Source organism: Bidens hawaiensis, unplaced genomic scaffold (assembly GCF_021521415.1).
Source record: "Bidens hawaiensis isolate Kalapana, Puna unplaced genomic scaffold, B.hawaiensis_p1.1 tig00037598_1, whole genome shotgun sequence".
In the NCBI taxonomy this organism is placed as follows: domain Eukaryota; kingdom Viridiplantae; phylum Streptophyta; class Magnoliopsida; order Asterales; family Asteraceae; genus Bidens; species Bidens hawaiensis.
In genome coordinates, this window is record NW_027496562.1 from 90,115 (window position 1) to 160,953 (window position 70,839).

At 37.8% G+C, this 70,839-nt stretch overlaps 8 protein-coding genes and 1 pseudogene across 9 annotated transcripts; 5 read left to right on the plus strand and 4 right to left on the minus strand.

Annotated features, from left to right (window-relative positions):
• Window positions 1-8,058: 8,058 nt before the first annotated feature.
• Window positions 8,059-9,329, minus strand: LOC143589508 (large ribosomal subunit protein uL4c-like; annotated as a pseudogene). Its single transcript, XR_013145298.1, has 2 exons — window positions 8,416-9,329; window positions 8,059-8,312 (listed from the first exon to the last, which is right to left on the minus strand). The product of XR_013145298.1 is annotated as a large ribosomal subunit protein uL4c-like (transcript).
• A 1,346-nt stretch (window positions 9,330-10,675) lies between these two features.
• On the plus strand, window positions 10,676-12,533 carry LOC143589515 (josephin-like protein). The gene is made up of 2 exons (XM_077070254.1): window positions 10,676-10,810; window positions 11,733-12,533. The coding sequence occupies exons 1-2, from the start codon at window positions 10,724-10,726 to the stop codon at window positions 12,192-12,194; spliced, it is 549 nt and encodes a 182-aa protein (XP_076926369.1). The 5' UTR covers window positions 10,676-10,723; the 3' UTR covers window positions 12,195-12,533.
• Window positions 12,534-14,663: 2,130 nt separating this feature from the next.
• On the plus strand, window positions 14,664-16,654 carry LOC143589519 (uncharacterized). The gene is made up of 2 exons (XM_077070258.1): window positions 14,664-15,136; window positions 15,971-16,654. The coding sequence occupies exons 1-2, from the start codon at window positions 14,664-14,666 to the stop codon at window positions 16,419-16,421; spliced, it is 924 nt and encodes a 307-aa protein (XP_076926373.1). The 3' UTR covers window positions 16,422-16,654.
• Window positions 16,655-18,417: 1,763 nt separating this feature from the next.
• LOC143589520 (transcription factor MYB119-like) lies at window positions 18,418-20,327 on the minus strand. Its single transcript, XM_077070259.1, has 3 exons — window positions 19,902-20,327; window positions 19,620-19,742; window positions 18,418-19,137 (listed from the first exon to the last, which is right to left on the minus strand). Exons 1-3 carry the CDS (start codon window positions 20,325-20,327, stop codon window positions 18,523-18,525), a joined length of 1,164 nt encoding a protein of 387 aa, XP_076926374.1. The 3' UTR covers window positions 18,418-18,522.
• Window positions 20,328-22,542: 2,215 nt separating this feature from the next.
• On the minus strand, window positions 22,543-25,976 carry LOC143589516 (uncharacterized). Its single transcript, XM_077070255.1, has 2 exons — window positions 24,609-25,976; window positions 22,543-22,938 (listed from the first exon to the last, which is right to left on the minus strand). Exons 1-2 carry the CDS (start codon window positions 25,958-25,960, stop codon window positions 22,683-22,685), a joined length of 1,608 nt encoding a protein of 535 aa, XP_076926370.1. The 5' UTR covers window positions 25,961-25,976; the 3' UTR covers window positions 22,543-22,682.
• A 2,107-nt stretch (window positions 25,977-28,083) lies between these two features.
• LOC143589509 (pentatricopeptide repeat-containing protein At2g29760, chloroplastic-like) lies at window positions 28,084-30,382 on the plus strand. Its single transcript, XM_077070250.1, has one exon. It carries the CDS (start codon window positions 28,085-28,087, stop codon window positions 30,329-30,331), a length of 2,247 nt encoding a protein of 748 aa, XP_076926365.1. The 5' UTR covers window position 28,084; the 3' UTR covers window positions 30,332-30,382.
• An 8-nt stretch (window positions 30,383-30,390) lies between these two features.
• On the minus strand, window positions 30,391-32,781 carry LOC143589512 (E3 ubiquitin-protein ligase AIRP2-like). The gene is made up of 5 exons (XM_077070252.1): window positions 32,660-32,781; window positions 32,387-32,537; window positions 31,982-32,048; window positions 31,663-31,897; window positions 30,391-30,583 (listed from the first exon to the last, which is right to left on the minus strand). Exons 1-5 carry the CDS (start codon window positions 32,731-32,733, stop codon window positions 30,391-30,393), a joined length of 720 nt encoding a protein of 239 aa, XP_076926367.1. The 5' UTR covers window positions 32,734-32,781.
• A 4,075-nt stretch (window positions 32,782-36,856) lies between these two features.
• Window positions 36,857-41,570, plus strand: LOC143589511 (protein DAMAGED DNA-BINDING 2-like). The gene is made up of 11 exons (XM_077070251.1): window positions 36,857-37,435; window positions 37,927-38,017; window positions 38,677-38,804; window positions 38,893-39,015; window positions 39,092-39,180; window positions 39,254-39,374; window positions 39,451-39,542; window positions 39,619-39,748; window positions 39,824-40,072; window positions 40,163-40,359; window positions 41,056-41,570. Exons 1-11 carry the CDS (start codon window positions 37,199-37,201, stop codon window positions 41,279-41,281), a joined length of 1,683 nt encoding a protein of 560 aa, XP_076926366.1. The 5' UTR covers window positions 36,857-37,198; the 3' UTR covers window positions 41,282-41,570.
• A 2,794-nt stretch (window positions 41,571-44,364) lies between these two features.
• LOC143589517 (uncharacterized) lies at window positions 44,365-52,088 on the plus strand. Its single transcript, XM_077070256.1, has 7 exons — window positions 44,365-44,667; window positions 50,478-50,547; window positions 50,670-50,725; window positions 50,834-50,909; window positions 51,002-51,038; window positions 51,147-51,261; window positions 51,732-52,088. The coding sequence occupies exons 1-7, from the start codon at window positions 44,366-44,368 to the stop codon at window positions 51,952-51,954; spliced, it is 879 nt and encodes a 292-aa protein (XP_076926371.1). The 5' UTR covers window position 44,365; the 3' UTR covers window positions 51,955-52,088.
• The last annotated feature ends 18,751 nt before the right edge of the window (window positions 52,089-70,839 follow it).

Below are 70,839 nucleotides of genomic sequence, written 5' to 3' on the forward strand. Positions count from 1 at the left end.
ATATAAAGGATCGACGATCCTCGGTATTGTTTGTTTACTAATGATTGCGTTTAGTGTGGTGATGTGTTAGACAGGTATATCAACTGTAAGACGAACTTGCATCAATTATCCTCACAAAACAACCTTTAGCTGGAGCATGGATCCAGGATCCTACTTCAATGTAGCTGATTATGGATGAACTAATGTGAAGATGAACGCGTTAATATCAATAACGGCTATAAGACTCGTTCTCCCGCTTATATCGCTACTGGTTGGCTATTGGCACGTGGTCAAAGGTCGTGGAGCGGCTAAGTGGAAGACTTCCGAATAGATAGGGAATATAGTTATTGTTATTATCTTATTTATACGAGATATGATCGAGCTAGAAACACACATGTATCTACACACACACTAGAGCAAAACTGAACACTCTCTCTATTCACTAGCTTTCATTGTAATCTCGATCATAATCTCCTCAAACACTTGTAATACCTTTTTTGTTAATCAATAAACACGACGGTGATAGTTTTCACCGTCCGGGGGTTTTTTGTGCCGGAGACCACGGTAATCATATACTCACCGACCAAAGGTTACCTTGTTGATCATTGACTAAAGTAATCCGACCAAAGATTATCTTGTTAATCCTTGACCGGAATTATTTTACCAACGATTGCCTCGATAAGTTTTGACCGAAGTAAGACTATCGTGATTAAGGGCTTTTTCCCTCATGACCAAATCATTGTGTCCACCTATATTACAATCATACACTTGCTTTTACCGAGTTAGCACCTTACCTCACTTAACAGATTTGGATATGTGATCCTTGACATATTTTTGTCCAAAACAATTTGGCGCCACCGTGGGGCAATTGGTGCTATAATCCATATTATTATTATTATTATTATCATTCTCAACTTTTTCATACCCATATCACCATCAATGTATCCAAATCAAAGAAAGCTGAGGATCACCTTAGAGACCTCGAGGAAGCATTCAACATCCTCGACCAATATAACATGAAATAAACCCGTCAAAATGCCATTTTGGTGTTAAGGTTGGGAAATTTCTGGGATATATGGTGATTAAGAGAGGAATTGAAGCAAGCCCCGAGCAGATTGAAGCCATCCTTAATTTGAAATCTTCTGCAAACACAAAGGATGTACAAAGGCTCACAGGAAGAATAGCTGCCCTCAATAGGTTCATCTCAAGATCCTCCGAGAAGTGCAAGGACTTCTACGACATCCTTAGGAAAAATAAAAAGTTTGAATGGACGGAAAAACATGAGGCTGCGCTTACAGCCTTGAAGAATTACTTATCCTCAGCTCCAGCTCTAATGAAGCCTGTGGATGGAGAATCCTTATTCCTGTATTTAGCTGTTTCAGGAAACGGAGTAAGCGCCGTCTTGGTAAAGGATCATGAAGGTGAACAGCATCCCGTTTACTATGTAAGTAAAAGTTTTCTAGATGCGGAAGCCAGGTATTCTCATTTAGAAAAATTAATCCTTGCACTTATTATGGCTTCTACTAAATTGAGACATTATTTTGAAACTCATCCTATTATTTTGAGAACTAATTATCCTGTGAAGAATGTTCTTAGAAAACCAGAGTTATCAGGTAGAATGGCCAAGTGGGCTGTAAAATTAAGTGCATCTGATATCCAATATGAGCCAAGAACAACAATCAAGTCTCAAGCACTGGCGGACTTTGTGGCTGATTTCACTAGTGATCTACAAAAAGAAGCTGACTTGGAGGTCCAACAACTGGAAAAGACCAAGGATCCTTGGATACTCTTCACCGATGATGCTTCCAATGTAAGAGGAACAGGATTGGGGATCCTACTGAAATCGCCACAGGGGGACATATTACCCCAGTCCATAGTTTGTGAATTCCAAGCAACAAACAATGAAGCAGAGTACAAGGCTCTAATCGCAGGTTTGCAATTAGCCAAAAGCATGAGGATCAGGTATCTTCAGGTTTATGTAGATTCTTTATTGATAACTAACCACTTTAATGGCTCGTATGCTGTTAAAGGCGAGAAACTAATGAAATATTTAGACGTTGTGAAGGAGTTATCGAAATCCTTCGAAATATTTAGTATTACACAGGTACCGAGGGAAGAAAACGCTGGGGCAGATGCCTTGGCAAACTTAGCCTCATCTCTGAAGATTCCTGAAGATTTGAAGATCCCAATAATCCACATTCTCTCGTCAGCGATAGGAGAACAGGAAGTTGGAGAGATAACAAATGATAAAGAAATCGTGCTCTGGGACCCTTCATCCTCAAATAACAAAGGATCATGGATCCATCCTATCAAGAACTACATTCAGACTGGAGAGATTCCTACCACAGAAAATCCCAAGTCCTTCAAACTCAAGGTATCCCAATATATTTTGTTAAATGATATGGAATATAGGAAATCTCTTGCAGGTCCATATCTCAGATGCATCGAGGATCCTGAAATCCAAGAGGTACTCAGAGATTTTCATGAATGAGATTGCGGCAATCACACGGGTGGAAGAACATTATTTTCTAGGATAATTAGAACCGGATACTTCTGGCCAACGATGAAGAAAGATGCAGTGGAGTATTCAAGGAAATGTGATGCTTGTCAAAGACACGCGAACATCCTTCATCAGCCTGCGGAGCCTCTATATCCTATATCCTCCTCATGGCCTTTTATGAAATGGGGTATGGATATTGTAGGCAAGCTACCAAGAGCACCAGGTGGAAAAGTCTTTATGCTTGCTATGACTGATTACTTTTCCAAATGGATTGAGGCAAAAGCATTTGTACAAGTCCGAGAAAGGGAAGTAATATCTTTTATTAAACGAAATATTATAACTAGATTTGGTATTCCTGCTGAAATTGTTTGTGACAATGTTCCCAGTTTATCGGGAATAGAACCACTAACTTTTGTGACAGTTGGGGCATCAAAATGATTACTTCCACTCCGGTTCATCCTCAAGCCAATGGTCAAGCAGAGTCTAGCAACAAGATCATCATCATCAACAATCTAAAGAAGAAGCTAGGATCCAAGAAGGGAAAATGGGCTGAAGAACTTCCTTATGTTCTTTGGGCAGACAGGACAACTCCAAAGAATGCAACCGGTCAAACACCCTTTTCATTGGTGTTTGGATCCGAAGCAGTAATTCCCACAGAAATGGTGGTTCATACTGTGAGAACGAACATCCGTGATCCTCAAGCCAATGAGGAAATCCTTCTTGAAGACTTGGATACTATAGAAGAACTCAGAGACCTAGAAAAAATCAGAATGGCGGCTTATCAACAAAGGGTAGCTGGGGCATACAACAAAAATATCAGAATCAGAAGATTTCAAGAATGTGTTAAGGAAAGCCTTCCAAAATATAACAAATCCGGCTGATGGGAAACTAGTGCCCAAATGGGAAGGACCTTATTAGATTGAGTCGGAAGCAGGAAAGGGGGCATATCATTTGCTCACAATGGAATGTAATAGACTACCAAGAGCATGGAATGCTATCCACCTAAAGAAGTATTTTTTCTAATCAGGATCCAGTATCCTGAGAGGATATATTATCCTCAAAGGATCAAGTATCCTAAAATCGGTAATATCTATCTGATTACTTATCTACTTTTTATTCTTGTTATTCTAAGGATAATATATTCTTAACATTTATTTTTTCCAAGTTTTTAAGTAACAATGCAGATTTCGATAAGAGGTTCAAAGTCTAAGAGGTTGGCCACCTCTCCTTTACATATAAGGTACTTACTATTTCCCTTGGCCTTGCCCACGATTGGATAAGACCCCCGATAGTCATATCCCCTACGGTTTAAAGGTTTTCACCTTTCTCACGATCGCCAGTTGCGCACGCTATCCGATGTATAGTCCGGGGCAGCGGGACCAGTACACATTTAGTGGTTGACAATTTCGTTGTTTTCGGCTATATGGAGGATCCTACGAATTATGGTAGACGTACCATTTCCTAAGGTTTAAGGGGTTTTCACCTCTTCTCAAGGGCCTTGTCGCCAGTTTAATCCTAAGGTTTAAGGGGTTTTCACCTCTTCTCAAGGGCCATGTCGCCAGTATAACATCCGTATTTGGGCTTGTCCCAGTTGCACGGGCTTGTCCCTAGATTACACGGGCTTGTCCCCAGATTACACGGGCTTGTCCCCAGTTTATTTTATGGGCTTGTCCCCAGCTTGTTGGGTTTAATCCCAGTTAACATTATAAGTTGTTTGCAACAGAGTTTCTAAGTTCATTATGAAGATCAAGACTTATGGATTCAAAATCCTTAAATTGCTTCTACCAGGATCACAGAAGGATCATTACTTATGGTAACCTAGGTCTAATCAGACCTATTGGTATGGTTTCTATTTTTCTTTTTTTACATTTATTCGTCTAGGATCCTTATAAATTTTCTTTTTGTTTAAGGATTTGAAATCTTCAAATTACTTTTACAAGGATATTCTATCTTAAAATTTTTATTTAAGATTATTTCTTAAAACTTTCAATAAAGCTATAGCTATATCAAACAAACTTTTACAATAACAAGTAACAAGCAAATAGTCAAAAGATATTTTTTAAACTTACTAACAATTACCAAAATTCTTAACCCGGATTTCACCATTCGAAAGATGAACCATCCATCCGGGTTAAACATGTATTACTAGCTGTTCATGATTTGCAGGGAGAATAAGAGGTTTTGGATATCTAACTTGAAGGAAAGTTCTCAAGGAAACTCTATAGATATATGATAATTATATCTAGCTTGTCAAATCTCATATGTTTTTGCAGGAAGTCTGAATTTAAAGGCAAAATGACAGCTGCGATATTATCACAACCGCCATTTTGGGGGCAATTGTTAGGGCACGGAAATTTGACACTGTGGATACGTTATCCTGACATATGTTCTTGGATCAGTTATCCTTAGACAGATCCTGTCAGGATCAGTGGTCCTCAGTACTTGGTATTATTAACAATTGTTTCTTGTGTGTAGGTTGTTATTTAATAAGTATAACGGCTCCAATACTTATTCCACCGGATATCTCGCTATTAGACTTGTCAAACACGTGGTCAAATGGCTGTAACACGTTTAGTGGGAGAAGTGGCGGATTTATAGGACTTCTTGTTGTGTCATAAATAACTGAGTACTGAGGATATGTTATTCTTGAAGACATGTCTGGATCAATTATCCTTCTGAAGAGTTCTAGAGCTATGTCAGGATCATGGATCCTCGGTATTTGGTGTTGTTAACGGTTGTTTCTTATATGAAGGCTGATATTTATCAAGTGTAACGGCTCAAGGACGTGGTCTACCTAATATTATGCTACAAGGCACCTCCAGCACGTGGTCAATAGTGAAGACTAAGCTAGTGGGAGCAGTGCCATAAAATAGGAGTTAGTTAGCCTTTATTTTTATATATATTGAGATTATGATCAAAATTAGGACTACACACCCATTAGCTACAGATATTTCACAATACTCTGTCAATAACTCTCTCTAGCAGTTCATACACATACACACTTAGATATTCTTTGTAATCTTTGATCATATCTCCACCTTTGTAACCCGATTTTTACCATTAATATACTTGACGGTGATAGTTTTCACCGTCCGGGGGTTTTTTGTGCCGGAAATTACTATAATCATGTACTATCCGACCAAAGGTTACCTCGTTGATCTTTGACCGAAGTGATTCGACCAAAAATTATCTTGTTAATCCTTGACCGAAGTCATTTTATCAAAGATTGCCTTGTTAAGTTTTGACTGAAGTAAGATTATCGTAATTAAGGGTTTTTCCCTCGTGATCAAATCATTGTGTTCACCAAGATTACGATTACACACTAATCATTGTCGTGTTAGCACTAAACCTCACATAACAGATTTGGATACATTATCCTTAGCAGATTTTTGTCCAAAACATATATATATATATATATATATATATATATAGGGTAAGGATCCTAAGAGGACCCTTTGCAAATTGAGAACTTTGAGAACCATTTTGGATCACTAAAAACACATTTAAAAAAATCATAAAACCAAAAATAACAAAAATTTTAAAAAGGTAAAAAAACCAAAATTCTTATATTTCATTCCGGTTTCATTAAAAAATACAAAAAAATAAAAAAAACGTCGTATTATACACATATGTATAATTTTATATATTTTTTAGTTACGTAATATACACATAGTACAGTATCATTTATCTTAAATTATACACACGTGTACAAAAAAACATGTAAATATACATATATGTATATATTATACAAATGTGTATATAATTTAGCTAAACCGAGTTTTTTTATATGAAACCGGGATGATAAAATAAGAATTTTGGTTTTTATACTTTTTTGATTTTTGTGTTTTTTTTATTTTATGATTTTTTTTATTTTTGGGTTTTTTGTGTTCCAAAATGGTTCTCATAGTTCTCAATTTCAAAAAGGTTCTCTCATGATCCTGATCCTATATATATATATTGTTTTAATTAATTAAAATTTTTGTTTTTTACATTTGACCGTTTACAACGGTCATTATAATATAATAATAATATTATTCAAACCATCCGGGCGACAAAAGAACCCCGCCCCTTTTCGCCCAAAAATCGCCGGGGGGGTGAAGGGGGGGGTTTCGCGCCCAAAATCGCCCAAATTGTAGCCCCATTACATATGGCCTTACAACATATGGAAATGAATGTTTTGATTCGTCAAAATTGGACTAAAAAAACACACGCTAGTTTAAAACTATGATAAATAAAATTTAAACAATCATATTCAATAAGAAGATCATGGATTTTAAGAATAGCAAAAGCAATAAACCACAACCATAGTGGTATTAATCACAAAGCAAATACATCAAAGTTCATCACTTCATCTTCATCGAAGTGATACAAGAAGCTTCACCAAAATGATACAAGAAGCTTAACCTCAAGGACCAAAAGTATGAAACCAACACTTGGGGTTAAATTGGAGTACTACAAAGACAGGTTTGCCCTCGCATTGTGGGCGCATGCCTTTTTATTATAACAATAAAACTAAACAGCGTTAGGCTAGCGGTTGTAATTGTTACAAACTTACAATAAGTAATTCTTAAAGACATCCAAGGAACTATTATACGTAACCAAATGAATTCGCTATAATAATTAGGTAAGAGTGTAAGAGTTTTAACTGATAAACAAGTGATAAGTGATATCTTACATATGAATGGGTCCTAATAAAACTTTTGTAACATATACCATCCTACTTTATAAAAAGTATAAAGATTGGTTCTGATGCTGGCTTGGTTCAATAACTCGATTACTTATACACACACAACCATAACCATAACCATAACCATAACCATAACCATAACCATAACCAAAATACACAAGTTAAGCCGTTCGAGAGCTACTCGAGTTCAGATCGATAAAAAGCTCGAAAAGAGCCGAGCTTTTCCGAACTCGAGCCTCAAACAAAGCTCGTTTAGTTATCAAGCGCGCCAAGCTTTTGCTCATTTACACCCCTAATCATCGCAACTGATCACTCGGGCTGTAATTCAAATATTTTAGACAAAGATTGTAACCTTCTCATTGAAATGATAACTTTTTTATTCACACTTCAAAGCACCACGCGCTCATTGAAAATGTTGTACAAAAAATGCTCCTCTACCCGACCCAATCCAACCCGTTTCAACCATCAGTCCGAAGAGTAATCAGAATATATGCCAAATGGCACCTACCTACTTTTGAAGTCCCCGGTCGGCGGTCTTCTTACCTGCTTGGCGTGTTGTTTTTAACCATGTAAATTGGAACTGAATCAGGAAGAGGCATGAATTCAGATAACCTGCAATTCTTTAAACCTCCAAAATTCCAAGATCCCATACGACTCCATTTCAATGCCACCTATCCAACGAATCGCCATGTCTCAATGATCATGTTGTTTCTAGCAAAACATTCTCCTCAATCAAGGCTCTCCTAACACAACATAAACCTTTTTTGACACAACACTCTCACATTTTGATCACAAAGTTTTTGATCATATTTGCACGCATACTAATTTTCATGCACCTAATACTTCATAGCTTCCTAAATCACATAAGCAAACACAACTACTGAAACAACTATAAATATAAACAAAACCCTTTTAGCAAATTCAAAAAAGAACAGAAAATGATCAATCTTTTCTTACTTTACCAGAGCACAATAAACACCAGTAAACATACAACACCTTAATGCCTCATATCAATATCATTAATCTGCTACAAAAAAAATAATACATTTACCAAACAGTTATTTGATGCAACTACAAAGTGCTTCAACTTTCAAGCATCACTTGGTGGCAACACAATCTCCTCTGCCTCTGCCTCTGCCTCTGATCCTGTTTCTTCATATTAAAACACGAAAACAGTTAATAATCAAATCCAACAATGCAACTCTTATACAATATAAATATGAATATGAACATTAACTAATCAATTTACCTTCGGCTCCTTGTTCATCATCATCTTCATATTCGTCATCCTCATCATCTTCATACCCATACGCGTCATTCAAGTAATCCAGTCCCGCCTTCGTGAACACCAACTTATCCGCATTCAAAATATCAAACAAATTCAAAGTCCTCGGTGTCAACATCTTCAACGTCCCGATATTCCTACTCGACAACACCACATTATCATCCACCTCCGTCATAAAAAACATCGATTTCTCCTTCGGGTCAATCCCCCATCTCTCAACGCCTCAATAAACTCCCGAGTCTTCGGCTTCTCAAACTTATCCCCAAACTCCTCCACCACTATCCCATTCACCGCGGCACTAGCCAACGCAGTCGAAATCGCTAATCTTTTCTCTTTCTTATTAATCTTAACCGACCAATCCCGTGGTTTTGGGCCGAACACAACCCCTCCCCCGGGTCGCAGCGGGGTACGCTGTGACCCGCGGCGGGCGCGGCCCAATTTTTTCTGCGGGAAAGGTTTTTTCCCGCCACCGCGGACCTCGGCTCGGGTGAGAGTCGAAGCCTTACCGCGGCGTTTGTTGTTTAAGTCTGTGGTGATGCCACGGTGGACGACAGCACGGGCGGTGTCCGGGCTGGCGGATTTGAGGTTTAAGGTTGTTTCTCCGACCTTGGAGCCGTCGAATGAGGGACTGGGAGTGTGGCAAGTTCGGAGCGGATAGTGGATTTGGGGAAGTGGGTTTTGGTGGGTTTGGTGAGTAGTGAAATGGGTCGGGTTTGGTTTGAGAAGATGGAGGATGAAAGGAATGAGATTGAAGATGGTGGTGTTATCAAGGAAGCCATTGTTGTGCTGTGTGAGATGAAGGTTTGGATGTGTGTGTGTGTTATCCTGTTCGCTTCGAGGCTTGACAGGCCTATCCGATTGAAGATTAAAAAATTAAATTCAAAGAAATTAAGGGGGTGTTTGGCCTAGCTTCTATTTTTAAGCTTATGCTTATATATAAAATTAGCTTATAGCTTTTTTTCTGTTATTTGATAAGTTTTTTTTAAATATTTGGATTAACTTATATTAAGTTGTTAAATCTAACATTCTTTATTTTGTTAGAGTAATAATTACTAATCCATTACCATTTGAGAAGAAATGAGTAATTTACACCCTTAAACAAATAAGCTTCTAACAAATAAGCTAAAAAACCATCTTCAAATGAGCTTATATAAGCTAATAAGCATAAGCTTAAAAAGCTAAGCCAAACACCAAATTAAACTTATTTTGTAAAAAAAAAACTAAATAAACTATAAGCTTGGTTAAAAAAGCTAGGCCAAACACCCCCTAAAACATAACACGAGATGAGCTTTATTCCATGTACAAAATATTTGAAGATCGAGATGTTTGATTTGTGTTGAAATATTTGAGTTTGTTGGCTCGTTTCGGACTTTATCAGGCACGGCCACAACGGGAAAGGAGGCGTACATGCCTAATCGTGCTTGCATGACGAACACATTGTTGGTAGCGAGCTGTTGTCGTTCGTATGATGAGTCAAATGCAGGACGAAACCAGCAGACCCTGATCATGAGCAGACTGATTTTCTGGCCTTCGGGCGTCACACGGAGTCTGAGGAGTAATTCCGTGACATTTGGCTTTAGATCCAGCTCAACTCATTGGCATTAGAAGGGGAACGAATATATTTCTGATCTTAATCGAGTTTTATTATAGTGGTCTTTCAGACAAACGTTTATCCCAAGTAGCCAGGTTTAATTCCTTCGCTATTCAAAAAAGTAAAAGTATAATTGACAAAAGGTTAAAGAAAACTAATTTTTTATAGTATTGGTTCTACTTTATTTTGTTTTTTCTTTCACAAATTTAGGATTATGCTCCGTCAAATGGTTGATGTTTGTAGCAAGGTATCTCTATTAGCCGTTCAAGTTCGGTAAAAAATCGAATATGTAAACCTAATAATCAAATTCGGATGTTTTGGTATTTACAAGGTTGGTTTAGTTAAAAAAAAGTTACGTTCAAATCAGCCTGCGAATATGTGTATCATGTTTGGATTCACGTGCCTAACACAATTTTTGGATATGAGTCGTGCTTGGGTCCGTGTTAGGTTGTTGAACCCGTCATTACACGACTTGTTTAACACACCTAGTTTTCATGATCTTGTTTCGTATTCTCGGTATATGCAAACCCGAAACAGAAACCGAAACAAAAAATCAGTTTTTAAAACACACATAAAACCAAACCATGGTCCATGGCCCCCCCCCCCATCATCCACTTGACCTTGGAGTGTTCACGATCTCATCGTAAAACCCTAAATTCCACTCGAGCTTTAGAAGAATCAATGGCAGACGAAAGGAATCATATGATATATCATGAAAAACAAAAGCTACAATTTTGCCTCTTACACGCCCTCAATAATCTTTTCCAGGTTTTATATTCATTTCTGATTTGTATCCAAACCCTTTAATTAATCCATTATCTGTAGCTGTAAGCCGTCAATTGGATATTTTTTTAATTTGATAACAACACTTAAATTAGATCAAATCAACTGTTTGGAATTAGTGGATTATGACGTTTTAGTTAATTTTGTTAGTTTATCACTCCATACGTTCTAAACTTTAGCATAGATTCATTGTAATTTTATCGTTTCGATAATTATCGTTCGCCAAACTGTTCGGCAGGAAGTTCATTTGTTTGATAATTGATAAAGGAATGAACATGAACAAGGAATTTCGTTCGATTAACTGAATGCACGAACACAAACAAAGGCCATGTTCGTTCAACTGTGTTCGTGAATGTTCAATAATGTATTTTCTACGTCTGTTTATATATGTTTGTTCATGTTTGTTCATCAAAGGTTTTAAACATATAGATTAAAGCAAACTTATTAGCTATAAGACTAGAATATGTATCTAGTATCTTGTGATTATTTATATGTAAAATATACACATGAATATGAATGTTAAAAACAACAACAACACAAACTTGGTAGCTGGATTGAACCGTTGACACCGACCATTCTCGGTTATCCAAATCAAATAAAACATTGTTTGTGTTCATTTGTGTCAGTGAATCGTTTGTGAACAACTTCATTTCCTTAATGAACGAACACAAGCATGAAACTTCGTTTAGCTGTTCATGAACCGTTAGTTTGTCTGATAAAAGCTTAACGGACGAACATGAACAACACCTTGTTCAGTTTGGTTCGATCCAGTTAAAGCATAATGGTAGATTGGTATCGGTTGAATCTGAACAAGACCTGTTTCATATGTTTCAATTTGTATTAAGTTCCAATCTTTAGAGATTCTGGGAAATTTTGCAAGTTAATTTTATGTTATGTTACTATTCAGGAGAAGGATGCATTTACCCGAAAAGATTTGGACGAAATAGCCGAAAAACTTTTTCTTGAAGATCCTTACAAAGGAAACTGGACACGTCTTCGGGTCATCTTCAAGCCTCATCATAATTCACTAACTGGTAATTATGATATAAACGTGTTAATTAGTGCAGTGGAACGAAAGGGTAAGAAGGTAATTTGGCATGACCGACGTAATAAAGCTTCGTCCATTAATCTTGATGAGTCTGAAAGTAAGTTAACAGGAATTGTGTTAAATGTTCCTGTGACAAGATATGGTGGGATTTGGAAATCAAGACATTGGGTTTGTTTGAAAAAGATTAATGGTGTTTGGTATAATTTGGATAGCGATTTCGCGTCTCCGTACTCGTTCAAAAGTGTTGAAGAGTTAAGGGGTTTCTTGGATGCTGCCATTAATGGTGGTACTGAAATACTGCTTGTAAAGGATGATGAGTAGTTAGATACAATATTGTGTTTATATAACACATTGTTTCATGTAAGATATAAGTACTGATTGTTGCAGTACCAGAAACACCATCAAGAACTCCTATAATATTAGACAAACCAAGCAACACCCCCTCTTAAACAACAAAAATTAAACATGATTAACAAAAGGAGTAATCATTTTTGTAATTCTAAAAATGTGGAGGTGTAAATGAGTTGAGCCGGCTTGTTAAATTTACGTGAGCTCGGGGCTGGACAAGTGGGTGAACGAGGAAGAGTCACACAAGAAGTATGATGGGTAAAAGAGCTGACGGCAAAACAAGATTTTAACGAGGTCATATCTAACGTTAATGAGCTGCGACAAGTTTTATCTTCATATATAACTATTATATGCAATTAGAAATCATAACTATCAACTTTTAAGGGCATTCGTAGTGGTTTCATAGAAAAGTGAAAAAAAGGTCTCGTGTCACGGACATGTAGGTAAAAAATGCGCCAAAAAGTGTGTATAGCTCATAAAGAGAAAATATATAAAAAATGTGTGATGCGTTTGCATTTGATAGGCTCATACTATTAATTACACACCTCTTCCCGCCCCACATCATTGTTCGCTTCATGTTGCCGCTCCAAACACCCGATCACGCTTCATATGTTTTGGTGTTGTGGGCGTTTTCATCCTAAGTGGAGCTAGGTGTTAGCCCACCACATATGCCCCCAAGCAATTAGAGCATACTTACATACACTCTTTAAGTCTATCTTTGGAAAGGAAATGTTGATAATCTATGTATTTAAAGATTTGAAAGTAAGCCATTGGCAAGAATAGTTCCTCAACTAATGCTAAATTGGACTTTAACACCACAGTTTAGTATTAGCATTTCTTTTATCTATAAGTTGACTTTTTATGACATTTTAGTTTAAACGTTTACAATATATTTTGAACGTAAGCTAACACATCATAAGCGACAAACGAGTATTAATAATAATTATATGAACCAAAATATTCCTCGTATATCACATCAAAACTTTAGTCTACTACAATTAAATTATCTTATTCAAACACGTTTAACTATGAAGTCTTTCTCTCACCCATAATCGATGAGCCTTACCACAATCATCATATTTAAGGTCAAACATTCCTTATGACTTAAATATGGTTGAGACATGTTAAGATTTAATTACAATGTCATGTCTTTATTAAAAGAGTTTTTAAGTATCTAACTGATGTATTCACTCATTTTATAATAAAACTATGAAGTTGAAAAAGTAACCATATATAAGAAAAATAATAATAATACACATTACTGAATCAAGCAGTCATCAACAAAAATAATAATAAACATTAGTGAATCAAGTACTCATCATCAATCCAACATAGTATACGTACATCAAGGAATGTTCACGTGATCGACAAAAGACAATGCTCAAACGTGTATTTCTTTAGTTACTTACATTTTACATCAACATTTTAATTATTATAAAATTAAACTAAGAATTAAATGAGATATTATATTTTATGCCATTGTTCCAAATGGAGAAACATAGAAGATCTTAGAGTTATCTATAACTCCAAAAGTGTGCTAGAGCTTTGGATACTCCATTCATGTAAGATATATAAATGATTAAATGCAAACCAACACCTCTTTTTATAATTTCTTGAAATACACATATATATTTTAATATTTGTATGATAACCCTTGGTCCTGTACTACTGATTCTAGTAGTTTAATCTGTGAAAAAAATGAGCTTTTTTTCAATATGTATCTAATACTATTATTTTTATTTTTGATGGTATGAGGTATTAGCTTATCTTTTAGTATACATATCATCATAAATTTTACACAATTTAAATCGTTGAAGTTTCTTTATAGTGATCATGACAGGTATGTAATTTATTATATTTTAATTTATTGTAACTATTAAAAACATAAGATTTTTATAAAAGCGTTACCGGTAATCTTAATGAGTATTTTCAACACTAACTAGTATGCCCAATACACGTGTATATATTCGATACATAATGGGTAACTCACCGATACATACCAATGGGTATCTGGCCGGGCATGAAACATGATTTTACAACATGGTATGGGACTCGTACTTCCAATAACCTATTATCATCCCTATAGCTAGAAAATGAAACAAAAATGTGTTCAAATAAAAAAGTAAACTACTTTATATTCTTGAAATACAGTAAATCACTTTCAAAGTCCCCATGGTACTACTATAATTATTGAGTGAGAAGCACAAGATGCCATGAAGTCATGACCTTGCTTACCTTGAATCATTCACCCATTCTTCCATATTATTACACTCTTCAACTCTTTCATGAGCTTACCATCAACATTCATCGATTTCGATTAAGTTTTCGACGTTAATGGCCGATTTACATACCCTAATCTTCATCCTCCTCCACCTTGGTTGTTTCATCACCTTCTACGCCACCCGAACCCGTCCAAAGCCACCCCGAAAACACAATAACTCCATGTCTTCCACTTGGTCATTCATCAAACGAATATTCACATTTTCATCAAAACCCTACCCGAATCATTCCTCCATATTCCAACAAATACCTTCCACATCATCTTCCACACGTTCAACTTCCATCATCACACCCGAAACCCGTATTTCAACCCGACCCGGATCACTTAGAGGATCCGAATACTTTCCTCTACATAAACAAACCGATATCCACCCGTGCCCGATTTGTGGTGAGATTTTTGAGAAACCCGGGTCACTTGAACAACATCAATCTATGAAACGTGCTATTTGTGAAATGTTGGATGATGATCCGGGTACAAATGTTGTCCGGATGATATTTATATCGGGTTGGCCCGGTGAAAACCCGACAATCCACCGGGTCATGAAGATCCATAACAGTCCAAAGATACTCAACCGGTTTGAAGAGTATAGGGAAAGTGTGAAGTTGAAGGCGACACAACACCACATATCAGAACGGTACGAAGAAAATATATTAGTTAGAGCTTATTGTTATTTAAATTTTGTTATATACCACAACTAACAACATAACATAGCGCATCACACATCACATCGTTATCGAAAACTATGTTAGTTAAGGTTTATAATTGTATATATCTTTTCTTTTAATTATCTTGTATACCTTAAGTCATAACTAAAGGATATTATATTAGTTAGTTAGTTAAAAAGAATTATATGCCACAACTTATATATTCTCTCTAGCATACGAGCTAAGGCTTATTATTATATCGGTTACAATTTTCCTATGTACTAACACTAGCTTTTGAATTCGTGTATTACACGAGATTTGTCAAATGATAAAAATAAATAATACCCGTTATTTCAATTGTGTTTCTCAAAATATTTATAAATTAATTTAATGTAGATTTAATGGAAAAAATAAACGGGATTAATATAAAGTACTAAAATAACATGATTTTAATGGAAACGTCAGGTGTTGATTTGCAAGAAATTTAAAAAGGGTACTAAAATTGCGTAGGTCAAACCTCACGTATAAAAATAACACTTAATTCAATAATGAATAAAATCCGCACTATGTTATAACCCACTTGACAAAGTATTTTTGACTCATGGATAGCCAGAATGAATGAGATGAGATATTAGGAATTAGAAGAATTGTAGGTTTGTCACCTAAGCTTCAACATTTTCTTTTATTAGTATAGTAAGAAGTAATATTCTCCCCAACATAAGGGCGATAACGTAACGCATCACAACAGTATCAGAGTTGTTATTATAATTATTGTATCTTTTTTTTTTACAATTTTATCATATACCCTAAATTCTCTCTAATAGACGGAGGGATGAAAGATGTATAGCCGACGGCAATGAGTTGTTACGCTTTTACTGCACGACTTTCCTATGTGACCTAGGGCAAAACGGTAATTCCACCCTATGCGCCCAAAAATATTGTAGTGTATGCAGCATAATCGGATCCGGGTTTTCACACAAAATGGATGGTATATCCACTTTACCAAATGGCTGGAAAGGACACGTGTCAATCCCTGATGACATCGAGGAAGAATTCAGGTTCATGTGTGTGAAACGGGCAATGCTAGTATGTCGTGTCATAGCAGGTCGGGTTGGGTGTGATCAGGAAATGAGTGACAAAAATGATCAAGGTTATGATTCTTTAGTCGGGAAGGAACATGGTGCGGCGCAGAGCAGGGTAGACGACGAAGACGAGTTGATCGTGTTTAATCCGAGGGCTGTGCTTCCTTGTTTTGTGATTGTGTACACGGTATGAGTATGGTGCGATGCAGGCTATAGAAGCAGTGGTATGGGCATTAATGAGTTTGTCCTTGAAGTGCTGTTTTTTTGTTTATGTGATGGACTGATGGGGTCTTGGTAATAAGAAATAAAACAAATATGACCCCACTTTTTTAAATGTGTAGATCCCCATATATGTATTGTTTGTCGTGTTCTTTTTATAAAAAAAAATAAAATAAAATATGCATTTACAAATTCTGAAATGTTTATTCTTAGCTACATGGTGTAAATTGTGTTAATGAATAAATTACAAAAGGACTTCACCTTTAAGGTCATATGTAATAAATACTTAATAATATATATGGTTGAAATATGTTGATTATATATAAGAAAATTAAAATAGACACCTAATATACTTATTAGGCTACATGTCATGTGACGGGTGACAAACCGTAAGTAATGAGATGACAAAATGATTTCACATTTTACTGTTAAAAATATGTGTTCTGATAGGGTGAAATGTGATTGTGAAGTGAGCTGAAGTGATTTGATTGGTTATTTTTTATTAAACAACAATTTTAATAAAAATATTAAAAAAAACTTACATGCACTAACGCTCGACAAGCAAATCAAAGTAGGAGAGGAATGCTCCCCATGGCGCCCAAGGTGCTTATGGTGTAGATCACCAAAACTTGATAGCATGACAATTTTACGTCCTTTGACATAGCCCATAACATATGATCTTATATATAAAAAGTTACCTTTCAAAGGAGACCATGGGTGACGTTACAGATTTAAATAATTTCATTTGGCATGAATCATTTAGAGCAATCTTCTTGAACACAAGGTGAATGATTAATAAATAGTGTAAGAGAATCTTATAAATCAATTCCAAAACTTTTTAATCAAAAGGTGCAAGATATAAATCATCCAAAAGTAGGATAATTGGCATGCCCTACCATTCATTATCTTTGGCCTTGGATTGAATATGATTGAAGGTTTATGTCAAGTTGGATGGATATCTACTAAATTTTTGTTAGAGCATTCAAAACCCTTCTCCTATACAATGTGAGTATAATTTAGGGTGTAGTTGTGACTAATTGTGAATATATAAAAAAAAGATAAAATGTTATTGTTCATCTGTATATTTAAAAATTTTCTGTTTTATTATATTAATTTTTTAATATCTATCTCAATCGATCCCTAAGAACCAATATTCGAAAAAAACTTCTTATATGAATACTCATTGTGTTGTTATTGAAAGTTCTATATGTTATGATATGTTATGATAATTAATAGAACGTTTTGATGAAATAATCAATATACATAAATTTAATGTAAAGATAACACACCTTCTGACCGTTTAATGTATTCATCACTTTTGACTTTTTCAGTAAAAATGGTGCTATATATCTTATTAATATTTTTCCATGTTTTGAAAAAGGGTGATATAAATTTAATAGATGCATAATACTAATTTGAAATACAATATTCAATATAATAAAAGACGAACTCAAACAAAATGTTGCATCCCTTGTTTACTAATACTAATTTGAAATACAATATTCAATATAATAAAAGACGAACTCAAACAAAATTTACTTAGTATATCAGTCATACAAGTAAATCACATACATAGCAAAAGCTATTAGCAGGATTCGGGAATGATGGAAATAATAATGAGATGTAGACAAACTTTACCTTTATCCTTGAGAATAAAGAGGTCGTTTCGAACGTAACCCTCCGGCTCTAGAGCATATGAGTATAAATAATAATTATAATAAATATTTTTGTAAAGATCGATTAGCTCAAATAATTAGAACATACCATGCATACACAAGACTATTGATAACTTATTTGAAAAAAATTAAAACATCTCAAAATTCAGTCTACTATCCCACAATAACATCAACTCAGCAAGTTGGAAAAAAATAGTAGTTTAGGATACATGAAACATAGGAAAAAAAATGAACCCTCAACCTTAACATCACTAAGTTCAAACCTTACAAAAATTGTTAATAGTTGTACTCTACCATTGGCGGATCTAAGTTTTATTCAATAGTCGGTAGAGAATAGAACCTTATGATGACCCGACTTATAAGTTATGTTCCGCCACTGATCTCTATCAAATCCTCGTACTAGACGTGAAGATCAAAGTCTTCCAAGTAGTTCTCATCATGTTCTACTAGGGTTTGTGACACATCATCATCTTCTAGGTAGTTATTCAAGTAATCATTCCAGTTCTCATCATAAGTAGTTGAAGTAAGTGAAGAAAACCCTAAGGATTGATTGATAGTCGAAGATTTCAGTTCGGAAACATGGCTAATGGACTCATTAGAGTTGGTGGTTGTTTGGAACAAGGATTGCATAAAATCCAACTCATCATCATTGGAGTGAGTGATCTCTATAGAGTTTGTTAACTCCGGGACCATAGTGGTGGAACTGCCAGTGGTTGTGGTGGCACTAGCAGTGGCGGTGGCGGTGGTGGTGGTTGAGGAGGTTGCAAGACTTTGATCACTAGTCTTGCTTTTGATGTAGTCTTGTAAAAGAGTGAATTTAGATTTATTATCTTTTGTGTCACTTTTCTTGTTCTTTCTACTAGAATTTTGCTTTCTTTTAGTTGCATTCCATTGATTCTTTATCGAATTTTCGGTTCTTCCAGGGATTAGTTTCGCGATTTCTGCCCATTTATTGCCGACTTTCTGGTGAGCTTCAATCAACATTCTCACTTCTTCTTCACTCCATGTATCTTTCTGATAACAAGCAATAGAAAGTTCCTTTTTACACACTTTTTTGTAACAGATTATAATCATTTGGTGAAAAACAAAAGTATTCAAAAGTCACACGAAACTTGCTACGTTTAAGAATATTTTGTATAACATTTTTATCACCTTTATTCATCATTGGATCATAAATGGATCTAAAACATGTAAAATGAACTAAAAAAAATAATTAAAGACAATCGAGATAGAGATCGATTTTATGAAAAGTGTTATTCAAATCGAAAATTTTTCACTAATAATAGCTTGAGATAAACAAGAGAAAAACAATTGTTTTTTATTGTAATTTGTATATATTAACAAAAAAATTTTTAGCAAAATGGACACAATATCTAAGTTGTTGGATCTCAAATGCATCATATTAGTAGAAAGATTATTATATGCTGTTTAAATATACTAAATCAAAGCAGACTACAAATGAAATGAAGAATTGAAACTAATGTAAGAAGCAAAACCTTGATATCGGGGCGCAAATGGTTGCGCCACCTCTCACGACACTGCTTCCCCGCTCTTCCAGCCATCTTCTCCGCTATCAAAGCCCATTTCCGCTCTCCATGTTCATTCACCAACGTAATTAGCTTACGAAAAACACACAAAAAATTGATCATGATGTATAAGTTTTTTAAAATATATGAATTATTTTGAAAAATAATAATAAAAATATATGAATTATTAAAGAAAAAATGTGACAATTTTTACCTATCTTCTTCATCTGTCCATTGTTCCTTGATCAAAACCTTAGAGGTCACGCCACCTTTTGTATTCTTCTCGATCACAAACCGGTTAGATCCTCGATTTAGATCATTAATGTTGTTAGCAAACACATGATCACCATTAACATCAAATTCATAGCTTTTGATAGGTGGTAAATATGGTGCTAAACAACTTCTGGTTTCATTTTGGATCATGTTACTCCAAAATGAGTAATCAGAAACCGTGTTTGACGACGCAAACGTTTGATTAATCTCATGGCTTTGAGTTTGGTCATGACCAACTCTTGTTCTACCACACAAGAATCTATTAATGGCGGTTAATGGTGGTGGTGCGGGTTTGTACAAACAAGAATTATTGTTATGATAATTATTATTCATGTAATTAGCAAACCCGCCACCATCGTTGCCATTGTAGCCACCACCGTAACCACCATAGTTGCCACCTTCCATGATTGAGTTAAGACCAATAGGCGTTACTCTAGAGGTGTATTTATATATGTCTATGGAACATGTTAGTTAAAATGTACATAACATTGGGTTGATTATGTACATTTGATGAGAGCCGTTAGATCAAGTGTTAATCTAGTGGTTGAGAATCTTTTTTGACTGTGACATTTGGCTTCCATTCTTACACAATAGATTACGTGGCAAGATATGATTGGATGTTTGAACTTAAATGTTTTTTTCTTATTAATAATTGTATTTATTGAGGAGGGTATTTGGGAGAATAGAGGTCATCAAGCCTTGATTGTAATTCCATAAATTGGGAATTCTTTTAGTAGTAGTTATTATTTTGCTAATTATAAATAGTTGATTAAATTACGTTAATGATATTATAAACAGATAAATAAAGAAAATTATGTATTATACATTTATAGTTGTGTCAAAAAATAATTACATCCATAAACATCTACATACGTCACATTTTATATCATACATGAATGTACTCATGCATGTCATCTTTCATTCGTTTAATTAAATTTTTATTGAAAAAAGATCGTTAATTCTACTCGGTTCGTATTTGTACATTTTTTTGTTTGATATGTTATTATAACTTGATGTTTGTATAAAAATGTTTGACAAATCAATTCACAAAACAAAGTAAGGAGTTCACATTAATTTTGTGCGTATATTCATGTATTTATCTAATATATTGATTAATGATATAAAAATTTCATTGCATAACATCTTTTTCAACTAATGTGGGGCTAGTCTACTTAGCAGATGTTCTTGTCTTTATATAGAGAAGTCCTAGATTAAACATGGACAATGAAGCAGAAATATTTATGTAAGTATAATATGAGTAACATTTAAAACTAATGCAAAAGCATCATTTAATTAGTGAATTGTTATGTGACAACATGCCATGCGTCTACATTACCTTGTGCACGTAAAGCGTGGTTGTATAGGTAATTAATATCATATCAAAAAATGAATAGTTTCATTATTTTATTATATTTTAATGCAACTTCTTGTACGATTTGTGTATGCTATCATTTTGGTTATCTTTATTCTACTCTTATAAATTGTTGATAATAACATATAAAAGCATATGGTTTTCATTCTATTCTAATGTTTTCACATTGGCTTTATAAAACTTGCAAACTAAACGAACCTAAAATCGAGTTAATGAAAACCAAATCAAAAATTGAAAAACACTTCCAAGTTTCTTTGGATTTTTAGAATTTTGAAACACTCAAGATATCGTCTTCCATAACACCTTATTATGTAAACTAAGTATTTAGATTATTCAGAAAACTTAAATCCAAACAACCCTTGACTTTTGAGTTTAATCACATCACATTAATTATGAGGTTGCTGATTTACATAAGTTATATGTAACCACGCATCAAAGGGCATTTGGCCCGGTGCCCAAAGAACCAAACGGCATTTTGGATGTAGAGGGTTCGAGTCTCGTGAGGTCAGTGTTGTAGTAGAATTAATAAGGTCAGTGTTGTAGTAGAATTAATAGTATAAATAATAGATTCTCAATAAAAATAGAGGGCCGAGGCACACTGAAAGTGTAATTTACTAAACATGTGACACTATAAGTCTATAATATTAAACTTCTACAATAAAAAAAATTTAAAACTACTATTTTAAAACTACAGGATTTTTTTAAGTAATTTACAAAACTAATATAAAGTTTTGTTTTCCAAAAAATGCAACTTAGAATCCTCTGATAATTTGTAGTATTCAATATTTAATAAAAATATATAAACATACAGTCAACATTCCAATATGAATTTAAAAAAAACTTAACAAAACTCAATTCTCTTTTTATTAAAAATGTACACCAAAATTTTCTTAATCTTTCCCATATCAGAAATCACTAAACCCAGAGCAACATATAAATGTCACAAAACAATATATACTATGGTTGTGTTGTGAATGTTCACCCAGGGGCGCTACCACACCTACATCCGGGCCACACTAGCAAAACCACCGCACCCAGGGGCGCTACCACACCTACGTAGGGGGCACACTAGCAAAACCACCGACTTCCCTTTAACGCTCCACCCTTCAGCCCCTTCTGCCGTTATTGGGCTACAACCCATCCTTCTTGTCGGCCATTCACACCCCCACCGACATGGTTAACACCCCCGATCGAAACACCCCCTTAACCTGCAAAAATGCTGCCATGTCCGAGATGAAGTGGCCTTAAAACAAAACCAATGCTCTGGACTTAACCATTCCGTCTCCGCAAAAGAAAAACTCCACTAAACCAAAAAAACAAATGCCGTTGTAAACTCATTATCTTTTCTTTCTTTTCTATATCTATTTTCATAACCATAGCCGTGGTGGTTAAGCCTCATCGGAGTTGACATTTTCTGGCGACTCGAGCAGGAAACAGGTGTCTCGGGCACCGTTGCTCCATAGGAATTGTGCATAAGTTGCACTATAAAAAGGGTTATTAGGTTCAATAGAAATGGCTTCCAAAAGGGTCTCTTCAGCAGCCCATAAGTCATTCTTAGCATGCCATAAAAAACATCCGTATTTACTTAATGCTTCTGCATCTTTTGGCTCTATTTTTGAAGCTTTTTTGAAGTATTCTTCTGCCCTATTTTATCCCACAAAAACAAAAGAAAAATTATTAAAGTGTCTAAATACATATTAAAAGGATAATATAATGATCTACTGACTATAAAATATGTCAAAATCTGATGAATTAACATTTCAAATATGTAAAAGTGTTAGATTCCACTCCCTATGTTTGATTGTTAATATTCAAGCATTGAAACATGTCTGTATATGTACTCTCTGATAAAAGACTACAAGTTTTGTCACATGTCACTCGTGCATTAAACTTCACCATTTTTAACAAATTTATAATAGTAAAATAATAGTTACCATTATTAAAATTTATGCTTTAAAATTTGTTAATTTAAGGGTATTCGGGCATTCTTGGTTTCGGCAAAGCGGGTAAGTAGGGTAGGTCGGTGTCACCGGTGACATCACTTCAGCTTCGTGACCCGATTATGTGTGTGCGATGGAAGCAATGATCGGCTGGATTTGTTGAAGAAAACTGATTCGCGTATGGGTATACCGCCACCAATGAATCAGTTTCAACCGGGTAAGTCGAGTGGTCACTATTCAATTGGCTATCCAGTTTGGTCTATTTGGTAAGTCGGGAAACACCGCTGATACCCTAACACTACCCGGTTTACTCAAATCCGAACAACCAATGATATAGAGTCACCTAATTTTACCCGATTTCACCCAAAAGTACCCAATTCATAAGTTCGGTATTCCCAAACAAAATGATTCACTTTTCCATATAAAGCTTTTAGGGCGTGTTTGTTTCACGGAATTCGTGGGAATTCAAAGAAATTGGAATTAAAATCCCATGACATGACGTGTTCGTTTCGTTGGAATTGGAATCTTAATTCCATTGTGGTGTGTTCGGTTCAAAGAATTGGAATTGGAATTGGAATTCAATTCCTTCAAATTCCTTTAAATATAGGGATTTCAAATCCTTCCAAAATGTGGAGGAATTCAAGGAAATTCATTGGAATCTAATCTCGAGTGTTTTTTTTAACGAGGAAAACGAACAAAACATTTTAGTTTTTTAGAGTTTTTGTTTTTAATTTATATTTTGAGTTATGATTTTTTTATTATTATTTTTGAATATTTTTTTGAGGGGTTTTTAAATCTTAATAGAAAACCCATATAAAAACTCAAAAAAAATTATAAAAAAATCATAACGCAAAATATAAATAAAAAACAAAAAAATTAAAAAAGCTAAAATGTTTTCGCCGTTGTCATTGTTAAAAAAAAAAAACTTGATTTCTTTTCATTTGTCTAACGAACACATTAAGAATGTATTTGGATTTCAATTCCTATTGGAATGTTCAGATTCCAAATCCAATTCCTTCAAATTCTAAATCCTATGCAAATTCCAATTCCAATTCCAATCCATTCCGTGAAACGAACGCGACCTTAGATTCTTTGGAAAACATTCAGGTACTTTTATCCGATTTCTTTCCCAAATCCACTACCCGATTCATCAAGTGTAGAGCTGCGAAACTACCCAAACTACCTGATTCATCGGGGGTGGATTCTTCAAAACTACCCAAACTACCCAATGCGCTTCTCCGAAGCCCATCACCCTAATATTATACCACCATGACTTCACTTGAATACTACCAATTATAAAGCTGATTTAACACTTCATAGAGTTATCTTAAACAACAAAAAGTTGCTATATTAGCATTAGAAACATAAATGTACCTTTTATGATCATGTGAAAACATGTAGAGAAACTGAGCATAATTAGCCAGCAAAAGTGAGTTCTCAGGCTCTTTCAATAACCCCATCTGATAAACTAACTCCGTCTTCAAATACTCTCCGGCGTCCACTTCCTCCTCCGCTTTCACCGTCACCGGCGACACAAATCTCCGCCTCGCTTCACCGTCAAGCCCACCGTCTCCGCCCACTCCCCTCATCTCCTCAGCCTCCGCCACCACCGACTCCCATAACCCCAATTCCTCCACCTCCGACACCTCACCGGAAACCGACCCATCTCCGGCACCGGCAGGATTCACCGCCGGCAACGAATCTCCGTCAGGAACAACCGTCCGATACCGTTCACTCCGGTCAAACTTCCCATCCCCACCAGTGCCGGAGACTCGCCGGAATTTCCCACCGCCGCCGGAATTTAAAAAATCTAACTTGCTGTGATCGACGACGGTGGAGACTGATTCCACCGTCGCCGGCAACAGCGGCGGTGCGGCGGCGTGAGCTGACATTGAGTAAACACTGTAATTAGCTAACAGTATCATAACACACACCATTAGATTCGGAGTATGCGAAAACACTTGCTGAAACAGCCACACAAAAGACGCGTTCATCTCTTTCTGAACCCGAATTAATATCCCTTGCAAATCCTCTAGAAACAACACCTCTCGCATCTGCAGAGTGTAACTCTGAAGCTCACGGATAATAAACACCATCGAAGAAAACGCTTTCTGCATCGAACAATAAGCGAATTCACCCGCTTCAATCAACCCGTCTTCAAGCTGCTTCTTCTTCTGTATTATTCGCAACGACAACGGTAAACTCACACTACTCGCCTTCCGTTCAATACTCGCCGGAATCATATCCCCCACCCATTTCGTCACATCGACGGAATCATTTTCCGGTGACCGGAATTTGAGACCAAACCCATCAATCCCATTATCAAACTCGTCGTCGGAATTATTCTCCGACGAATGGATGACGTCATTTTCCGGTATATTTAACTTTTTCCCGTCAACCCCATTATCAAGCTCGTCTTCACGGTGGTGTTTTTCGCCGGAATGATTCTCCGACGAGTTGATGACGTCATTTTCCGGTAACCTGAATTTCCCATCAAAGTCGTCGTCGGAGTATGGTGAATCGAAGGTTGCACTGACGATTCGTTTGATGCGGTGTTTATTACCTCCTAGGATTAAGGTGCCGTAGGAGCGAGAACGGTTGTTTAAGGTGAGACTAGTTTGTCGTCGTATTGATGAGACTAAGGTTAGGGATGAAGATGACGAAGAGTGTGGAATTGAAGGTTGAGACCAATTCAAACACGGTGCTGTCGTCACCTTCACTCCCATTAGAACGGAACGACGATGATGATGATGATGATGACGTATGGATGCCTTTAGATCCAAACCCGCGATGTTATAATTGATATATGTGTTTGTACAAAAATCTGACCAAAATTTAAAAACTAATAGAGATACATCGAATATAATTATATGAAAATTGACCTCACAAAGATTGTTTATTTTCTTCTAACATAACACCTGAAGCTACGGCGGTTTTCCGACGACGTTATCGGAGTTCAACTTCAAATAAGGACAACGTGTGAGGCGTATAATCCATGTGTTTTGAGGCTTTTCATATCAACCGTACGTGGAATGTATTTGACCGTACGTGTTGGAATATTAACTGACACCTGTCGTTTGTCATGCAGTTTAGGGACCTGTATGGCAAATAGATGAAACTAGAGGGGGGTTAGGTGGGGCCCGCGTCATGGGTGATGTCATAGGCTTCACGGGAATAAAGAAGATCTATGGTTACTTTCTGTACAAGTGCCACGTCTCCTCACCGACTTATTAACTTTCTACTTTTGTTCAATAAAACGTGAAACTTTTCCTACTTATTATTTTTCATTTAATGCTTCAAATAAGTAGTTACATTCGAGCTGAGCTATTAGTAGTAACTCGAGATTGACTGGTGAAAAAAAATAAATTGAGTCGAGTTTAAACAAGCTTGAGTCTATAAATAGTTAAAACAATTGAAATCACTGTATCTTAATAATTGGTCTGCGTGCTAGACTCCATAGCGTTAAAACATTTGGGTGTTGATTTTCCGTTTTCCCATGTCATAACTCTCGTTCTTCGTTCTTCGTATGTTATTTGGGATTGGTGTCTTTCTAAGTTGCCAGTGCCAGTTTGGTCAAATTAACACAAATTCAACAAAAACCCGCATAACCTTGTTTTGGTTAGCTACAAATCATTAAATCTAGTCACTTAGAGAAAAGTAAGTAAATGTTTGAAGCTTATTTAAACCCGTAGTTTGAGGTTGGCAACTCTTCTTTCTCTTATTCGGGTTTGATGCACTGATACGATATAGAGTCCGTAGTCCAACGTACCCAACACACCACAAAGGTCCATTATCCGGCCTGCAATGAAGATCCATCAAAGCCTCTTCAACTCAGTCAAAATAATGTTGCATGACAACCTCAAGTCAAGTCTAGAATACATAATTTAAGGGTTCAACATTTTACTCATAAATGTTTACTATAATATTAGGGCACGTTACTTGTATTTTCCATTAATATTTTCTTTTAGTATTTATAGTCTTGTAATAGGAACTAGAGAAGTCATGGAAAATTAAAAATGTTTAATTCTCCTTTTTAATCTATAATCTTCTTAAAAAGTAGTTATCTCGAATTAAACGTATACTCTTGTGTTTTAATACGTTGTCATGAAATTAACTTTCTAGTTTTCTTTTTTCCAAATTTTAGGATGTTCAATAACCTTTCAACTTCGTTTGTTAAAACTCTGACCAAAAAAACATATACTTATGTTTTATCACTAAAAATAAATTTATAACTTATTGTTATAGAGGTTTAATCAAATCCATCAACGCCACCACAACTACAACATCTATATTGTGTTGCGCTTTTGGTGAATTTCATGTTCTTTTATTATCTCCATATGAGAGAGATTGAATCAAACTAAATTTCCCACCTTAAACACCGCTAATACATTTTGGATGCATTAGTTCTTAATGAACAAATAATAAAACAATTAAGCAAGCTCAGGTAGAAAAAATTCAAGATTGTTGACCTCTTAGACAGTTTCTACTCGATCAACCAAAAACAATCCCATGAGATTTTTATAGGCAAAACACGATATTGTTTGATATGAGAGCCGAACATTACATACACTCTTGTTGTGAACGTCATCAACGTTGTCACCAGATGCCACCAACATCCTCACCACTGCAACCTATACTCGTCATCATTAGTCACTCTCTCACTCCAATATAACACTTTTTTTTTTCTAAAACGACTCTTTTTAACCGAACCCATTACGGGAGAACTCGTTTTAATTAACCCCCAAACCCGTTCACGTAAGTATTGAAAATTTTAAACCATACACGAGTTTGTGCCGCGGGTATCAAATCAACAAGAACCACCCTGGTTATCGCAGGCTGCTAATGCAACCATGGCAGCCACGAGCATGCCGGCCACCACCTTGCCGCCGCACCACCACCTCTCTTTACCACCTCCTTCACCCACTTACGCACCAGTCAATGCCCACAGACACTTTGCAAACCACCCAACAATATTACTCATCAACCAATCCTCAAACCAGAACCAACTCAAACAAATCCACGCCCAAATGCTCCGCACCGGTCTTTTCCACGACCCCTTTTCAGCAAGCACCCTCATTTCCGCTTTTGCCCTTTCAAATTTACAAGATATTAATTATGCACACCAACTGTTCGACCAAATGCCCCAACCAAATGTTTACACTTGGAACGCATTAATTCGGGCGTACTCGTCTAGCGAAACGCCAATACAAAGCCTTGTTATCTTCACTCAGATGATTCACCGGGGTAACGAAGTGTCGCCTAACAAGTTTACTTACCCGTTTGTGATTAAAGCAGCGGCTGAGGTTTCGGATGTTAGAGTGGGACAGGTTGTTCATGGGATGGCGGTTAAGACGACGTTTGGTTCGGATGTTTTTGTGCTAAACTCGCTTATTCATTTTTACGCGTCGTGCGGATGTTTGGACTCAGCGTATAGTGTGTTTTTAAAAATGCCTGTGAGAGATGTTGTTTCGTGGAATTCGATGATCACGGGCTTTGCGCGAGGTGATTATGCGGATAAAGCGTTGAAGTTATTTAAACAAATGCAGTGTGAAGGATTGAGGCCTGATAATGTTACAATGATGAGTGTGTTAACTGCTTGTACAAAGAAGTTGGATTTAGGTATTGGGAGATTAGTTCATTCGGTTATCGAGAGGATTGGTATTACACGAAGCTTGAATTTAAACAATGCATTGCTTGATATGTATGTGAAATGTGGAACCGTAGATAATGCACAAAAACTTTTCGGTAAAATGCCTGAGAAAGATATTGTGTCATGGACAACAATGCTTGTCGGGTATGCAAAGTCGGGTCATTATGTAACTGCTCGAAAGCATTTTGAGAGTATGCCTAATCAGGATATAGCTGCTTGGAACGCATTAATTTCAGCTTATGAACAAAATGGTAACCCTAAAGAAGCTTTGAACATTTTTAATGAGTTACAGGTGAGTAACAAGGCAAAACCGGATGATATCACACTTGTTAGTACTCTATCTGCTTGTGCTCAAGTGGGTGCATTGGATATGGGTGGTTGGATCCATGTGTATATCAAGAAACATAATATTAAACTCAGGTGTCATCTTGTAACCGCATTGATTGACATGTATTCAAAATGTGGTGATCTGAATAAGTCTCTCGAGGTGTTTAAGTGTTGTGATGATAATAATAAAGACGTTTTTGTTTGGAGTGCGATGATTGCGGGTCTTGCAATGCACGGTCACGGACGGGACGCGATTAAACTTTTCAAGAAAATGCAAGAATCAAACGTTAAGCCTAACGGTGTCACATACACGAATTTGCTATGCGCGTGTAGCCACACGGGCTTATTGGAAGAGGGTCGGGATCTTTTTACAAAAATGAAGCCAATTTACGGGATTACCCCTGGTGTCAAACACTATGCGTGCATGGTGGATATGCTCGGTCGAGCGGGTTTTTTGGAAGAAGCTTTAGAGTTAATAAACACAATGCCGATGCCCCCTTTAGCTTCAGTTTATGGAGCTTTGTTAGGCGCGTGCAGACTTTATGGAAACATAGAAGTTGCTGAACACGCAAGTGCCCGATTGCTGGAACTGGAGCCGTGGAATCATGGTGCATATGTTTTGTTATCGAACGTATATGCTAAATCGGGAAAATGGGATAAAGTTGCTAGTTTAAGAAAACAAATGAAAGATGTTGGATTAAAGAAAGAACCGGGGTGTAGTTCGATTGAAGTCAACGGTTGTGTTCATGAATTTGTTGTGGGAGATAACGCGCACTCGCAATCTAAAACAATATATGGAAAGTTGAATGAGGTTTTTGAGAAGTTAAAGTCAAATGGATATGAACCAAATCGGTCTTATGTGCTACAATGTGTAGAAGAAGAAGACATGCAAGAACAAGCATTGCATCTTCATAGTGAGAAGTTAGCCATTGCTTTCGGGCTCATAAGTTTGACCAAAAGTCAACCAATTCGGGTTATGAAGAATCTTCGTGTTTGTGGGGACTGTCATAATGTTGCAAAGTTAATTTCAAAGGTTTATGATCGAGAGATTTTGTTGAGAGATCGATATAGATTTCACCGGTTTAAAGCAGGCGAGTGTTCATGTAAAGATTACTGGTAACATATTGAACCAATAACATCGAGATATATAGAAACATTAGAACTTGCAAATATGTACACTTATACTACTAATGTTTTGGTTTTTGAAACAAGTGCTAATTTTTCTATGTACATGAACAATCTCTTTGTGTTTTCTTTAAAGATTATGGCTAGATCAATTGTGTCACTTGCTTCAATATAAATCCAGAGATCTGTTAACTTCACTCCTTTCAAGCTTTCCCTACAAAAAGGGCATGATCGCGATCTCTCGTGCCTGGTCAACAAAAAAATGTCAAAACTTTTAGCTTTATAACATTTGGGGATTCTTGAATTCAAATTATAAGCCAAGTTTTTATAGGGTTTCTTGAACTGGCCAATATTTAGCTTTATAACACTTGACTGACATGATCAAGATTTGACCAACTTTACCCTAATTTGCGAGGCTGGTCGGTTAACGGGCCAAACGGGTAATTGAAAAAAACTCATACATTTTAAGCTTTATAACACTTGGGCATTCATGAATCCAAACCGATCAAGATTTAGCTTTACAACACGACTGAAATTCTCAAGATTTGACCAACATTCCCATAACTCGTTAGGCCGGTAACAGGTCAAACGAGTAAATGAAAAAAGTCAAACTCTTAGCTTTATAACACTTAAGGATTCTTGAATTTAAAGTAAAAGCCAACCTTTTCCAGGTTTTCTTGAACTGGTAAAGATTTAGCTTTATAACACTTGACCGGCATGATCAAGATTTGACCAACTTTACCCTAATTTGTTAGTCTGGTCGTTTAACGGTTCAAATGGGTAAATGAAAAAACTCAACTTTTAGCTTTATAACACCTAGGGATTCTTGAATTCAGATTAAAAGCCAAGTTTTTACATGTTTTCTTGAACTGGTCGAGATTAATCTTTATAACACTTGACTGAAATGATCAAGATTTGACCAATGGGTCAAACATGTAAACAAAAAAAGTTCAAACTTTTAGCTTTATTACACTTAAGAATTCTTGAATTCAAATTAGGCAAGCCTTTCCAGGTTTTCTTGAACTGGTCAAGGTTTAGCTTTATAACACTTGACTCAAATGATCAAGATTTGACCAACTTTACCTAAATTGTAAGGCTGGTTGGAGAACGGGTCAAACGGGTAAAAATAAAAGTCAAACTTTAGCTTTACAACACTTAGGATTCTTGAATTCAAACTAACAACTGAAGGTTTTCCAAGTTTTCTTGACCAACATTACACTCAACTCTTCTAGCTAGTGAGGAACGAATCAAATTGGTCAAACAGGTCAAATTGATCAAACGAGTCAAAATTGAAATATTTGAATGTCAGAAAGAAATGTATTTTACCAATCGCGGTAGCACTTTAAGCATAACGAATGGTTGCAATTGGGCAACACCACCTTACTATTAATCTCCATACAAATCCCGCATTCGACCTCTCTTTCCACATCAGCAACGGAGAGTTTTTCCCTATCATAACCGTCCTTTCGCGAGTAGCTCGTCAACAACATCTCCTTCTGTTTCCTCTCCTCCATATCATTAATCTCACTTTGAAGTTGCATTATTGTTGGAAACACAAAACCTGTCATATACAAATTTCTTGACAAAATTAAATATAAACTTCATATATTAATATACCACTATTTTTTTTTTTCAAAATCCTTACCATAAAACTGCCTCATACTTGCTTTTCTTTCACGAACATGCATACTTGTTTTCCCATCAGCATATACCTGCTTTAACAAATATTAAATAATTGACCTAAAAGCTTAATTTATGTGTTTATTTTGAGTTGATATGAGTGATTGTTTCCCATATAACGGGTGATAATTGGTTATGGTCTTGAACAAGCATTAACAGTGCCGAAAACCAGAAACAAAGCTTAAATGTACAATAATTTAAAAAAAAAACATTTTTTAAAAACAACCCGTTTTGACACAAAACCCATTTTTAACCCAAAACACTTTTTTTAATCGACTTGTTTGAACCTAACCCATTCTGACCCGAACCCACCCGACCCAACCTGTTTGCCGGTCCGAGTTTATTACAAGAAAGAACATTAAAGTTATACCTTATAAATAAAAACTCGAATCAAACCAAGCGCTCCGGCAACTCGACAATCCAACCATGGAAAAAGTTTTGAAAACAAATCTGCACCATGACCAAAATGCAATCTGAACTGAACATATGATCCATCATCATCCTTGATCAAATTTAATGCCCTGAATAACACCACAAAAATAATCACTATTTTTTTAGAACGACAACTATTTTATAAAGAACTGTCTACTAACAAACTAAACAGAATGGTACATCAATACAAACCGACCCATAAAAAACTTACAGAGTATTGGCGTGTTGAATATCAGCTTCAAGTGATTTAAGAGATTCTTTATAATATTCCTTCCTCATTATCATAATTAATAATATCGTCTTAAGAAAACACAGAGCTAAAAACCCATCAAACACCCGCAATTTAGCAGTCGAATATGTGAAAAAGAAGACAACCCTTTTGACGGTATTCAAATGCGGATTTCGATAAACATTGAATATCACAAATTACTGATTTCGATAAATCCACTTTTTTCCTTTAAATATTATATACACACTCCAACTTTACACTATTAATTTCTAAAGGATTTTTTGGTTTATATTATGCGACTTGTGTGTTAAAACTTATTAAAGGTTAATCACATGGTGTGTATTTTGTATATAACTTGCGTAAAAAGTTAATTGTGTAACTTGTGTAAAAAGTTTCATTGGATTTTTGTTTTAGAATTTATGTTGTTTTATGATGTGCATTTTTTTTAATTAAATACAGTATTGTGTCGCTTAACGGAACGGTCAAATGATAATTTTAATATTTTAATCGATTAATGTGGTTGCCAGATGATTTTTGGTCTGGTGGTACCAATGTGTTGATTAATTTTTCATGAGACGAGTGTTTGAGTATCATGATTGTTATAGACAAGTATGGTTTAGGAGTAAAGTTATAGGGCATGTGAATTGCGAGCTGTTCTAGAAAAAAAAAATTAAGATAGTCTTGATTATTTTACTAAATTGTATGGTTTACTATTGTGTGAAGTTTTATAACATTCACCCTAAGTTTATATGTCGATCGATAAGAATTAAGCCAATTGTTTTTTATATTGATATAAGTGTTATCTTTATAAAAAGATGTTAGTTTAAAATTTTAACTATATGTGATCAACAAACTTCTCATTATAATTTGACCATAAATATTATTATTAGGTGGTAATTTAAGTTTACCAACGGATGAGATGGACCTGTTGATGGACCACATAACTGACCGTGGTGACCCACATCTCAATAATGTATGGCCCGGTAAGGATAGGAATATTTCTTTTGGGGAGTGACGATGAGATTTACTAAATTAAATGTGAGTATATAATTTTATATTTAGGTTGTTATCTTTTTTTGAGTTCGGAATAGATTGAACCTTGACCATGTAACTTGGGGGGAATGGAAAATTTCAATAGCTTTGGGGTGTGAATTGTTTGGGGCTGTGTTTATTTGTCGTGTTTTGTTCTGTTACGATGGTGGATGTATTTTGGTATGCTAGTTCGTGTCTAAATTATGAATGAATTTGTTGGATCTTTCTAAAAAAAAGTTTGTTGCTATACGTTATACATGTCATTATGTATCATTCATCCTCATTCACATCACCACTCAACCTATATTATATTCATCATTCTTCATTCCTTTCTTTTTTCTAATATATCTTTAATACTAAAAAAATAATTATAAAAAGCTTAAACCCATAGATATCCGCCATTTAGATGGTTGAGAATGGTTGGGATCATTCTCACCACACCATGCGTGAAATAAAATGAAGGGGTGTCGTGTTTCATTACACCATTATCACCATTCACATACCAATAGGACCATCCTCTTCCATCGTTTGAGTAAACCCCAAAGGCAAATAGCCTAAGGGTCTGAGAGGTACCCTTCAGTTTGTTTCCACTCTACAATCACCCCAAATAAATCTTCATATCAAATCTTCACACTATGTGAATATTTAAAAGCACGTTATTCATGTGAAACACAATGTGATTGGTTGAAACATATTCTTCTTATTGAAAATCCATGTGTTTCTACTCCTATAAATTTAACTAACTTTCAGGTAATTTGGTAAAACAAAACAAATAACAAAAAAACACGAGATGTCCTTTATTGATTGAATGATATAAATTGAGTTCTTTGGGTGCATCTCCATGTGCTTCTAGTACCTTAATAAATCAATACGCCCGTTTTAAATTTATGATTTGCATCACAATTAAATTACCACTGAGATTTATTTGAATTATCTTAAGCCTTTATCATTTAAATCATATTCTAAAAACTTAAAATCTCATTCAAACTAAAACCAAATCCGGGTTTAGACTATTCGAATCGAGCCCTTATTATTTGCTTTATTATAGTTTGGACTTCTTTGGGTTGTTCAACTTGATAAACACTTAGTTTTGTAGATGAAGACTTGAAGAGAGAATCCGTATAGATCATTCGACGCCCCATACTCAATCGAAAGGTTGTCATTTTTGCAACATAGTCGGGTCATAGAAAAAATTTCTACTCCCGATCTCGATACATTTGTAGATAATTTTAACAACGATTTTATTTCATTTTACTTTATTATTAATTTAATAAAGCACTAATATGAATGTCTAATTTTATACTATTCTTACTGTTTTTTCCTTATGCGTTTATATATAGCTCAATATCAAGCACCAACATAAAGTCAATATGTAAATGTACTATATAATTTTAGTCTTCTAGTTATGAAGAGCCGTAAAACCCCAAGTCGGATCGTTTCAAACACAAGAAGGTTCGATCTAGCCAATTGGTGTAGTGAGAAATAAATAAGACAAATCAAGCATTTCATAATAAGTAACCGGGACCACCTTATAACAAAGTAGATAGTGACATTGTAACAACCTCAGTTCGAATGGGTACCATAAAAAGGACCATTATCACCTAAAGTAGTCTAAATATAGATTTGTATCCATTAGCATTGTACAAAAATATAACAACAATTCATGAAACTTTTAATAATTGTTCCTTCACCAAGTACTTCCACCGAATTGTGAGATTGTATAAGTGTTTGCATGCAAAGATGTACAACAGAAACGGTTTAGAAATCAAAAACCGGTTAGCAACCCAACTGATGACCGTCGTTTGAGTCAATCAAAAACCTAATTATTCTAAATAGTTAGAGCAAGTAGGGTATCGTATCACAAGGAGTATGTGGTCAATGCAATTCGTGTACAGACTTAATATTATGAAGTGAATGGTTTTAGTGCTGATCACACAAGCAATTAAAGTGAGTTTATAGAACTAAGCAACGAACGAACAAGCAAGTTGTAAACAATTAACAAAGCAAATCACACCCGGGAATTCAAGTAAGCAACCAAACAGTATCTCATGCAACTTAACAGATTGATTATCAACGATTAACTGAAAACTGGTCAACCAGACAAAACCTTAGACGTCAACAATTACTTTACACACGGCACTGTTATCAAACAGTCCTTGCCAGTGTGACTCAGTTAAGGGTAATTGTACGTTTTATCGTATTCAATCTAACCAAACAGTTATATGACTAATTATCTAGCAACTAGTAACAGATCGTTCAGACCAACGTAAACCTAAACCGACCGAACACACAGAAATACTAAATATCAATAATCATATATCAATCATCAATAATAAAACATAAGTATTCTTAATCACATGAGAAAAACTGTAAATGGTTACAAACTATACATCCCGGGTGCGATTCTAGGAGATTAGCCGAGCCTAGACATCATCAAATCTTCGATACGGATGATAGGGATCATGCGGGAGGTCTTGACACGAGCTAGGATAATGGAAATCGCCTATAGGACTGCTGGAAATCGCCTTTGGTTCGTAAAAACGGAGTTAGGGTTTTTTGTTGATGAAAAATAAGTTATAAATAAAAAATCCCGTCTGCACTCCCGTCTACCGCGACGGGTCTTCAAAGGTCAATCGCGTACCGCGATTGACCAAAAAAGGTCAACGTTTAATTATAACCCATCGTGGTACACGATGGGTACTTCAGCAGGCCCATCGCGTACCGCGATGGGACCCTGTCACAACAATCTTCATTCCATTTCTCGTTTTGCGTGCTGGACATCCCGAGTCTTCATTCTGTGTCACAACAGGTCCATACTGAGTACTTTAACGCCTATAACCTGAAATCCAATTAAACACGTATGAAGTATCGATAGTTCTAGAATAAACAGTTAAAACTAAATAAAAAACAAACTAAAACATATACAAATTAACCGACCATCACCAACCCAATGCCACTTCTAAAACCAGTTTGGCCAAACCAATTCCAGCCCGACGAAACTGCCAATTTTTATAGCGGTTCACCCTCTCGATACCGAAACCAATTCATAACCCGACCGATCCCGTTTCTTCACGTAAACCGATATGACCCAAGTTGATCAAATAGATTTGGTTTTCAACCCGAAATGTTCCAGGCCCATAACCCGAACTTCTTTTCCTTTTACAACTCCTACAAGGTGTATTTGGGCCAACCTTATTTATTATGGACCCTACTTAGGCCCACAACCATTTATTAAAAGCCGCCGGAAACTCACGCCAGAAGAATGGCCGACAACACACCACGTCATCTCCCGCCAGTTTCCATCTCGTAAAATGTCCACAATACCCTTACTTAATAACACCCAAACCCTCCCATACAGGGACACTTTCGTAAAATCAGTTTTCATAGTCGGTTCACATACCTTACTCCCGCTTCAGTCTCAACTGCTTCAATTTCATTTTCCACACACACAACAATCATATACGTATAAACCCTGTATCTATCGGATTAATGTCGACTCGTGCAAGGCGAACGGCGTCGTTTCCGAAGGTAGTTATTGATAGAGACACTGACACTGAGGAAAGCTCAGACGAAGAAGAAGAAGAGTTAGAGGTGGAAAACGACGTCGTTGAGTCAGAAGAAGAAGAAGAAGAAGAAATTGACGATCAAAAGGTTAATAAAGATGACGGAGGTTCCGATAAGAAGCTGAAAACGCCGATTACTATTAGTCTTAAGAAAGTCTGTAAGGTAAGAAACCCTATGATTCTGATTAATTTAGGGTTTTAGGGTTTCTGTTTCTGTTTTAGTGTTAAATAGCAACCTCGGGTGATATCGGTTAGGTTTGTTACGTTAACGACAATAAACCTTGAAAATTAAGTCAGTAAACGCCCGGGATAGTATCGGGTCTCGTATAGCTAAAGATAAAAAAAACATATAAAAAACGCGGTGTAGTCAGTTGCTAAATACAAAAATGAATTTGTCAGTATCAGGTTACTGCACCGAAACTAAACAAAAAATGAATTTGCCAGCGCTAAATACAAGTTAACATATTAAAAAAAAGAAAAAGAAGAGCACTCACGTTATGGACTTGAGTTCGGTAGGTACCAACGGTATTGGCATTAAGTTATAAAAATAAATTAGTAAGCCCCCAAAAAAAAACATATATTTTTCTTTAAAAAACATATTTAGAAGAGAAAACTGGTTTGTGTTTTATGTAATGATTTGCCGTGTTTTATTAGGTTTGTAAGAGAACAGGTCATCAAGCTGGTTTTCAAGGAGCTACTTACATCGACTGCCCTATGAAGCCATGTTTCCTCTGCAAATTGCCTGGTATTTTGCTTAGTTGTTGATATGTCTATCGGTTAGTTGTTTGTAAATCGATGACTGTAATGAAAGTGAATCTAAAATCAACTGATCTTCTGTGAAAATCAAGATATATCTTACAGAAATTACACCTGTAAAAATGAATGCGCTAAACGTTATATGAGGTCCCTACATGCTGCCCAAAATCATTGAAAATAAGACTAAAAGATTTACGCATTTTGGCTAAAATAAGGTAAAGATTGAAAATTGCTCACATTGGGGAAAAATTCTTTAGTGGCGTAATTGAAACCCTAATTGATAGGATTTACGTCTGATAGCTGGGCCAAACCGTCTATAGCTGCCTGCTAGATGATCTGGCTCATTGAGCCGTACTATTCGCTGGTTATGGGTCTGTAACTCCGCTTCCTGCCCAAGTTATGTTGGTTTGAAGTTTGGGCCTTTCCTGCTGCCAACTTTTGAATCAGCTTCTGTTACGGATTCGATACTTGTTAGGACTTCAAGGGCCTTAGTTGTAAAATAGTCTTAGTTCGTGGTTTGGTTGTAAACTTTTTGTAAATGTCAACTAACTCACAGCTATTTGACTAAGTAACTAACTATATGTTTGTTACTGTTGAGCTAATGAGATTACCGAATAGTCTAAATTTTTGTTTATTTGGATGGTGAAGGTCATACAACAAATACTTGTCCTCACCGAGTGGCTATGGAGTTTGGGGTCATTCCAGCTTCTCGTAAACGTATGCATAGCCCTTTCGATTATGTATTCGAACGCCAAGTTCGCCATGGAGTTTCTTCCGTAAGTTTCAAGTTACTTCATCTTATAATTTCATCATTTAATCAGTAAATACCCGTAATTCATTGTTCTCGTTTGTTTTCTTTGATAGATAAAACCTGCATTTGTGATCCCAAATGAAGTGAATTGTGCAGTTATTAGATATCATAGCAGACGCGTTACATGCTTAGAATTCCATCCAACTAATAACAACCTTCTTCTATCAGGCGATAAGGTTAGCTACTGTACATTTGAAGTTAGTTTTAACTTCTTGTTTGACTTATATTTCGAAGTTTTGTTCTTTATTGCAGAAAGGACAACTAGGAGTTTGGGATTTCGGTAAGGTGTATGAGAAGACTGTATATGAGAACATACATAAGGCCCTACTAAACAACATGAAGTAAATTATTCTATACTACATGCATATGTGAATAATATTATAAGTATATAACATTTAAGATATGAACCTGCAGGTTTGGTCCAGTAAACGATGGAACGGTTTATACAGCATCTTCAGATGGAACCGTTAGTTGCACAGACTTGGAAACTGGTTTATCTACTACGTTGATGGACCTCAATCCAAATGGATGGCAGGTGCTCCTTTTGATTTATTTTATTTACCTTTTGGTGTGAATGTCCGTTAAAAGTTTACTTTAAAAAAAATATTCAGGGTCGTAACAGTTGGAAAATGTTGTATGGTATGGACTTGAATGCAGAGAAAGGTCTTGTGCTTGTTGCAGATAGTTTTGGATTCTTACACATGTATGTTGATTCACTCTTTTTGTAAACTAAAGTTAATACATAAAATACTGTTATGTACATTTGATTATACATATAGGGTGGATGCACGGGCCAATTCTAAAATAGGGGATCCGGTTTTAATTCATAAGAAAGGAACCAAAGTTGTTGGATTGCATTGCAACCCTCTTCAACCCGACCTTCTATTAAGTTGTGGAAATGATCACTTTGTAAGTATTATTATATCTCCGACTTTAGTTTTTTTGTTTTTTGTTTATAGTGTGATGTATCATTATGAATGTTAGGCTCGGATTTGGGATATGAGGCGTTTAGAAGCTGAGTCTTGTCTTCACGAGCTTCCTCATAAACGAGTTGTTAATTCGGCTTATTTTTCTCCTTTAAGTGGAAGTAAAATAGTGACCACATCAATTGATAACCGGATTCGTGTGTGGGATTCTATTTTTGGTAACTTGGATACCCCAAGCCGAGAAATTGTGCACAGTCATGATTTTAATAGGCATTTGACTCCGTTTCGGGCTGAGTGGGACCCGAAGGTGCTGCTTCATTATTTTTATTCTATCTTTGTGTGGTATTCTATGAGTGGGACCTGTTTTGGCTCATAATGAAATTGATCTTTTATGCAGGATCCGTCAGAGTCTCTTGTGGTTATTGGGCGTTATATAAGTGAAAACTACAATGGAGCTGCTTTGCATCCCATTGACTTTATTGACATCAGCACGGGTCAATTAGTATCTGAGGTCATGGACCCGAACATAACCACAATTAGTCCGGTAAACAAGTTGCATCCACGCGATGATGTTTTAGCAACCGGTAGTTCAAGGTTTGACTTTGACTTCTCTTGACCATCTCTTTCTACTTTTCTCATCATGTTTTTCTCCATATAATTATTACAGATAGGCCTGTAAATCAACTGAACGTTGAGTGAACAATTCGTGAATTGTTCGCTTGGAAGTTTGTTTATGCTTGTTTATTTAGTTTGAACACATGTATTGTTCGTTTATTCAAGTGTGATTGAATGCCCGTTTATTTATATTTATTCACGTCAAGTTTTGTTCGTGAGCCTATGTTTATTTAAGTGTGTTTGTTTACAATTTTTAATATATACTTTATATTTTTTTGCCTAATTACAACTTAAGTCTTTTTTAGACTTACAAATTGTTTTTCACATTACTTTAACAGGTTTGCTTATATTGTTAATATACTCTTTATATTGTTTTTCACATTACTTTTTAGACCCAACACATTCTTTTAAATTTTTTTGTTCCATTACAACTTAGCTTAGTTATGTTTGTTTATCTATGTTCAGTTCGTGAACCATTTGTATATATTGTCAATGAACGAACACGAACAAGATGTTTGATTATTCGTGTTTGATCGTTTGTTTGGTTAAAGTTAATTGGACGAACACGATTATGCTTCGCTCCTGTTGTTTCGTTTACAACCCTAAATACATGGGTGTTTTGATAATTAATTGTGGTTAAACTGACTATACAAAACTCGGTTGATCTTGTTTTAGGTCCTTATTTATTTGGAGGCCAATGGAAAAGTCAGAGACGGTGCAAGAAACAGAAAAAAGTAAAATCGTGGTTTGCGATAGAAAAAATAGCAAGAAGTTTGGAGATGAAAGTGATGATGATGATTCTGGTGATGGTTTTTCAAGCAAAAAAGGTAAAAATTTGAAGCACAAAAAGCCGAATCTGGTAATATCGCCTTCTAAGAGCAGCAAGAAGAAGAAACCGTGAAAAGCTGTACTAGGTGTAGTGTCTTGTTTGGGGCTGCAAAGTGACAATGTCTTTTGGTCTTGTAAGATTCTTAGAAACTATAAGAAAGGGGGGAGGGGTAGTATTGTCCTGTGTTTGCTGTGTATTTTGTGCTATGTTACAGCAAGCCAGCAGGCCCTCTGCTTATAACCAAAGTTTTTCAAATCACAAATATACCCGCACTAACGGGATTTTGAGCTGAAATTACCTTTGCTTGCTCTATAAAACATGTAGAATTAGCTTATGTGTTGTATCTTCGTTGGTGTTGTCATGTTTCTGTCTTCGAATTTATATCATGTCGATGTATTGAGCGGGCATCATCCTCATACGATACTGAATACAAAGAAAGTGTGGACTAACGGGTAAGATATGAGAATTCGTCAAATTGAATTATTGAAGAAAAGAGAGACAAAAGAAGTCCTATATGAAAACACATGTTGCATTGATGTGAAATATTCAAGATGTTGAAAGAATCTATATGTAGAAAAAAGATCACTCATTTTCTAAGAACTTGTTTGTGGTGTTATTTTCATATGTTGTAATTTTAAACTTTTTTTGTTGAATGGTTAACACTCATAGAATGCCTAGATAATCCGTGTGGGGTGACCCAATGATAAAAGGTCACCGCCAGCTGGCCTAACACAGCCATACGGATGCTTTAAGCACCTCCAAGTTATCTCCAGTTCTGGAGAAAAACCATCCGTCCGAAGGCCCATTGGTGGTAAAACCCGGACACCCTCACTATTAAACAATGATAATATTAATAACCGATAAATAGTTGAGCAATGATTAACTAATCGATATGATTACATGAGAAGTTTTTTTTTAACAGCAAATGTTTCATATAATTCTACTAGTTTAAGGCCCGTGTATTACACGGGTAATTATTGAAAATTTTAAACTTTGATCATTAAGTGAAATACAGTTAACAAATTGATCATATATTGTTAATACAATTACAATTAAATTAAAATTACAGAAATTACATAACTAATATTACACAAATATGTTACAAATATGTAAAAACTTCCTTTTACACTACATTTGTATTGTATTAGCAAGTATACATTGTTTATCAAAAATCAAAATTTTTAGTCAATGTGTGCTTGTAACTCTAAATAAAGTAACATATAGGTCTGCTTATAACTCTTAATATAGCTATATATAGTTGTGCGTGTGACAAAAAAAGGTTCTCCAAATACATACCAACTCTAGATAAATGATAATATATATCCATAATACTAATAAAAAAATATTCATACACATAAAATATCATAACTTTTAACTAATTAATATGATGTCATTTGAGAACATCTTCTCATGTTTATAAAAAAAAAGCATAATTATTCCAAAACCCATATACCTGAACTTTGATGATATAACTATCCTTAAAATCTTTATAATTTGAAATTGAATGATCATGATAAATTTGTTGTCATTAATATTTTGTGTATGACACATCTTTAATTGACTTTATATTTTACAATTAAAAATTGTATAATCAAGCAACATAAATACCGAAAGTTTAAATATAACAAAATGATTTGTTTATTTCATATGAATGTAATTGCCAGGAAAATAAAAATTACATACTAACATTAAAACCATGTTCAAATAATAGTGATTATTCTGAGTTGAAAGAATATTTGAAGATTTAAAGTTGCATAAAATGAATTTAGTGATTCTTATTTATAATTGTTGAAAGTAGGGCTACCACTTTTACCGGTAACATGAAATCCAACACAAGAAAACCCGAACCTGAAGCCAAACTAACCTGACCCGAGAAACTCGAACCCAAGAAAATACTAACCTGAATCTAAGTAATTCGGGATGGTTCTTGGGTCCGAATTCTAGGTTTCGGGTCAACCCGAACACTTTTAGTTTTAAAATCATATGTCTTTTAGGTATTAAAGGTTAATCCTTAGACGCTGACGTTATCAATATTTAGTCCAAGTCGATTGTTCTCATTTCACATATTATGAATCAAATGTTTATTGTTTATTATTTTGAATATAAACCATAATAAACACTTTAATACATTTCAAAATTCACTAATCGTCTCTTGTCAATCCATATGAAGAATACTTAGTTATATGTAGCAATAAATTTAGTTGGAATAAACCTATAATTTTAATGTCATATATTGAAATGACTTAAAAGATAAAGACCATATATGAATATTGGTTTAAAAAAGGTGAGAATGGCTATGGTATTGACAAGTGGCAAAAGTGATAGGCTTTTATTAGAATAGATAGATTTTACACCAATAATACTAAACTACGCATTTGTCCAGGTTTGAACCTGAAACCTCTCATTTAAGAGGCAGCCCCACATTGAAAACGATAGCCTTGATTAGGTCATGTCATGTACATTGGTCCACAAATTTTTTTGGTCTTCAGTGCGTAATGAAAACCCGGCCGAACGTCAGTCAATTTTATTTATGTTTTAGTTTCGATAATGTAACAAACGTAACTCAAAATTAACCAACTTTTTTTAGTTCCGCTACGGTAACGAACGTGACGAAACATGTTGAATGCGCGTAGATTGACCGCCCAAACGCCCGGGACCGACAATGCTCTGCTTTACCAAAACCCGAGTATTACCGACCGACGCCCCAGAATTGGTTCACCTCAATATCATATATTTTTTTTGTTTTAGATCCGCTACCGTAACAGAAATCGACCAAATTCACTTCAAGTCACCGCCTCAAATCGGGAACAACAATGCTTGAGTTGTATCATCTCATGGGTTTCCCCGACCAAATAAACAACCTTTTAAAACTTACTTTTTGTCTTATATTAATCTTACGAATCGTTGGGTTTCAACTTCTAGGTTTTACCAACGTTTACATAACACGAGTGTAACAAATACTAACTAAATTCACGTCAAATCACTTCGTAACCCTTTTTTCGAATACTACCATTCTAGAATTCAAACTAAGATAAGATAAGTTGTATGCTAGTCATAAGCACTTTTCAAAGTACCCGATAACCCGTTAAATTAACCAACTAATTTAACTAGACAATATAATTTAACATTCTCAAACTGATCCTTCAATCATCGATTATGGATCTCACTGCAACCGATATCGTGGTTGATGAATTCAACAAGACAAAGAAAGATTGGGACGAAGCGTATCTTCAAACCCTAACCCACATCCAATCAATCGAACAACACGGTAAATCAAAACCCACCGATGCAGGTAACAAAGAATCGTTGCCCAGATTGAACGGGCTTGCTCAAGACGGACTCGCTATGTTGTCCGCATTACAGTTTAATCTTGATCTATTGATACCACAATTACCCACCGAGGATCACATTCAAAACGCTCAATTCACGCTTCAATCGTGGAATAAGCAACTTCAGAGGTTTGTACCTATTATTATTATTATAAGTGAAATTGAAGTTGTGTTGTTGATTATTGCATTGTTTGTGAGTGAATTGTTATGGGATTTGAGGGAATTGGTCGGTTTGTGTATGGGTTGGTTCAGTTTTGGGCTAAACCCGAATCATATAAACAGAAATGTCGGTGTTTTGGTTTCATCTTTTTCGTTTTTTCCATCTGGGCTTGAAAATTTTGGATTTTTAAGCTAAAAAGGTAAAAAATTGATGCACAAAAAGGCTGTGTTATGTTACCGCCTGCCCGCTAATAAATTATAATCATCGTTTTAAAAGTGTAATAATATTCGTCCTGACCGTATTTTGAGCTGAAGTTACCTGCTTACCCTTTGGAAAACATGTAGCATTAGATAAAAGTTTTGAAATGAGTTAGTTACTAGAATAGTTTTACATATTTAGTTATCTGTTATCTAACAGTTTGCAGTTTTTTAATGTTAAGTGGGATATGTTGTTGAATACATTGTTTTATTGTAGTTAATAGTTTATCAATCTTGATATAAAGTGATTTGATTTTCAGTTCTATAGTTAAGGACTTAAGGAAACCCAAATTGTTACCTCTTGACATGTGGCTACATGCTAGAGATCGGTTTAAAACTACGCTTTTGGTCTATTAGTCTATGTGGTTTGGCATGTTGAACTTTTTCACTCTAAAAATGATTTTTTTAACCTGTCATTTCGTTTAGATTCTCTTACGCTTTCAATCCCTGTTGAAAATTAATAAAACAAAAAATAGGTCGAAAAAGTAGTTGGCAAAAAATAACGAGTTTGTTTTTTTTCGGTTTTGGATTGGTTTTTCTGTTCGGTTAATTTCCAACCTGTAATATGCTGTCTAAGAGTTAATCAGAGGGAATATAATTGTTATTGTGAATAATAATAAGGAGATTACAAGATATATAGACTTGAATAATACAAACTAGACCCTATACAATTAGACATTATTTAAATATGGAATAATATCTTGTCTAACATCCCCCCGCAAGCTAAGGCCGGGAAGCGACTCTTAGCTTGGATCAAAGAAAGAGAAAACGCTTAGTAGACAGAGGCTTTGTAAAGATGTCGGCAATCTGATCATCTGTAGTGCTGAATTGTACTAAGAGTTAACCTCTAGCGACTCTTTCACGAACTGAATGGAAATCAACTTCAATATGCTTTGTGCGGGCATGAAATACCAGTTGAGCGAACTGGGACCCGTAATTCTTGTAAAACGGATTGTATCCAAGTGAGTTCAGAAACTGCATCAGCTAGAGCTTTATACTCCGATTCTGTAGATGACCGAGATACGGTTTACTGTTTACGTGCACACCACGAGACAAGATTACACGCTAAATAGATAGCAAATCCCCCCGTGGAACGACAGTCATCTGGACACCCAGCCCAGTCAGCATCTGAGAAAGTGGACAGATTATTGAAGGTTGAATCTGCATAGGCATGGAGAACTTGAGTAGTCTGTTGCTGAACAAGCAAGCCGTGGGAGAGAGTACCCTTTAAGTACCGCAAAATACGCTTTACCGCGGACCAATGATTCTCCGTCGGAGACTGCATAAACTGGCAGACCTTGTTGACTGCAAAGGCGATGTCCGGACGGGAAAGGGTGGCATATTGTAAAGCCCCGACATCTTGTCGATAGCGTGCCGGATTGGCAAATGGTGGACTGTCCTCTAAAGCAAGATTTGCTGATGTAGAAATTGGAGAGGAGAAGGGCTTGGAGTCCAATAGGCCTGCTTTTTGTAGAAGCTCCAAAATATACTTTTGTTGAGATAAAATGATGTCAGCCCCTTTGGAAACAATCTCAATACCCAAAAAATAAGAAAGTTTGCCCATATCCTGAAAAGGGTAAGTGCGACTGAGGTAGCTAAGAACCGCATCAACAGCCTTTGGATCATTACCTGTAATTATGATATCGTCAACATATACCAACATATAAAGTACTGTGGCCCCGAAGGTGTAAATAAACAAAGACTGATCGGTTTTGGAGCCTCGAAACCCAAGCTGATGTAAGGTGGAAGACAGCTGATGAAACCAAGCACGTGGGGCTTGTTTTAGCCCATACAAAGGCTTGTGCAGTTAGCAGACATGATCCGGTTTGTGAGGATCCACAAAGCCTTGCGGCTGCTGGAGATAAACAGTCTCTTTTAAGGCTCCATGCAGGAAAGCATTTTGAACGTCTAACTGACGAATGGCCCACTTTTGCGTGATCGCCAAAGAAAGCACAATACGAATAGTGGTTGCCTTGACCACAGGACTGAATGTTTCCTTGTAGTCAATACCCGGTTGTTACCGAAACCCTTTGGCCACTAACCGAGCCTTATAACGTTGAATCGTCCCCTTTGGGTCCCGCTTAATCTTGTAAACCCATTTGCAATCGACGATATTAGAACCCGGAACACGAGGAACTAGTGACCATGTGCCATTTTTCAAAAGTGCCGAGTATTCATCTGCCATAGCTTTACGCCACTGAGGAAAAGTGTTGGCAATAGTAAAGGAGGCTGGTTCGGTGTTAGGGTCGATGGTAGAAGAGGTAAAGGATGATATGTTGTAGGGTGTGGTAGTTTTTGGGTTGGGCCGAAGATTAGAAGGTCGAGGACGAGTAGCTGTTTGGGAACTGGTTTGGGCTTGGTTTAGGGCTGTCTGGTTACTGTTTTGGGGCTGTTCGGTGGCTATATGAGTGTTGTTTTGGGGCTGTTTGGTGGCTGTTTGGGAGGGTCGTTTGTGGCGGCGATGGTAGGTATGGATTAGGGGAGACATTGGAGGTGGAGGAGGAGGTGGGACATGTATTCCCGCTGCTGGGGAGGCTGGGACAGCAGCTGGTGAAGGCTGGTCTGGTGGGTTACCAGCAGCCATAGAGGTGGTATTTTGTTGTACGGAAGGTGGGATAAAGTCATCGGTGTCAGGTGGATTGGGATATATAGAGACATAGGGGTCGGGAGAAGGTGAAGGGGAGTGAAGATTGTTAAGTTGAGAAGATTTGAATGGAAAATAGAGTTCATTGAAGCGAACATGTCGGGCAATGTATGTCCGCTCGGTTTCGGGGTCAAAGCACCGATAACCATGATGATGGGAGCTATATCCGAGAAAGACGCATGGAGTGGAACGGAAGTCAATTTTGTGTCTGTTGTAAGGATGTAGGTGGGGAAAACATTGTGAACCAAAGACTTTTAAAAAGGAGTAATCGGGTGGATGATGGAAAATATGTTGAAAAGGAGAGAGAGAAGAATTGGAGCGTGAAGGCATGCGGTTAATAAGGTAGACATCGGTTTCAAAGGCAAAATGCTAGAAACGATGTGGCACATGAGATTGAGCAAGTAAAGTGAGACCTGTTTCAACCATGTGTCGGTGTCGACGTTCCACAACACCATTTTGTTCGCTGGTGTGTGGACAGGAAAGGCGATGAAGAATGCCTAATGATTGAAAGAAGGTGGATAGAGACCGAAATTCTCCACCCCCATCAGTTTGGACCTGTTTAAGTTTGGTGTGAAATTGTCGTTCAACCATAACCAGAAACTGTTTAAAAATATTATAGACATCAGATTTATGTTTGAATGGAAAAATCCACATGAATTTGGAAAAGTGATCTACACACAAAAGAAAATAATTGTGACCGTCACTAGATGGAATCGGGGCGGGTCCCGGACGTCACAAATAAGCAAATCTAAAATATGTGTACCTTTAAAAGTAGAAGATAACAAATGTAATTTTGATGATTTTCCAATAGAACAAGGTTCACAAAAAGAAACAGAACAATTATTGTTATTCAAAGGTAAATGATAAAAAGACAACATTGACTTCAAAAGCTGAGGATGAGGATGCCCCAATCTTTGATGCCAAATGTTGGAGGAAGCACGATGAGCAGAAAAGGCAGTTTTAGAAATAGCTTGCTGTCTTGGAAGCCTAAGCGAGTAGAGCCCATCATTACTTAGACCAGTGAGGAGGGTAGTGTGTGTAGACTTGTCCTTCACAGAAAAGAAAGAATCGTAAAATTCAAAATAAACATAATTATCACGACAATTTTTGAACAGAGAGGAGGTTTTGTTTAATTTCAGGAACATATAGGATATTGGTAAGGTTAAAGGTACGGTTTGGGGAATTAAATGTGGATGAGCCAATATGTAAAATTGGTAGACCCTTACCATTGCCAACATGGAGGTTGTCACCGCCATGATATGCATTAGAGTGCTCGAAGCTAGAGAGATCTGGGGCAACATGATGACTAGAGCCCGTGTCCGGGAGCCAAGAAGAAGAAGCATATGACCTGGTATCTGCAAAATTAGCCGATGGCTGCTGTCTTGGGCGAATAGTGGCTGGGTCCCGATTAGGACAGTGAGTGGGGAGATGCCCTATGCCACACCTATGACAGGATCCATAAACTACGTTCTGATTTGATGCCCAACTGAATTGACTGCGATTTCCACCGCTAGGGCCACCCGAGCGATTGTAACTACCGCGTCCACGACTGTTACCCTGCCGATTGTTGGAGCGATTGTTGCCGGATCGGTTAGTGTAGAAGGCTTGGGGCTGAGATGGCAACTGAAGTTGCTCACCAAGTTGGGCTGCTAGTTGTTGGACCGCCTGAACAGCCGCATCTGATGGCAGTGTAGGGCTGCCTCCGGTGGGTTTAGCCGAAGTAGGAGCCATGGTTGAGAATGCTTGAGTAGGTGGAACAATTGGGGCAGAACGTTTGAGCATATAGTCGTGATCAGCAAACACGGCATGAAGTTCGTTGTAAGCAAATTGACGAGTAAGGGCCGTGGTCTTAACGCCATGGTATTCGTCACGTAGGCCAGAAATAACCATCATAACAAGGTCTTTTTCTTTCAAGGGTTCGCCAATATTAGCAAGGGCAGAGGCATATTCTTGTGCACGTTGGAGGTATGCTGTAGGGGTTTCATCAGCCTTCATCTCAATCCTTAAAAGTTGTGTTTTTAAGGTATATTCTCGGGAGGAAGTGTGAGGTGCAAAGGCCCGCTCTAGGGCAAGCCAAAGGTCACGGGCAGTAAGAGTGCCTCTGGCATGATGTAAAGCGCCCTCAGAGATAGTGGAGATAAGGAGCATCTGAACATGTGCATCGTTGGAAAGCCAGATTGGGTACTATGAATTGGGTTGGGATTTGGGTGGTGGTGCAGGTGCATTATCTTTGGGAGGGTCTGCAGGAACAGTTATGGTGGTTGGAGGGCAGGGTATGGTTCCGTCAATATAACCAAAGAGATTATTGGTGACTAAGAACGGGTGAATAACCAACAACCAGGAACTGTAGTTATCGGAGTTGAGGGTAAATCCAAACTTGTGGGAGTTGTGGACTGCTTTTTCTTTTTGATCAAAAGCAGTGAGGGTGGCCATAGGTAATTGGTTTTAGAAAAAGAAAGAAAGAGGAAGATTGGAGGGTGGTACAGCGGAGGAAGACATCAGCAAAGCTGCTGTTCTGTGATCAGGAAAGAAAAAAATAATAATAATAAAGGTAGGGCCGGTAGGTTTGTGCTGCAGAAATTAGGGTTAGGAATAACTGGCTGTGATACCAAGTTAATCAGAGGGAATATAATTGTTATTGTGAATAATAATAAGGAGATTACAAGATATATATAGACTTGAATAATACAAACTAGACCCTATACAATTAGACATTATTTAAATATGGAATAATATCTTGTCTAACACTAAGTTGTATGATTTCTATAGTAGGAGTCAAAATCTTTGATTGCTGGATTTTTATTAGAAATTAATTGAATTTTATTTACAAGATTGATAAAAAAGATTAACATGGTTCTTATTTCCCCCTTTGTTTTAGTCTGCGGACAAGTTTGAGAAATGCTAATTTGCAAGCAAAGGCTAATATGAGAAAAGCTGCCCAAGAAGAGGTAATAATAAACTTGAATTACTTTTTTTTATCCTTTGATAAGCATTTGAGGGTACTAGATGAAATGTGTAGTGTGTACATATTATTTCATTATGTGAAATGATAAGTTTTTATTAATAACAGAGGGATCTTCTGTTAGGAGGTGGAGAAGAGTCCACAGCCAGAAGGCGCAATCTACAGTATGCATATTTCACCATTAATCATAACATAATATATATTATTAACTATTGAGCATAAATATATATCATTACTTAAAATGGGCTAAAGTTAGTGTAATTTACCATCAGGACAAAAGCGGGAATGACATCAGCAGCTGAGAGCATTACTGAGAGCCTTCGTCGTACGAGGCAATTGATGGTTCAGGTAATTAATCTAACATTTATTTTCCGTATAACTTATTATTATGATTATTTACAAACAAAATTAATAAAAAAATATAAAAATGATGTCTACAGGAGGTTGAACGGAGCGGAAGCACGCTCATGGCTTTTGGTTAGTCTTGTCTTCATATTTGATTCTCACTTCCAGTTACAATAATCGGTTCCAAAACATGAAATCAAACAAATTTAAAGGATTTGATAAAAAATATGTTTTTTACAGAGGAATCAACTGGAGTGTTAAAGAAAGCGGAAAGCGAATACAAGGGTCACGTGTCATTACTAACGCGAACGCGTAACTTGCTTTCAACAATGAAACGCCAAGATGTTCTTGACAGGTCAGACAAATCCTAATCTACTACTGTACAAGTGGTATACCCATATTGCAAGGTTATTTTAGTCATTTCACACGCACTTAACTTGAAAAACTAACTCACATCTGTGTTATGCTTTCAAACTATTGGGGACCATAGATGTAATTTCTATAAGTTAAGGACCACAATTGCATTAACGGTATATCACAGGGATCATAGAAGTAATTCTTAAAGTTAAGGACCATACTTGCAATATGGGTATGCCACAGGGACCGTAGATGTAATTTCTCAAAGCTTAGGACCATATTTGCATTATGGGTATACCAGCGGGATCATCTGAGTAATTAACTTATTATTTACATTTTACATTTTTGTCCAAAATTTTGAAACTTTTTTAATAACTTAATGTCTTAATTCTTAATATGATTACTATTTACTATTATTAGTAATAACAGTAGTGGTTTAATCTGTATTGTTGACTTTTATTTGGGCAGGATAATAATTAGTGTGGGATTCTTGTTGTTCTCGTTAGCAGTTCTCTATGTTGTTTCAAAGAGAATAGGAATACTCAAGTTGCAGAGAAAGGTTGTTGGTGCAATTAAAGCCGGTATGGCTGGAGATCGTATAAACAACGTTGTTCAGGTCAATGAACCTGCTGTTGTACCAAATGTTGACTTTGACTTGAACTTAGAACAACCAATGCATGATGAACTGTGAACCTTTCAACCATACATGCACATAAAGTTTAGGCTTTTAGCATGTGTATTATTGTGTAAACGATACGACTGTTTTTACCTTCAGTTTGGTAGAGTTCAAAATTTTCAGTTTGTTCGTGTTTGTGAAAGTTTGTTTTAGATCGACTTTTAAAGTCAAACCTGTTATTATTATAACCAGATGCAATTGATAGATATGTAAACAGTGTTATTTAATCATAGAGGTTGTGGTATCCATGTTTACATTAGGGATTGGAACATCTTGGTAATTTTGATGATAAGATTGAAATTTAAAATTATTGGTTTGACCTGTCTAAAGTGATTATGGAAAAGGTACAGCATTTGACTTTCATGGGGTCTATAATATCTAAAGATGGGTCATGTGGGGGACACCACAAACACCCTTTTAAAGGGGGTGTACAGTGTTATACGCCACATATTAAGGGGTGTTTGTCTTATATGGTGTATCTGATAGGCCGCGTATAGTGCTATACACGGCTTATAGGGCAGGGCCGGCCCTATTGTAATGTCGGGTGAAGCTAGAGCTTGAGGCCTCCGAAAAATAAGGGCCCCGTGTAAGTGTTTAATATTTATTTTTTTTTTACAAAATCATATTTATATCATATAAGTAGAATAGAAGCAAATGTGCAAATTGGCCTGGTGGCTATCTGACTTAGTTTGAGGCCTCCGTCTTTTTGATGTTTCCAACCAAGGTTCAATTCTCTTATCAATTACTTTGTATTTATTTTAGTTATTTTCTCCTAGTATAGTACACTACAAGAAATTAGGGTCTTTACCCACACATAGTATGTGTTGGTAAAAACATGTTATGTGTTTCTAGTTTTTACCTACACAAAAATTAAGTGTTATGATGTGTTGCCTCAGACTTGTTGATATAGATCATTAGCAACACATCATTTTTGTGTAGCTATATATCACGTTATACCTACACATATATGTGTGGCTAAAGCTAATGGTTACGTGTAGTTATAACTATAATGATTTAAATGAGTGTGGCGCTGACGTGGCACACATGGCAACTGACATGGCATGTTCCTACAAAGTGATGCTAACACATGTTATAAATATATGTGGATAAAAGTATTATCATGTGTTGGTAAATGTAGTTGATGTGTAGGTATTAATTTCAATATTTGTAGATAGAAATACTGATGTGTTGGTATAAATATGTGTATATGTAAACATTAACCAGTAGGTAGGGGTATAAACTAGCCGAACACAAGCTTCACAGTTCTCGATTAGGCTCATTTTAATGTGGTTGGGCTTGAGCTTGGCAACATAGTAAAATAAATAAATAAATAAAGAGACATGATATAGACGATTTACAAATATAAATATCCCACATAATGAAAATAAAAATTGAGAAAATCAATAATTAAACCGTACAAAATTGCAAGTTCAGAGTACTATGTAAAAAAAATCATATATCTTGTGTCCTATGATAATGAACAAGATGTCTTGTCTTCTCTCAAATTTACATATCTCCTTGCTATCAACACCTACCTGTAAAAACATGAAACAAGTGTATCATCAATTTGATAAGGTACACAAAAGCAACATCAGGTCAAACAAATGTATCATCAAATCCCAACATCTTCAATACTGCCTTAAAACCAATTTGGTTCTGCGACGGTGACTGCTTTCGCATTGTACCTGAAAACCCCAAATAAACAATTAATCAAAACCTATTTAAAATTGAAAAAACTTATATTAAAAAATTGAATTAACCTATTTGAATTATCGGTCCTCGTGTGAATCCAGAGAGACATGCGCCCATTCCGCCTCATCTTGCGAATCTAGTGAGGAAGTTAACGCTTACCATCCATCTCAGTGTGATGCTTATTGTCGTTCCAGTAATGGGCTGCAATCGCCACTGATTCGTGGTGAAATCGAAGTCTGGTGAAGATTGGAGAAATATGTGTTTCTATGGTTTTGTATCATCTTAGGGTTTGGTGTGGCAGCTTGCTTCAAAATAACGCAGCAAGATATATAATAAATAAATAAATTTGTATTAATGGGCTGAATCATGTAAGTTGGGCTGTAATTTCCAACAATAGCATAAATGGTTCATATATATAAAAGATATCTATAAAAACATATATTATCTAGTATCCTAAATGCAGTTTTATGTACAAACGAAAAAAAAAAAAGTAATAATAAGGATGACATAATAACCTTAAATGAAAGTAATAATAAAAATAAGGAATATCAAATAATTATTTTACTAAGCTTAACCCGAAATACTAAACAAATAAATATATAAGATATACAATAACTCGAAGAATTAAATTATATTATTAAATCTATTTTGGACAGTATCCGATATAATTATTAAACTAAACCGTTCAGTACAATTTTACTTTAAAATTTTGAAACCGACTAACCAAGCGTTAAAAAAAAAGCCAATTATGAAACCAAAACGATGACGATTTTGGACGTCTTCGTAGTTTGAAACCAAACTGTGAACACAAATGTAATGTTATAAAAAAATAAAACTCTAAATATATAATAGGTCGATAAGGCTCAACAAGCTATAACGAGCTTCACATGACAAGCCTGGGCTATATAAATGAATGAGCTTTTATAAGGCTCAGGTTTTGGCTCAATATGACTCAGCTCGTTTGAGCTTTTAATTAATTTGATCTTGAGTTGCTTGAGCGTTTTATTAACCATTAATAAACCTAGTTTATAAAAAAAAACGATTCATCAAAAACGATCCAATTGACTGTAATAATCATTGGCTGACCGTAATTAACCATAACTCGAACCATTTGCCAACCATAATGGATCATCAATTAACCAGTTGACTATCATTTATCCTAATTAATTAGTAATAACCATTACTAATCGTAACTAAACATTAATTATTTTTAACGGTCAATTCGGATCACTGAGGGTCACTGCTCCACCCGATCATCTTCATTCTACCCTTAATACCCTTAAGAGGAAACCCTTCTATAAATGAGAAAACCCTTTAGCCCAACTTAAGTCCCCCATAATTTTGTCTCGAATGGTCGTTTTTCTTATAGCGTGTGTATGCAATATCTACGGATATTATACAATTTTAAATATGCGTAGATATTATTTTTTCATGGCAGTTTTAATACATAATTTATTTAATGTATGTGAATCCATTAGCTACACATGTTTTACATTTTTTATGTATGTTTAGTTATTTATTTTTCCAAGTAATTTTTCAAAAATAAAATACAATTTTATTTACTTAATTTATCTACATATTTGTTTACAAAAATTATGTGTAGGTAAATATAATCAGTTAACCTAGGGGTGTACACGGACCGGACGAACCGGACGAGAGCATGTCCGTGTCCGTCCGTTAAGCTCTTGACGGACAAACGGACGGTTCACGAACAATCTACCGAACGAAAATTCATGTCCATGTCCGTCCATTAAGAAATTGAGTTCGTCCGTGTCCGTCCATGTCCGTCCGTTAATATTTTAAACGGACGTTAACGGACAATAATGGGCAAACGGACACTAATGAACATTAATGGACAAACAAACATGTGAACATTAATGAACAACGAACACTAATGGACAAATATAAACGGTTACATATTGACACCAAGCATATATCTAAACAACTTCACATACAAATTAGGAATTACACCATATAACATCCAAATATACTTAACACTTAATATATTAACATAAAGTGGATCACTACAATATAAGAGACATCAAACATGTGTAGTAATATAAAAGTGTTATTAATAACACTAGAAATTCTGCAGTTAAATTACAATACTGGATAGATATAAACACTAACGATACCTGACGGACATTACCGGACGTAATCGGACGAACGTTACCGGACGTTCATGAACACTGTCGAACGGACTTGGCCCTTGTCCGTGTTCGTCCGTTAAGCTTACCGAACGAAATTTTTGTGTCCATGTCCGGTTCGTTTATTAAACGGACGAACATAAACCAACTTCTTGCCGAATGGACGCCCGCGGACGTCCGGTTCGCTTACAGCCCTAGTTAACCACACTTATATTGATTTTTAACACATATGTAGATAAATTAGCTACACATAACAAAAAGTTGTCACATGTGTAGGTAATTTAAATATATAATTAATCGCCATTTTTGGGGGAAACTTTCCCACCAACGACAAGTGTGGCTAAAACGTATTACCAACACATATTAAGTGTTAGTTATTATGAAAAAAAAGTATCAACCGTTACCCACACATACACAAGCATGTGTAGGTATTTACCCACACTTTTTCATGTGTAGGTAAATTATGTGTGGGTAAACACCCTAATTTCTTGTAGTGGTAGTATATATTCACAGTTTCTAATTTTTTTCCCATCCGAATCTCAATTTTTCAATCTCACTAATTTCACTATTGGGAAAGATAAAACAAAGTTGGGTAGTTTACATACAAATTGATTTATTAGATTTTAATAATTTCTAATAACTGGTATTGACTAATAATAATCTCAAGTTGGTTTATTATCACTGGAGGCCCCAATTTTAAAAACTTGGCCCCCCGTTAAAAATGACATAATGACGGTATATTTTTTTAATTTTAAACTAACGTTTTAGGACTTTTGATCGGAATAAGAATTGATGTAAAACTTAATTTGAAGCGGTGATCCAAAACAAAGAAACAATGCTTCAATTCTGGTGTGAACTTCCAATTAACAAAAATCAAGCTATTGAGTCACTGGTTCGAGCTAAGATTTACATCAATCGGCTCGTATCCTCCTTCCAATTAAAATCACTAAAACATTAGTTTGAAATCTGGAAAAAAAAATATAGCCATTAAGTTCTTTTTAACGGAGAACATTGGGGCCAACTTTTTAAATTTGGGACCGTAAACTGACTTGGTATTATTATCGGCCAATACCATTTAATATGGATTATTAAAATCCAATAAACCTATATAAGTCAAACTCCTTTTCTAAAACAAACATTGAAAATTTTGTAGTTCCATATACGAAACAAGGCAATCACTCGATTAACTCTAAAAATTAAGCTTATAAATCATGTAATTTCATCTCTCTAACTTTTTGCTAAAGGCCCCGATTTTTCTTGCGCTTTAGGCCTCCAAAATGGTTGGGCCGCCACTGTTATAGGGTACAACTGACAACCTAGGACTGCTTTTGACAGTCCTAGGTTGTCATATCATATCATATAGGCCTAACACTATATGCGGTCTATTGGTCCAGTTTGAATAATTGGGCTCACTGGCTCCCTCTTTCTTCTCTTTATTATATACACATATATTAACATGCACACACAAATCCACTATCACCTTTCAAGAATCATAACCAAAAAAATAAAATGTGGTGGTTTGACAATATGTTTCCTGACAACGAGGAGCCGGGATACGCACTTAACGATTAGCCTAACGCGTCGGGATTACCTGATTTGACTAGTTTTCTTTGTATATTGTTATAATATAAATTTGTTAGTTTGATTATAACTAAAATATGTTACCAGTACGTTTGTTATTTTGTACAAACTCGATGTTTTGTATATAATAATGTTTTGGTTTGGTGTATATACGTGCTTATTGTTTTGGTGTATACGTGTTTATTGTTTTGAAAAATTGTTATAATAAGTTATCTTTTTTTTTAAAAAAAATTATTATACAAAAACACTAAAAAAAGGAAACAAAAAACTAAAATTAAAATATAAAACATAATAAGACGTGGGTTTTTTAGAAAAACCCAAAGGTGTCTCTAGAATTTGGCTATCTAAACTTTGATATTGGTGATTTTTAAATTCATCATGCAAAGGTGGTAGCCAAAAGTGATCATTTCTGATCTGTCTAAACTTAGATCAAAAGAAAAGTACAGTTTGACAAATTGGGTCACCATGGTAAATCTTGATCGTAAAACTGATGTTGATTCATAGTTTCATTACAAGAACTATGGTAGTTGAAGAAACGTGGATCGGCTCACCGGTAGACGATCAACTTTCCTCGAGTATGAGTGTGCTATTTCACCGATGGTTCTTCGGAGTATGAATTCTTCCACCTACAAAACGAGCAGCACCGTGAACTTACCCCTCAGAAAGGGACAGAGGGGTCCTCTTTGGGGTAACCCTCCGGTGTGAGAATAAGAGATTGTAGGAGAAGATAATAATAATCTGAGAGTGAGTAAGGATTTAGAGTATATTTTCTTGCTTACCTCCCCTTGTGGAGGTGGTGTGGTATTTATAGTGTTAGGGTTTCCAATGATTCGGCTCAGATCCCATTAGGGCCTTTTTGGCCTCCTCCTATTGCTTCGCGCCACGTGTCCTTAGGACACCTGGTGCTTTTTCATTGATTATTCTCTGACCAAGGTATTTCACCTGACCCATGTGCAATCACGTGGTAGCACATGGGTTTTGCTGAGTTGTCCACCTTTCATTGGCAGCTGTCAACATCAGCATATTCTTTATTTCTTAAAGGATACCTTCTGGAAGGTTGTATGATGAGCACAATCAGGGTTGTCCTTATCCTGATTTGGATAAGGACGAGGTTGATTATGTGCATGTGTGATATGCGTTTATCCTGAGGATGCGCGAGGTCTTCTCTTTATTCTCATGCGCAGATATTTCATGCGCAGATGTTTCATGCGCAAGCATATGTAATATGCGTGAGCATATGTGATATGCGCCACGCGCAGATGTGATATGCGTGAGCATATATGATGCGTGAGCATATGTGATATGCGCCACGCGCTGACGCGCCACGCGCAAATGTGATATGCGTGAGCATATATGGTGCGTGAGCATGTGATACGCGTGAGCATATGTGATGCGTGAGCATATGTGATATGCGTGAGCATATGTGATGCGTGAGCATATGTGATATGCGCCATGCGCATAGGTTTTGGCTTTGTGCCTTCATGACATCTTGATTTCAAGCCTCTTGTCTATATCTTGTGGGTTGACCCGCCCCGCTCGATGTTAAGGCGGGTGCATACCTTTTCAAGCCCCCCCAGTCTAATGTGTGTCTTGTCTCGCGCGAGCGAGGTAAGATAGATATTAGGCTTAATAGTTTGCTCTTTTAATAGGGTTTGTCTTTTCTTTTTTATTTCTCATCGTTGCGCGAAATTCTATCCTTTTGGTTGAAATGAATCGTCCATGTACGTGGTTGGTTGGTGCTGACATGCGTCAGAGATGGAGACATGTGTCAGACTTTTCGTGTGCTCGAGGTGCTATAGTTGCCTTTCATGTCTCCTCACACAGTGTCAGGAACACGTGTCGCGCTCGTGTTGGCCTGCACCTGCGAGTGGGGACGCGTGAACTCTGATCAGTACCTGTTTCTTTCTCTCTTGGGCCTATAAAAGTAAGCCTTTCGAGTTGTTATTCTTCATCTTCATTGTTATTCCAGAGCTTTTTCTTTCCTTCCTTTTTCATTCCGATTAAGAGCCTGTCTTTTGCTTCCAGACTTCCGTTCTTGAAGTAACCGGTGTTTGATTCACAGTTGTATGTCTGATAACCCAGACACCACAATCTCCCCCAGCAAACGCTGTGTAAAATCATTAGTCATGTCCACTTTGAAGAAGACCGGCAAGGGAAAACGGGCTGCCGAGGCTTCGTCGGAGGAGGTGGGGAAGGGCAAAACAGTGAAAAGATGGGATGAGATTCCCTGCAAACTGAAACGGTCTGATTTCGATAGTCTCATCGCCTCTCAGGGTTTTCTCCCTGAGTACGGCTGTCTGCTCCCGGCGGCCGGGCAAACGGCGGCAGATCCGCCCACCGGCTATATTTCCTTATACTGCCACTTTTTCACTCACTGTAACCTTCGTCTCCCGATGACAAGGTTCATGGGTGCGCTGCTTCAGTTTCATGGGATTCACATATCCCAAGTCCATCCTTGTGGACTTGTGCGCATGACTCATTTTGAGTTCATGTGCAAAGCTCAGCGCGAGGAGCCCACGCCTCGGCGCTTTCAATATTTTTACAAGCCAAAAATCCAAGATTCTTGGTTCTCATTCATTCCTCGCAGTCAGAAGGTTAAGTGCTGCACTGTTTCCTTCAAAAGCCTTCATGACTGGTCTAAGAAATTTTTTTATATTAAGGCTGGTGTGATTCCCATCCGCATGACCATGCGCGCGATCACTTTTGCGCCCGCGGATGAGAATGTTCTTAAGAACCCAACTGGCGCATGGGTTAATAAGTTGACTGCTGAACCATCCCCCGCCAAGAATATTTGCGAGGAGGCGCTGGTGGGGGTTGGTATGAGCAAGAGGTGGATTGACGGCGCGACTGAGCCTGTCATTCAAGTTGATGGCTTGTGTGAGTTATTAGCTCATTGCATTATTTCTGCGCGAATATAATTCGTTTTGCTGATATCATTTGCCTTGTTTTATGCAGTAAGCAAGGAATACGTCCATGCCGCCTATGATGAGCATATGGAGGGTGGCTCTGTCGCGCTGGGCGCTGGGGAAGTTGCTTTCCCCGATCGCTTCGACGATATGTTCATCCCTGTTGATTTGGGATTTTGTTTTGACAGCGATGCGCCTGGTAAGCCTTTGTACTTATGCTTATGCCTTTAGAATACCAAATTTGGTTAACATTTCTGTTGCACGTATTGTAGATGCGCTCGAGAACTATGAGCTGGAGCTCGCGGAAGAAGAGGTGGAGGAAGAAGCTGAGGCGCCACAACTCAAGCGCAAAGCTAAAGGCAAAACTGGCGCAGGGGCCAGTAAAAAATATAAGAAAAATGATGCCCCTGTTGCTCAGGATCCTCCTACTCAAGCGAAGGGACTTGAGAAAACCAAGGGGTTTACCTTCAAGTTTTCCTCGTCTTCCTTGCCTCTAGGTGTGGGCAGTCCTCCTGTCCACACGAGGTATGGTGCCGCCACCTCCTCTCTTCGCGCGGCGGACAAGGGAAGCGGCGCTGCGCCTGCTGTTTCCTCTTCTCCAACAGGTATACTTTGTTTATATTTTGTGGTTTTATGAGCGTGATTCCGATAGAGTTATTAATGAATCTTTGCTCACTCAAATGTTTGTAGAGCCGGCGACCTTGGTGGATCAACCTCAGGCGCTGCGAGGTACCGAGGCAGCGCCGAAGGTTGCTTTGAAGTCCCCTGTTTTACCCTCGAAAAGGGGGAGAATGGACTTCATGGCGATGCTCGACTCGCGGACGGCGGTGCGCCAAGGTATATATTGCGCTTTGATTTTCTGACTTTTTCCTTTAGATCAAGTCATGAATCATTTCTCTTTGGTTTTTTCATAGGAATTATAGCTGGCACACAAGCTGCTAGTGGCACCGCTGGCGCTGGCGCCGGCGCCGGCGCCGTTAGTTCTGCTCCTGCTCCTACAAGTACTGAATCTCCTCTCATTGGGATTACTAAGGAGCAGGAGACCATTTTACGCGCTGATCTAGCGGCGTCGAGACCTCCCTCACCTCCTCCTGCGCGCAGCCCTCCTCGTGAGACTGGTTTTGATTTTTCCAAGTCGCAGGAGAAAAGACCTGTTACAGAGGATGATGAGGAGGTCAATTTTGAAGACTCCGATGGCGACCGCGCAAGCCCTGTAGCGCCACGAGATTTCGTGGCGCAGCCTTCTCGTGGGGCTGGCGCTGACTTTTCTGCTTGCTCTCCGCAGGTATAAGTTCGTTTTGCTCCGCTGTGCGGACTTCCATATTAGTGTTTAGATGACTAAAACGTTGCTTTGTGTTTGCAGGAAGTCGATCACATATACCGCCCGATATGGAATATTACTGAGGATAGCTCATTTCAGTCCATGGGTGTGTGTGAAGACTTCTGGGCTCACTCTGTGCCTCCAGCTGAAAGGAGGTTTCAGGAGGACCGCGCCCGCGTGGACTTGCTCAACGACCATCTTTTTGCTGGGTCTGCGTTCTTTGCTGCCTCCCAAGAGCTTCGCTATGATTATATAAAAGTGCGTGATGCTCTTGGGGAGGCCAAGCAAGAGGCTAAGGTTTCTGCTTGGAATCTTTCTGACGCTCGAGAGAGAGCTGAGAAACTCCAAGCAGAACTCAGCGAGAACCGAGCAAGTGCCAACGCTGCCTTTGTGAAGCGCGGGCACGAGCTGAAGGCTGCGCGGGAGAAGCTGCAGGCGGCAGAGGCGGATGCAGCCAGGTATGCGCGGCGAGCGCGTGATTTGGAGTTAGAGGCAGAGGCGCGTGATCAAACTCTTGTGCAGGCTATCACTGACAAATCTTTATTAGAGAGTGAGGTTGCGCGCTTGAAGAAAGAGCTCGAAGCTGCGCGGGCAGAAAAGGATGAAGCCCTGGCGACAGCAGCGTCTAACAGCGAAGAGCTCGATGCTGCGCGAGCGGAAAGGAATGAGGCCTTTGCGGCAGCAGCGTCCGACAGAGAAGAGCTAAAACAGACCAAGGAAACTGTTGAGTTGTTAAACTCTCAGATTCTTGCTCTTGAGACGTCTGTTTCTTCCCTCGCGCAGGATCGCCAATGGCTAGTCTCACAGGGTATGACTCGTTGCGCTTATGCGATGAAATACTCAGACGAGTTTCAGACCCTTGTGATGGATTGCAACGCTGCGTCGCGCTTGGTGGGTCGAGATGAAGGGTTTAAGGATGGCTGTGAATATAGCATGCTGAAGAAGAACCCATCCGACTACCCTTATTAGCTCGACGTTGTCTGCGCTGACATGGCCGAGGTGGGGGAGAAGTATTTGAATACTCCCATTCTCATCCTTGAGCAGGTATTTTATCCTTAATGAGTTTACCTTGACTTATTTTCCTAGTCTTTTGTACTCATACTTTTCCTTGTGACTTGCAGATAGCCGCGCTTGCTGACCAGCCCGATCTTGGCGCGCAAAAGAAATTACTTGACGAGTGTGAAGGGGCTGGTGGCAGCGATGATGGCGCGGGCAACGCTGCCTCTGCTAGCGGCTCTGGCGTGGCCAAAGGACCCGCTCCTGACACTATCGTGATAGAAGACGACTCCATTCAAGACGAACAGCTTGACTATGGTACGTTTGGAGATGACGAGGAGCGGGCTGCACCAGATGCTGAGGGAGGAGCTAATGATGAGGACGATGAAGAGGCCGATGTTGATATAGAGACTTGAAAAGCCCTCCATGTTTTTTTTTGTAGTTTGTATCTCATCATTTTGTAAATTTGTAAACTTCTATGTTTTGGAATGAAATTTTGTTTTTCCCTTTATTGCATATTGCGCATTCCCAATTCATCTCTTTATATTGCCTGTGTTTGCTTGTTGAATATAAGATATGCTTGCACATTGAAACTTGAACAAGGTTGTAAGGAAATTATTTTACTTAATCCTTGTCATATTTCAAGTGATTTTGCAATATCCTGACTATGCTGACACGTGCCTTGGCGTTTCATTATTCCTCTTTTGCGCGACGTTATCGCGCATTTTTATAGGGAATTATTAATGAGTTTTTTAGCCTTTACGTGTCAGTATGTGTTACTCTGATATCCATTACAATCCCATGCGCGACCTCGACCTGAGACCTTAACAACTATGTTTTGGCATGTGCTTTGCCTTAGCTGTGCTTAGGTATTTTTATGGTCTAGCTGCGCAGCATGTAGAATGGATGTTGTGAGTGATTTGAGCTAAGGTTCGTATTATTGGGCTAAGGCCCTGAGCTAAGGCTCATATTATTGGGCTAAGGCCCTGACGTTTTAGAGTTAAAACTCGTTAACGCGTTTGAGCTTGAAGCTCGCGCATGTATGTTTTACTTCGTTTTATTTTTAGTTTTGATGTCAATACAATGCTGTCATATTGCTCAAAATTAATAAAGGGAAGTGTGAAACATGTATGCAAAAGGTAATAGAACACACATTAAAAGAAAATAGCGCTTATCATTATTCATAATGGCTTAAAAAGCCTTGATTACAAACTTGACAATTTTTACATGAAACATTTTCTAAGCTGTGCTGCGTTCCATGCGCGCGGGATCTTCTTTCCATTCAAATCTTTTAAAGCGTATGCGCCTTTTCCCAATTCTTCCGAGACTTGATAAGGTCCCTCCCAGTTGGGAGACATCTTTCCCTGGGGTATCGCGCGGCTAGCTTCATTGTTCCGAAGGACAAAATCATTCTTCTTGAAGTGGCATTCTTTTACGCGCTGATTGTAATATTTTTCTAGTTTTTTCTTGTATTTGGCTTCACTGATGATAGCCGCCTCTCTGCGCCCTTCAAGTAAGTTGAGATCCAACCTCCTTTCGCGCTCGTTATCCATCTTATTCATCATGAGCACTCTATGGGATGGGCATCCAATCTCTGCTGGAATCATAGCCTCCGTTCCATAGGTTAGGCTGAATGGGGATTCGCCATTGCTGGTTTTGCTTAATGTCCTGTGCGTCCACAGGACATTAGGTAGCTCCTCGACCCATGAATGGGATTCTCCCTCCAACCTTTTCTTCAGCCCATTCAGCAAGCTTTGGTTCGCGCGCTCCACTTGGCCATTCCCTTGAGGGTGGTATACTGAAGTGAAGACTTGGTTGATGCGCAATTCCTTGAGCCAACTGGATATCTTCCTGTCAGTGAATTGTTTGCCATTGTCGCTCACAATTTCCATTGGCAGGCCAAAACGGCATATGATGTGGCTCCAAATAAATTGCTTCATTGCCTCAGCTGTGATTTTTGCTAGTGGCTTGGCTTCAACCCATTTTGTGAAACAGTCTACTGCCACTACCAAAAATTTTACTCGCCCTTGCGCTTGCGGTAAGGGACCCACAATATCGATTGCCTATTTGTGGAAGGGCCATGCGGAGGTCACCGGAATCAAGTTGTTCTTTGGCCGCATGGTGTTTGGCGCATAGCTCTGACACGCTTTGCATTTTTGGATCTCTTTTAACGCGTCCAAGTACATGCCTGGCCAATAGTAACCTGCGTTCATTGCCTTGGCAACCACCATGCGCGGGCCAGCATGTATTCCACAGATTCCTTCGTGTATCTCTCTGATCACATAGCTTGCTTCCTCGGCATCCAGGCATTTCATGAGCGGTCCAAGATAAGAGCGTCGATATAACGTACCATCAAGCAGTTCGTAGTTCTGCGACTTGTGTCTTATCTTCCTCGCCTGTGCACGATCGTCCGGTACCTTTCCCTCCTTCAAGAATTCCATTAATGGAGTTATCCATGATGAAGGTGTTGTATGAATTACAAGGACAGACTTCGCTCCCACTGACGGGTTGCTCATTACTTCTACCCTGATATCTTTGCCAAAGTGATCGAAGCTGGTTGATGCCATCTTGCTCAGCGCGTCGGCAGACTTGTTTTCACTGCGCGGAATATGTATGATTCTGAAGAAGTCAAATTGCTCTATGAGTTTTTTCGCCTGCTCTAGATACAGAGGCATGGTGTTCTCCTTGGCATCATAAAAGCTATTGACCTGTGCTGCTACCAAGTATGAATCAACATGGGCCTCAAGCTTTTTAACTCCGAACTTGTGCGCGATGCGCAGACCAGCCAGCAGGGCTTCATACTCAGCTTCATTGTTGGTGCTCTTGAAATCCAACCTGATTGCGTAAGTATACTCATGATTTTCTGGATCCACCAGTTTGAGGCTTGCGCCGGACCCTTCGTTGTTTGAAGCTCCATCAGTGAATAATCTCCAAACATTTTCTTCATTATTGGCTTGCGGAGGGTCTACCTCGCGCTGAGCCTCTTCAATTTTTCCTTTAGGGATTTCTGCGATGAAATCAGCTAAGACTTGTCCCTTGATTGCTGGACGAGGCTTATAGGCGATCGTGTGCTCTCCTAATTCCAACGCCCATTTTGTCAGCCTTCCTGAGAGCGCGGGACGTCGCAAGACTTGCTGGATGTTGTAATCAGTCAGGACTTCAATGGGATGACCATTGAAATATCTATGAAGCTTGCGCGACGCGTGTGTTAGTGATAAAACTAACTTTTCTATGATGGTGTAGCGCGTCTCAGGATCTGTCAGCACCCGACTTACATAATAGATTGGTGTTTGGATTCCCTTGCGATCCACCAACAACACTGCGCCAATGGCGCGCTCTCCTGCTGACAGGTACAACGTTAAAGTTTCACCAGGAAGTGGAGCTGTGAGCGCGGGCAGATTTATCAGACATTCTTTTATCTCACTGAAAGCTTGCTCGGCCTCGGGCGTCCACTTGAATTGGCTTTTCTTTAAGCAATTTCTCAATGTGTTAACGAATGGGGTAGATTTGCTTGCATGGTTCGCTAGGAACCTGTTGATTGGTACCAATCTACCATTCAACTTTTGGACTTCCTTCATGGTGGATGGTGAGGGCATGTCAATGATAGCCTCTACCTTCTCTGGGTTCACCTTGAAACCATCCTTGGTGACCATTACACCGAGAAATTTCCCTTCTTCTACGCCGAACGTGCATTTGCTCGGGTTGAGCTTCATGTTTACTTCCTTTAGGCGCCAAAGGGTTTCTTCGATGTCTTTGAGCATTTGTTTTTCCTCCCTGCTTTTAATCACCAAATCATCCACGTAGACTTCTAGGTTTCTTCCAATTTGCTCGTTGAAAACCGCGTCCATGAGTCTTTGGTAAGTGGCTCCTGCATTCTTCAAACCAAAGGGCATTTTTGTGTAACAGAAAACACCCTTGTCAGTTCTGAAGGCAGTCTTGTCCTCATCTTGTGGTGCCATTTGAATTTGGTGATAGCCCTTCTAGGCGTCCAGGAAACATTTGAGCTTAAATGGCGCCACAGAGTCCACCTTCGCGTCAATGTTTGGGAGGGGGTAACAATCTTTTGGACATGCTTTGTTGAGGTCCTTGAAATCAATGCACATCCTCCATGACCCGTTGCTCTTCTTTACCATCACAGGATTGGCTACCCATGTTTGGTATCGTATTGGGCGGATGATATTTACGTGCAGTAGGTCCTCTACTTGCTCATTCATGGCCTTTGCCTTCTCATCCTCCATGACTCTCTTCTTTTGAGCAATTGGCTCTACAGACTTGAACGTGTTGAGAGAATGTTGCGCCAGGTCTCGCGGAACCCCAGTCATATCCGAATGTTGCCACGCGAAGACCGACATATACGTTGTGAGCAATCTTTTCATTCTCAACCTTGTGTCGTCTGATATCGTAGCTCCAATTGTGATTGTTTGCTCTGGGAATTTTGGGTTGAGAATCCATTCCTCTGGCGCGTTGTTTGCCATTGGAAGTTTCATTCTCCCTTCCCGCGGTATACTTGTCACTGCGCACAAATGATCTCGGTATACAAATGTTACACCTGTTGGTGTTGGGAACCCCAACGCGCCGTGCGCTGGTGAGGGTATGGCGTTGAATTGGGCAATCGTTCCTCTACCCAAGATCATATTGTGGCATGAAGTGGTGAGCAAGACCAAGAAGTTGACAATTTCAGCTCGCTTGTGTTTCTCATCCCCCATAGTTAGTTCAAATTGTATCTGGCCTAGGGGGTGAATAATTTCATTTGAAACACCCGAGATTGGTGCATTCACAATTTCAAGCCTTGCTTGGTCTGCTGGATCCAACTTCCTGAAACATTGCTCATACATGATGTCTGATTCACTGCCGGTGTCCACCAAGACTTTTGACACCTCATAATGAGCAATGTGTGTAGTGATGACTAGAGGACTGCTGATAGACGGGCCTCCTCTGATTCTTGGGAAGATTACTTGTTGCTCGCGCCAATCTCCTTGGACTTGCGCGCTTCTCTTTCTCGATCTTTGCCCTTGCCTTCCTCCCTCGGCTACACAGATTCTTTTGAATTTTTTACTGGCTGAGGCTCCATCTGGTTGTTCATTCTCTGGTCTTGGGTTTTTCACCAGGTGAGCCAACTTGCCTGATTTCACATCTCTTTCAATCGCATCCTTCAAATGGTGGCATGCATCGGTGTTGTGCCCTGTGGACTTGTGAAACTCACAATACTTGCCACTGTTTGGTGGCCCCTTATGGAGTAATGGCTTGGGGCTTTTAAACTGGACATTCTCTGTGCTTAACACTTGTGAAGGCGTTTTAGTGAGGGGAGTCCATATTCTTGGTAGATGTCTGTTAGGCTCTCTGCCGCCTTCCCTCTTGTCACCCTCTTCGCGATTACGAATGTATTTTTGGGGCTAGGGTGAACTTGGTTGCGCCTGCTTTTCTGCGGGAGAAAAACTGGTTTGTTGCAACCTGGACCATACGGAGTTTTGTTTGCCCCTCCTTTCATTGTTGCGTGGTGCTTCTGTTTGATGCCCTCTATCTCTTGCTCTATCTTGGGCAATTTGTTTTTCATTTCGCGCGAAGACTCGCGATGCTTCCATTAGCTTAGCCCAAGTGGTTGGCATGCCATCTCTGCTCACGAGAACTCTGCGGAGTTGATCAATGCGCGCACCTTGTATAAAGGCCACGCGCAAGAGTTGCTCAGTGATACCTCCAATTGCAAGAGATTCCTGATTGAAACGGGTTATGTAGTCTTCAATGGTTTCATCATTCCTGCGCACGCAGTGCATGATGTCATCGGGGTCGCGCGTGTGTCTGCGCTGTTGTACAAAGTGAGCCTGGAACTTCTCCAATAGCTCTTCGAACCCATCAATTTGTCTAGTCGGCAAGCTTTCGAACCAGACACGCGCTGCGCCCGTGAGGCAGCGAGCGAACATGTGACACCATGTTGGCATCGTCCAGCTTTCTAGGTTTCCAGTGTTGTAAAAACCTTGTAAGAAATCGTCTGGATCGGTTGTGCCATCGTACTTGCCCAAACCACTTGGCATCTTGGTTTTGTGTTGAATGGGAGCCTTCGCGATGCGCTCAGTGAATTTTGAATGCTTCACCAAGATGGCTGGCCTATATGGTGTGGTTACGTCCACTTGCCCTCTCGCTGGTGGGTTGTACGGTGTGTACAGATCCATATCGGCTTTGGCTCCAGGCGTTATGTTCATGTGCGCGCGGAGCTGTGAGCCTCCTGCATGAGTATCTCGCGTCTTCCTCATGCTGTGCACTTCTTCATCACTAAAATCAGCGTGTTCGGTGTGAACAGAGTGACCATCTTCCGGTGCGCGCGCCCTTTTTGTTGTTCCCTGAATGGTTTGCTTATCAAATGCGAGCCTTTGTGTTAAGTCAGCTAACTTTTTGTGTTTGACCAGCTCATTGTATTTGTCCATTAAACGCCGTTGTTCGTTTATGAGCCATTATTTAGGGTCATTGGTTTCGACTTCTGGACCCATTGGTCCTTTTTGTTTTGCACCAGTCAGATTTTGGAACGTGAGATCGTCTGGAGGAGTTTCAGTCTGGCTATGAGAAGTTGTGATGAAGGGATGGTTACTGGTAGTGCGCGCAAAATCACGTGGCGCCCTCAAAAACTGCTGTCCCTCATTAACATCCTCAAGCTCATTATTCTCCAGAACTTGATCACTGTTTCGAACACCGGAAACCATGGTGAAGATTTTTAGAGAGAACTGATGAGATAGTGGTTTTGTTGCCGTTGTAACAGGTGATGGCGCCAATGAATAAACGTGGATCGGCTCACTGGTAGACGATCAACTTTCCTCGGGTATGAGTGTGCTATTTCACCGATGGTTCTCCGGAGTATGAATTCTTCCACCTACAAAACGAGCAGCACCGTGAACTTACCCCTCAGAAAGGGACAGAGGGGTCCTCTTTGGGGTAACCCTCCGGTGTGAGAATAAGAGATTGTAGGAGAAGATAATAATAATCTGAGAGTGAGTAAGGATTTAGAGTATATTTTCTTGCTTACCGCCCCTTGTGGAGGTGGTGTGGTATTTATAGTGTTAGGGTTTCCAATGATTCGGCTCAGATCCCATTAGGGCCTTTTTGGCCTCCTCCTATTGCTTCGCGCCACGTGTCCTTAGGACACCTGGTGCTTTTTCATTGATTATTCTCTGACCAAGGTATTTCACCTGACCCATGTGCAATCACGTGGTAGCACATGGGTTTTGCTGAGTTGTCCACCTTTCATTGGCAGCTGTCAACATCAGCATATTCTTTATTTCTTAAAGGATACCTTCTGGAAGGTTGTCTGATGAGCACAATCAGGGTTGTCCTTATCCTGATTTGGATAAGGACGAGGTTGATTATGTGCATGTGTGATATGCGTTTATCCTGAGGATGCGCGAGGTCTTCTCTTTATTCTCACGCGTAGATATTTCATGCGCAGATGTTTCATGCGCAAGCATATGTAATATGCGTGAGCATATGTGATATGCGCCACGCGCAGATGCGCCACGCGCAGATGTGATATGCGTGAGCATATATGATGCGTGAGCATATGTGATATGCGCCACGCGCTGATGCGCCACGCGCAAATGTGATATGCGTGAGCATATATGGTGCGTGAGCATGTGATACGCGTGAGCATATGTGATGCGTGAGCATATATGATATGCGTGAGCATATGTGATATGCGCCATGCGCATAGGTTTTGGCTTTGTGCCTTCATGACATCTTGATTTCAAGCCTCTTGTCTATATCTTGTGGGTTGACCCGCCCCGCTCGATGTTAAGGCGGGTGCATACCTCTTCAGTAGTCTATGTTGTTGAAGGGTTGAATGAGTGAACTTGAATAAGACTCGTATTTATTCGCGTCAAATATATTAAATCATAAATAAGTTACTCTTAAAATTGTGACTTATTTTGGGATCTTGTGAATATTAGTACCCAGTGACTTAATAACAATTCAAACAATCAATTATTTCATCTCAAAACAATATTTTTTTATATATATACTCTTTGTGGTTGTTTTTCTTTCTAATCTTTCATTTAAAAGTTGAAGAATGGGGAGGTGATTAGCTGTGAGTTATGAGCTTAATGGAAATATTGAGTTGGTGAAAACAAACTCTTTTTTTTTTCTTTTAAGGCTTACCAGATCCATAAAGTATTACAATAAAAGAGATTTACGTTGACTAAGTTACCAATATTATATAATATGCATTTTTCATGCATTTACACTAGTCTTTGCATAAATCATATGCCATGTATGTGCC

Excerpts from the sequence above, each read along its gene's own strand:
- LOC143589516 (XM_077070255.1), bottom strand. The coding sequence starts at position 25,960 with ATGGGAGTGAAGGTGACGACAGCACCGTGTTTGAATTGGTCTCAACCT. Across the intron at positions 22,939-24,608 it reads TTTTCACATGATCATAAAAG|GGCAGAAGAATACTTCAAAA; the intron begins GTACATTTATGT and ends GGGATAAAATAG.
- LOC143589515 (XM_077070254.1), top strand. The coding sequence starts at position 10,724 with ATGGCAGACGAAAGGAATCATATGATATATCATGAAAAACAAAAGCTA. Across the intron at positions 10,811-11,732 it reads CCCTCAATAATCTTTTCCAG|GAGAAGGATGCATTTACCCG; the intron begins GTTTTATATTCA and ends GTTACTATTCAG.
- LOC143589520 (XM_077070259.1), bottom strand. The coding sequence starts at position 20,327 with ATGGAAGGTGGCAACTATGGTGGTTACGGTGGTGGCTACAATGGCAAC. Across the intron at positions 19,743-19,901 it reads AAGGTGGCGTGACCTCTAAG|CTAATTACGTTGGTGAATGA; the intron begins GTTTTGATCAAG and ends GTTTTTCGTAAG. Across the intron at positions 19,138-19,619 it reads ATTTGCGCCCCGATATCAAG|AAAGATACATGGAGTGAAGA; the intron begins GTTTTGCTTCTT and ends GCTTGTTATCAG.
- LOC143589512 (XM_077070252.1), bottom strand. The coding sequence starts at position 32,733 with ATGATAATGAGGAAGGAATATTATAAAGAATCTCTTAAATCACTTGAA. Across the intron at positions 31,898-31,981 it reads AAGTATGAGGCAGTTTTATG|GTTTTGTGTTTCCAACAATA; the intron begins GTAAGGATTTTG and ends TGTATATGACAG. Across the intron at positions 30,584-31,662 it reads TTAAAGTGCTACCGCGATTG|GCACGAGAGATCGCGATCAT; the intron begins GTAAAATACATT and ends TTTGTTGACCAG.
- LOC143589511 (XM_077070251.1), top strand. The coding sequence starts at position 37,199 with ATGTCGACTCGTGCAAGGCGAACGGCGTCGTTTCCGAAGGTAGTTATT. Across the intron at positions 38,018-38,676 it reads TTTCCTCTGCAAATTGCCTG|GTCATACAACAAATACTTGT; the intron begins GTATTTTGCTTA and ends TGGATGGTGAAG. Across the intron at positions 39,749-39,823 it reads GTTGTGGAAATGATCACTTT|GCTCGGATTTGGGATATGAG; the intron begins GTAAGTATTATT and ends TATGAATGTTAG.
- LOC143589509 (XM_077070250.1), top strand. The coding sequence starts at position 28,085 with ATGGCAGCCACGAGCATGCCGGCCACCACCTTGCCGCCGCACCACCAC.
- LOC143589517 (XM_077070256.1), top strand. The coding sequence starts at position 44,366 with ATGGATCTCACTGCAACCGATATCGTGGTTGATGAATTCAACAAGACA. Across the intron at positions 50,910-51,001 it reads CGAGGCAATTGATGGTTCAG|GAGGTTGAACGGAGCGGAAG; the intron begins GTAATTAATCTA and ends TGATGTCTACAG. Across the intron at positions 51,039-51,146 it reads AAGCACGCTCATGGCTTTTG|AGGAATCAACTGGAGTGTTA; the intron begins GTTAGTCTTGTC and ends TGTTTTTTACAG.
- LOC143589519 (XM_077070258.1), top strand. The coding sequence starts at position 14,664 with ATGTCTTCCACTTGGTCATTCATCAAACGAATATTCACATTTTCATCA. Across the intron at positions 15,137-15,970 it reads CAACACCACATATCAGAACG|ACGGAGGGATGAAAGATGTA; the intron begins GTACGAAGAAAA and ends TCTCTCTAATAG.